Source organism: Lycorma delicatula, chromosome 8 (genome assembly GCF_047948215.1).
Source record: "Lycorma delicatula isolate Av1 chromosome 8, ASM4794821v1, whole genome shotgun sequence".
NCBI classification, from domain to species: Eukaryota; Metazoa; Arthropoda; class Insecta; order Hemiptera; family Fulgoridae; genus Lycorma; species Lycorma delicatula.
The window spans coordinates 1,956,033-2,028,121 of record NC_134462.1 but is presented as its reverse complement, the minus strand read 5'-3'; the positions used below and the strand labels follow the sequence as shown (position 1 = coordinate 2,028,121).

Genomic DNA, 72,089 nt, shown 5'->3' with positions numbered 1-72,089 from the left:
TACTCGGAAAAAAATATATAATTCAGGGGTCAAATGCTAGTAAAAATTCATAAGAACAGAAGGAAAATATTTTAAACATTTTCCTGATGTTTATTAAATTTTTAAAATAAAAATTCTTTTAGTTTTTCTTTTATTGACCGATCGTTTCCTTAGTATTTGAGGAAACCGACTTTTAGCTCAACCGGTATTTGTAATCTATTTACGAGCATATTTCATACTTTTAAGCAAATATTATTTAGGTTATGAAGAAAAAAGTAATATATTTTAAACATTTATGTTTATGAAGTTTTCTATTATTTAATCAATCACTCCGGCAGTTACATATCAATTCCTAATTACAGTCATCCTATTTTTTTTTATTAAAATTAAGTTTTTTAGAGCTATTATATATAGAATGTTCAAGCTAAAGGTATTCAAAAATAATGGCCTATATTAAAAAATCCGATTTCGACACCACATGACTTCCTTGAACGCCTATTAAATTACATACACACATTTTTAAAAGTACATAACATTTTATTTCATTAATAACTTCTAATATTTTTTTTTTTATTGTTATTATTGAATTATTATTTATCGTAAAACCTTTTTTACAATCGGAGGTTAATAATTATTAATAAATCAATATATTTAAATTAAAAAAAGGAGGTAAAGTCTGATTCGAATGGATGTGCTTTCCCCTTATAAGATCCAAATATTTCATTAATTAAAATTGTATTTGGCTATAACTCTGGAACCGATGAAAATAAGTACCACTTATGTGGTACTATATATTGTTAAAAAGCTTTCGATGAGGGCTTATTACGTCAGTTAAGAAAAAAGTCCAAAATCCAAATTTGTTTGTATTTTGGGCTTTTCTGGACACTTTTGGTCCAGTTGATTGCAATCAGAAGGAGAGGTGCACATCTAGATGTTACTACAGTCCGAAATCCAAAATTTCAACATCTTGCGGCTATTAGTTTTTGAGTTATGCGAGATATATACGTACAAACGTCACGCCGAACTAGTCAAAATGGATTTTTCCGTTGAAATATGAAAACAGAAATTTTTCGCGATCACAAAACTTCCTTTACTTCGTACATGGAAGTAGTCTTAATCTCTTAAACGTAGGGTCAATCGATTGGAAATATCTCCAGAATTCATTCTGATACTCTCAAGGTCAGGGGAATACGCATGCGTAAGCAAGCCGACTCACAATGCAATAATAGTAGTCAGTCGGATGTGGCCCCACAAAAGATACGGTGTGTGCTTTGCTTAGCAAAGTTTCAATCGTTTACGCGTGTTCAACAGCGTGTACGAACTGAATGGAATATCGATCATCCTATAGCCAAGTCTATTCGTTATTAGGATACGACTTTTTAAGAGAGACTGGAAGTTTGGTCACACAAACTGAAAATCACCCAAAAGTTTCAGTTAGTGACGAGACTATGGATCGTGTACGCGATGCATTCATTCACTTCCAATGCTGGATAGTCAATTAGGGGGGGCTAGTTATGACCTGCAAATTCCTCGTTTTACTGTTTAGGACATTGTTCAAAAGCGGCTCTCCATTTCTGAACGTACAAATTACAACTCCATCATATTAAACCAAATAATCGCCGTCTACGATATCAGTTTATTGCAGAGGTAATAATACATCGTGTCGAAAACAATCCTAATTATCTTGATACGTTGTTATTTAGTGATTAGGCAACCTTTCATATGTACGAGAAAGTTAACAGACACAATTGTCGAATTTAGGGTACTGAAACTCCTCATACAGTAATCGAAAATAAAAGGGACGCACACCGTAAGTCAGTGTCTGCTTAGGACTGCACAAAAATGGCGTCATCGGTCCCTTTTTTTTTTTTATGGAGTCCACTGCGACAGGTTTAGATTCCTGCAGATTCAGTTTCCAACAAGATTATGCACCAGCACACACAGTTTCATTGAGATGTTCTTAAACAACACTTTTCCCGGATGTTGGATCGGATGAGGAGGTCCAACTGCACGGCCATTTAGATCTCCAGATATCCCTCCTTCAGACTTTTTTACTTGGTCATTAATTAAAACGTGATTAATTGCACTTGATTAACTTACATTAAAACTCGGTGAGTTGCTGTATTAATAAAAATAAAAAAATTATTAAATTATATTAACCGGTGCTTTTAATATAAGCCGTTACTTTTGAATACCATTAGCTCGGACACCTTTTTTTTTTTTTATACTGCAACAAACAGCTGACGAACCAAATTAATATTATAACGAAGAACGCTACATTACCGAAATTTATAGTCGACAAGTTACTTATAACAGCAAGTCACAATATTATACTTTAATTATTTTTTGTTTTATGTCATCCTATACTTTGATACATTAATCACAACAATATCATTTTTTTTTCTTTTCCTGTTTAGCCTCCGGTAACTACCGTTTAGATAATACTTCAGAGGATGAATGAGGATGATATGTATGAGTGTAAATGAAGTGTTGTAGTCTTGTACATTCCCAGTTTGACCGTTCCTGAGATGTGTGGTTAATTGAAACCCTACCACCAAAAAAACAGCGGATCCATGATCTAGTATTCAAATCCGTGTAAAAATAACTGGCTTTACTAGGGCTTGAACGCTGTAATTCTCGACTTCCAAATCAGCTGATTTGGGAAGACGCGTTAACCACTTGACCAACGTGGGTTACAACAATATAATTAAAAATATTATTCATTACGACAAGCAAGCATATAACCACTACTATTATGGATGACATCATGTTTTAATTTACAAGTAAATACAAACAACAATAAAGTAATAATGAAAATTAAATTATCATCTTGGAGGAACAAAGTCTGATTATTTTCTAGATTGAATAAATTATTTGTTCCTTATACAGATAGATTGAATAAAAAATATTGGTAATGTCTAGATTGAAAAAATGAAGAAAAGGGTATTTTTATTTCATGAATATAATTTTTATTTTATAGATTTAGAATCGTTGATAAAATAATAAGGATTATAATAATATATAAATAAAAATCGATTAAATGTTAGACTTTTATACATTTTTTTATTAGGAATTTATTTTCAACTTAATATTTAATTATATTTACATTTGGATTTTTTTTTAAGAAGGGATTTTTAAAAGTTAAAATATCGTTTATAAAAGAAAATATACCATAATTAAATTATATTTACAAATTCCAATAGAGTTTTTAAAAATATATTATTATTATTATTATTATAAAAACCAAATCAAATTCTTATTATTATTTTTTTCGTAGAAAAATATTTAATAAATAAATATAATATGTATTTATTATTTTATAAACAGGTATTTATTACTAAATAAATATAAGAGCTATATAATTTTTTCTAGTTTAAAATAAAATAAGGTTATTTAGAAATTATTTATAGTTAAATTTATATAGCAGATAGTATTATTAACATTTTTTACCTAAAAAGTAAGAATTTTACGTTATCAAATGCTATATGTCAGATGAAATTTGAATATTTAACCCACCGGGTTGGTCTAGCGATTAACCCGTCGTCGCAAATCAGTTGATTTCGAAGACGAGAGTTCTAAGGTTCAAATAAGGATTTGAATATTAGGTTGCGGATACCGGTGTTCTTTGGTGGTTGGGATTCAATTAACCACACGTCTCAGGAATGGTCGATCTGAGACTGTACAAGAATACACTTCATTTACACTCACACAAATATCTTCATTCAACCTCTGAAGAATTATCTAAACGATAATTACCGGAGCCTAAACAGAAGAAAAAAAAATGAAATTTGAATAAATTACTAAACTTTGGAAGATGATTCAGGTCAATAAAACCAGGAAAATAACTCCTATAAACTTTTATCGGGATACCACTTCGTTTCTGACTTTTTATACTTTATGTTTTTATTTGTAGTTTTACGTTTTTATTTTAATCTCTATTAAAATTGTGATTAAAAATTATGTGAATGAATTTATATATTTTACTAAAATTTTGATATTAATATTTAGTTCGGAGTTTTGCGACCAAATAAATAAATTTGATGTTTTCAATATTCCATAATAGTGGACATTTAAGATCTTTAATAATTAATATATTGTTACTGATTTTTTTTTTTTGTAAAAGGAAATCTAAAACACTTTATTGTGAATAAAATAACATCAAATTTATTCAAATAATCGTGTTAGTTTCAAATCATTATAATCTGTGAACGTTCAAATTGTTTCAAAACAGGATAAACTAAGGCTTATTTTGATCCAAATTTAGTTTTATCCATTATACATAACTGTACTGAAGATGATAAATAGAAATGTAAAAAAATCCGCCCGTTTTTTTGTGTTGTGTTTTTTTGTATAATAATTTTGCAGAAAATTTAAATCTTTTTGGTCGTTTAAAATATTTAATCAAAAATTATTTAGATTTTCAATGGAAATTTATTGTTTTAAACTAATGTATTCATCACAAAATAGTGGTGAATTAAATCCAAGCGTACTTCGATATTTCTTATAAATTCTATAGTAATTTTACCTACTTTTTTAAATAGAATAAAATAAGATAATTTTTTTACTTCTCCTTAAAACGCAAACACGCTCACGCGTGTATGTGCGTGGGTATAAATTCCAAGCCACGTCTCTTAATCAAAATTTCACATTTCATAACGAATTAGCTTTAAACTCCCCATTCTCCTTTACGTAAAAAAAATTTCTATAATATACTAACAAAATTTAATTATGGTATATTTACGTAGTTATTTAAAAATGCGTCTTTGGGGAAAAAAGTTTAACGAATAAAATTATTTATTTTTGACAATTGCAACGTTATTATTTTTATTTGTAATCATCTTCTACTCGATTCCCACATTCCTTTAAAACAAATACGACGATATCCTCAATAACTATATTATTATTATTCTTAATATAAAAGTTAAACCTGTTCAACTAGTGAATAATCAGTAACCTCGTCTCATGTCCCAATGAGAAGAGGATGATATGTATGAAATGTAAATGAAGTGTAGTTTTGTACTGACTCAGGCCAAATGGCTGATATGTGGTTAATTGAAACCCAACCACCAAAATATATCGTTGTATTGAGTAGTCAAATCCGTATAAAAATAACTAACTTTTACTAGGGTTTGAATTTCAGAACCTTTGATTCGAAAATAAGTGTTAAGTGATTTGCGTCGACTAGTTTACCGCTAGGGCCCGATAATAACTATATGAAAATATAATTTGTTTAAATTAATTAAAATATCCTTTAAATAAAATTAAATTATAAAATATTTAATTAAATATTCATTTAAAACAAGTTAAAGGTTTAAATTTTAAACAATTTCGATATAATAGATTAAAGATAAAGATTAAACCCGTTACAGCAATGTAGTGACAAAGATATACTATAAAACCCTAACTTTGTGAAAAAGATTAAAAAGAAATTTATTATTATTAATGGTAATATGGAGTAGAAAAATGTATTTTGAAAATATACGATCAAAAAAGAATAAAATATTTAGAGATTTGGATATGAAAAAGAATGAAATACTGAGCAGAGTTGGAGAAAAATAATAAGCAGTATAAAAAGAAAGTAGGTAGAATACCGGTTAAGAAGAAAATGTGTATAAATGAAGGTTGTAGAAAGTACGATGGAAGGAAAGAGAGCAAGAGGAATAAGAATTCTTCAATAAATTGATCTCAAGGGGGAGGTACAGACAAACAAAAAGGTTGATCGACTGGTTTGGAGGCTAGCTATGTACTGAGACTTATTTTTTAAGAACATCCGGGACCAGCGTTAGGAATTGTTTCAGAAGATGAGATAAAATGGCAATTTTTTGGCGTTAAAAATGTCATACCTGACCGGGATTCGAACCTGGGACCTCCGGATGAAAAACCGAGAAGATATCACGAAGGCCGGCATGTACTGAAACTGGCGAGATAACAACAATAATCATCATTCTCTTAATAATGGTACGAAGCAGAGTCATTGAATAATAAGTTTTAGTTTTATAACTTAATTTTTTGAAATAATTTATTTTTGATAATTTTTAAAATGTTGTCCGACTGATAATTTATTTATTACATTATCTTACACTAAAAATAATCTATTTTTTAAACTTTTACATAAAAATGGAATGTGTGCATTATTTGGGCATTAGATGGGAACAAGCAAAAATAAAACGCCTAATTTATAAGCCTCTTCCATTGTGCTCTTGTGATCGTGTAAAATAGTAGTTAAATAATACAAAATAAAATTTGATCAATCGATCTACGGAATCGGTGACAGATGATGAGGAAATTACCGTACACTGGAAAGAGTCGAAAGCCTAGAAAAGTTAACCTCATATAATAACCAACAAGCTTGGTAATATTAAGACATCACATCAAGTTTAATTTATACAGCTTTCGTAGCTCGGTTAGAGATATTTTTTTTATAGAAACTCAATGGTTTATTACCAATGAGTATGACCAGAGGATGAGAATTGGGACCCTTTCCATTTAGTGGTAGCATTTACGTTTTTGTTGAGAATATGAAAATGCGCCTCGGTATAGGATGGAATGAAATCATTCTTGCATATTGCTGGCAACACCGCAGTGATTGGACAACACCGCGGCCCGCTGGCCACGACTAGGTGTCAGAGTATTGCAGAGCAATAACTATGTAGTATTTAACTGATTAAAATGTTATTGCTTTCTTTAATTGTTTAAATTATTAATTTTTTTTTTTACAAATGGGTATTTTAACTTTATTTAATAATAAACATGCATCATAGTAATATTTAACATACACTGTACAAAAATAAACATACATAAAAGAAATATTAAAAAAAACTTAGAAAAAAATCAGGGAGAATTTCTTGGAAATTTACTGAAAAAAACAATGGATTGAGGATGATTTAAAAATTGATAATTGAAATTTGCAAGCAGTACCGATTAAAAAAAAATTATCAATTTGTGAAGGATTCAAAAAGACAGTCTTTCCCTTTATTTATGAACTGATATACGATTCCCCCTTCCAAAAAACCTGTTCACCACAGCAATGATTTCTAGAAAATGCATATTTTTCAGCTAATATAATAAAGAAGATGCATTCATTTTCATTTATAAATTCAAATAATATCAATTGCTTAAGACAGCATTTTTATTATAAATTAAACTATGTAAAAGGTTTTTTAGATTTATCATTTTCGTACATAATAAGTAACATCAAGTCGGTAGCGTCTCGGCATTTCATGCGAAGGTCCCGGTTCGAACCCCGATCAGACATGGTATTTTTCCATACGCGTCCATTTTTATCGATAGCTGTCGATGCTCTTTCATAGCAAAAAAGAAGATAAGTAACACATTTTCAAAATCCAGTGTTCCTACCATCCAAATAATTATGAGGTTCAATTATATATTTATTTATATTTTTATGGTAATTCTGTGGCAAACGAACTAAGTTTTATTGAAAATTAAAAAAAATTCTAAAAAGCGAACAAACATCGGTACTTTTGGGTTTTCATAATCTTACTTGGATTTGTGTCTGTTTAATAGAAGATATAATGACTTGTGTTTGTTTCTTTACTTGGAATATTACATTATGAAGAAATTTGTATTCTTATTTAATAAACAAGAATTTAATTAGATAACATTCCAAGGGTGTAAGAATCGTAGTTAATGACAGAGAAACCGAGAATAATATTAGAAGAAATGAAGAGAATCAATCAATAAACTATTAAATCAAATGTTGCCAAGCCCCTGCGGTCTCGTATATCTTATATGATATGCTGCGAGAACTTGGCAAAGAAGGCTTCTTGGACGCCTTTCGTGACCAAAACACGAAATATACGTCTGCTGAATTTAGTAATCTTGTCATATTTCGTGTTGGCAAAAGGGAAAGGGGTGAAGTCTATTATATTATAGAGTACGATAAAGAATTACGTAGTATTTTCATGCAGAAAGGTCGAGTGTTTGTAGATTTCACATCATGTAGGGTTAAGGATTACGTCAAGGTAAGTCGTTGTTTTGGGCTGGGGTACGTGGCGAAATCTTGTAAAGAAAAAGAGAACTATGTTCGTTTTGCGGGAAAGATGGCCATCATGCAAAAGACTGCTTGATGAAATGCCCGTGTAGCCAAATTGTTCTCGTATTGGGAACCGGCCGGGCAAGACTGTTGATTAGATGAATGTCCTGCGTACAAGAGTGCGCGAACAATCTATATCGCCGGATAGATATATGATAATTATTGCTTTTATTTATGATTTTGTTTAAGTCTTATTTGTGTTTATTGTTTTGTTTTCTATCATGTCTTTTTTTTTTGATTACGTTTATACTTCGTCAGCCATAGTATTTGATGTTTATGTGTTTTTTGGGATATTTTAATACTCTGGTGGTTATGTGTGGTTTATATTTTTCTTTTGGGTTATTTTGATGTTCTGTTTATGATTTATGTTCTTGTTTGGATGTTTAATGTTTGGTCGTTTTTTTTTTAATGTTTTTATTTAGGTCTATCGTTTGTTTGTGTTTTGATCTTGTTCTTCTTCTTTTTTTTCCTGTTTAGCCTCCGGACTACCGTTTAGATAATACTTCAGAGGATGAATGAGGATGATATGTATGAGTGTGAATGAAGTGTAGTCTTGTACATTCTCAGTTCGACCGTACCTGAGATGTGTGGTTAATTGAAACCCAACCACCAAAGAACACCGGTATCGACGATCTAGTATTCAAGTCCGTGTAAAAATAGCTGGCTTTACTAGGACTTGAACGCTGGAACTCTCGACTTCCAAATCAGCTGATTTGGGAAGATGCGTTCACCACTAGACCAACCCGGTGGGTTTGATCTTGTTCTTATTTTCTGTTATGTCTACGTAATGAATACGTTACATATTTACTTATGTTTCTAATTCGGTAATAGTTTAGATTAATTGTTGTACAACAGTTGAATTTTTATTTTTGATTTAGAAGGTTATGTTTGTTTTAGATGTTATTTTGTATTTCGGATTATTTTAGGTTTTAGTTTGTTGATTTTGTTTTTGGTTAACTTCTTGTTTTGGCGTTTTAGTTTTGACTATTTACGTGTTTATAGTCTGTGTTTGTTTATAGTTTCTTTTTTTTTGGATTACTTTAGTGTTTTACATGTTTTTATGTTTTCCTTTTTTACAGTTTATCTTCTTCTTGTTTTTCGTCTAATATTACGCGTCTGGCTCAACTTTTACCGTTTTTGGGTAGGTTAGGGTGGAAGAGCTCATCGGTATGGTCTTGTTTGAGAAAGTACGTTCATTTATGTTAGCGTTAATATACCGATGAGAATGTCATTCGTGACATTCGCATCGGTGGAATTTTGACTGAGGCAATCGAGCCTGAGAGATGTCTGTTGTTGAAGTATTGAAGATGACCTCCAGTAAAGCCCCTAAGGGCTAAGTACGGAAGGGATGGAGTACGGCGACCTAACTACCACGCAGGTTGTCTTCCCTTGGGGGTCAGGGTGTTCAGGAAGGAGAAGAAATTTGTATTTGTATATTTCTTAAGGGTAATGTTCATTCGCGTTTAAATATAGATCGGTCAAATTAGAATGGCTGAGTTTAATTAATTATAATATATTGATCTCTGTATGTTTTAGTGAGAAAAATAATGTCTAATTTTCCCAACAGAAGGAGCTCATTTATATAATAAGGAAGTACGATGACGGTGATCGTATGAAGTTGTACGATAATACCATATTCTTTCTACGGCTGTATTATAACGTTTGAATTATGCGGCTGGAACATGTATCATAATAAGTGGTCATTATGAAACAGGTGTTCAACCGATCAAAAGCCTACTACTCTTTTCAATCAGTGACCGATCAGAAGCGATTATTTTTTAATGTATCAGCTGTTTTATTTACGTTGATTTTAATCAAATTTAGTACTTAGCAAGCACAGATTAGGTTGAATTTCGATTACCTACATCTATAGGTAATTAAGTTTCTATTACACTGTTTATCTTTTTGTTATGTCGGATTCTGAGAACGAAATGCTTTTAACACCGATCGATATTAAAGAAAATGTAGAATTAATGACTAATAATCTGTTGCTACAGAAATGTTTTGTTTAATGAACAAAACATCTTTTCGTTCTCTTTTTAAAAGTTTAAAAAGAATATTCTGTAAACAATGTATTCTGTCGTTGATTTAAATCGATAATCGCAATGTTTTCTCAGCAGTAGATAAAATAGGTATACAATCCTCTACAATGACCACTTGCGAATTTAAATTTATTTTTTCATCTTCACCGAACGCCACATCCGTTTCAAGTTCTTATTAATGCTTTCGTTTCAGAATGTCTAGCAAACCGTTCTTCAACTTTACGTTCTCTAGCAGCTGCGTTAACCGGTTTTGCACTACCAAATATTGCAGCAGATGTTTTTATTCATATGTATTGCAGTAGATACAGTTTTTTTCATTTTTCAAGAGAGCGATTTCACGGTTTACGGTTTCTTCATCTTTCACGAGAGCGAAGTTACGGCACTCGCCAAAGTTCGTGTCGTAGCTTACTTCGCCCTCATGCATTAATGGTTATCATTATAGATGCTTGCATAATGTTGCATTATGTTGTGCTGTCCACTAAACCTAGATCTACTCTTGCTCAAGAAGATGACTCTGAAATATCCTAGGACCCACCGTATATGACCTACTTAACTAATTTACCTTAATGAATGTGAACTTCTTAATTTCTTTCAAGATACGAAAATTACTGTCAAGATAAAAATGTTAATCTACTCTGTGAGGAACGTAGTATTAGATACAAGGCTGATGGTATCGTAGAATATAGAGACAGTTATGGAAACGTTGTTAGAGTAGCTGATACGTCAATTAAAGAAGAAGAAAGAGAATTTTACTGGTCCTGGGGATGCTGGACGGGGTGGGCGTAAAATGCGCAGTTCTGATAGTGAACCGGAATATTTCACAAGATTGGCGGTCTAGAACATCAGGAAAAAGAGATGATGATTATAGGTCTGAGCGTAGAAATTACGGAGATCATGGTGGAGGAAACTATGAAGAAGGGATGAGCGAAGCGGTTGATATTATGAACGGGATCGTGAACATAGTGACAGACGAAATGGGAGAAATAGAGACAATGATAACAGGGATTGGTCAAGGGATGGAGGTCGTGATTGGAGAGACATAAGGTATCTAAGAAGTAGCTATGATGACTGACCTAGTGACTACGGCAAATGGTGGAAAGATATTGACCAAGACAGAGAGAGAGGGAGAGAGAGAGAGAGAGAGAGAGAGAGAGAGAGAGTGAGAGAGAGATCCTCCACCTAAACTCAATGAACCAAAAACAAGACCGAAAAGAGCATTGAAGCCACTTACAAAGCCAATAGAAAATGAAAAAGACCGTGATACATCTACTGCAATATTTGGTGGTGCAAAACCGGTTAACGCAACTGCTAGGGAACGTGAAGGCGAAGAACGGTTTGCTAGACAATCTGAAACGATAGCATTAATAAGAACTTGAAACGGATGAGACGTTCGGCGAAGATGAAAAATAAGATAATCTGTAACATTTTCGGAAAATGGTAAATATTTGATTTGAATGGATTTAAATGGCGTTTCAGATTTAAAAATTGTCTTAATAAAAACAAATTATTAAGGGATATTTTACTGTTCATGCCATCAGAATAATGTACGTATGATTAAACGCTAGAGGTATTATAATCCTAAAGAACTCTTAACATTTATTTAGTTTGATTTTTTGTGAATAAAAAAAGGGTGTTTAATTTAATTAACCCTCATACATTATTTACAAGTTTATCTTTTAATTTGTAAAAATAATATTTTTTTTTTATTTTAAATCATTCTACACAATAAAGTTTATATAAAAGACCAATTGACAATATAAAATTCTATAACATAATTTAATAAACAAATTGATTATTATTATTATTATTAGAACAAAATTAATAATAAATATTTTAATAATACATAACTATGCTACATGAAGCATAGCAACCGGATGGATTGACTGTGAAGAGTATTTCGTAGGCTTATCGTAGTACATGTGAGACGCTGCACAATGTGGCTGTCTGACGTTATTACCGTCCAATGTTAACGGCGCCAAATTAGATAACGGAGGAGATGGTGATGGTGGAAGAAATGGTTTTCTCTCCTGTAAATTAGTTCGGACACCTGTAAAAATAAATAAAAACAATAATTTAATTAAAAACTTTTTTCAAGAAGCAATTAAAATATTTTTACAAATAAAGGCTTACGATAAAATTGTATTATTATTATTATTATTATTACTACACAATTTAAATACTGTTTAAACGAACTGTTCAAAACTTTATGTGATTGAATAACATTTGCAGACTTTTGCTTGTAGAGTAAATAAATAAATATTGTGTGTCTATGTTTTTTATATAATTATAAAAAGATCGTTTATATAAAAAAAATTAAAATCCTTTTAATAATTTGTTGATTTTTTCCGTTTGGCGTACAAAATTCTGTTAATAACTAATAATAGTAATAAAAACGATAATTGCTATTTAACAAATGACGAGATGAAAGACCAGTCAAACGTCTGTTGACGTTTAAGGCGCCGTCTTGATTTCTATTCTTGGAGTATTGCATAGGAAAACTACTTTTGTCTTTTCAACTTTTGTTTACACCTAGTAAAGTTTTTATTTAAATAATTGTAAAACGTTTGTCTCAGTATTTGGTAATACGAATAAATGTGTTTTCCCTTTTTATCAAAAATCAAAGTTTTTAGATTTCTTAAAAGGTTTTTATAAACACATCTTTAATTATTTTTTTTTTCAAATTGATAATAATGCAATAATCTGTACCTACAAAGCAAATTGTTCTAACTGATTTATCAACGCCCAGTAAAAACGATGAAAATTTGTATACATGTTCTTCTTTACGGTGTAAGGGTTAAAATGGTGTAACAATGAAATTTACTATTTTTTTTTTTTTTTTTTTTTTTTTTTTTTTTTTTTTTAATTTCTCGGTAACAAATGAAGATATCAATTTGATTTTTGGTGTGCGTAAATGTAATCTTCATGTCTTCATGTGAATATCTAAAACCTAATTTCTATATTCTTTTTTAAATTTTACCTTGAAAGCGGTAAAGAAAGGTAAAAAAAAATTGAACAATGATTGCAAATTTTTCCCATTTCCTACTAATCTAAATGATATATTATTAGATTAGGATTTGATAATACTCTTCATATAAATTTCTAAAACAATTTTCGGTTTTTTTTAATTTCGATTTTTTAAGTGGTGCGACGATGTACGGCGGGACGTCTCAGCCAACACAGCCACTGTTACTGTACGTGCGACGCGACTGGCTGCACCTGCCTCCGGTTACTTGACTAAAAAACATAAAAGTAATAAAAAAGTTTAAAAAATGAGATTCGAAGTACGAACACCTTCTAGTCGGATAACTCTAAGAACCGGGAAAAATACATTTTTATCCGTACTTTGTACGGGTAACCGGTTATAACTAATATTTTTAAGATGGAGACCGAATGTTTTGAAACCCACATTCTTAGATCGCTCAAAGTTTCGGGTCCTGTACTGACCAAACTGTTCTGAAGAAATTTAAAACTTAAAGAAAGACATTTTTTATAAATTGAACAGGCTTTAATTTTTATTTATCATTATTATTCTCATACGCATGAGCTCAATGAACACATCGGGGTCCAGCTAGACGGGAAGTGAGAGCGAAGCAATCCTGACCTACTAAATATCCCCTGATTACTACGGGAAACGCAAGTAACCATACAGCGCGGCCGAAGGCATGAAGGGGTTGCGATGGGTGAAAAGGGGTAATTTGCTTTTCTTTTACGTTTTTGTGCATTTCTCGGCAGCGAATTAAGGTATCAATTTGATTTTTGGAGTGAATGTTTTTACACATTAACATCTAAAAATCAATTACTGGTTTTTTCAAAATTCCACTATTAATGGGGTCAACAACACCAAAAAATCTATACGCTGAGCAACATACCGATGGATGTGTGTCAATAGCAAAATAATTTATCGACTGGCACGTATCACCAGCTACATTACCACACAGGTGAGTAACGCAGCAGCAACAATTATACTACCTCCCTCTCCTTAGCGTTCGAAGGTGAAATATTACGATGAAGCCACGACCAGGGAACGCTAGTAACATATAAACTTTTTCCTTCGTGTGTATACCTAAATTATTAAAACATTAGATAAATGTAAACAAAATTGAGCGATAATAAATTGGTCTGAAAAAATTACCCGTGGATTTATTTTGTGTCATGATTTATTTTATAATTCCAGTGACACAAAAAGTATCACTGGAATCACAAAATAAAATATTTTGTATAAATAAATTATTACAAAGGGGTGACTGTTTCATCCCTTTCCGAGGAGGCGGCTGGTGCGATACCCTTTGTAGGTGTTCCAGCTTCTCCACACATACTGTTAAAGAATGAGGAATGCAATGACTTTAATGTACAAAACCCTATTTGGGGGTCGGATCAAATATTCCCCCGGGAAGAGAATTGGAAAAGTTCCATTTAAATTCAAGCTTTGGTATATTAAATAATGGCTCAGGAGCTTATTTTAAAGCCAGACATGGATTGACTTCCTGTATAGATTTAGCATTTCTAAGTGCATAGATACCACCGATGAACCCTTACAATGTTTTAGAAGATTTCTACAGAAGTGAACCTTCTTTCGGTGGAAATTTCAACTCTTGTCTCATCGGAAATATATTCTATCCCCAAAATATGGTTTTTTGATAAGGTAGATCGGACGACCTTCTCTGTTGATATGAAAACTCCCCGAAACAACTGGAATTATCGGTAAAGATGACAACGCTATAATCGATTCGGCATCAAGATATATTCCCAGAACATTCGGGAAACTCAAGAAGCCTTTCCTTTCCTGGTGGAATGATAAAATTAGTGAAGTGATAAAAAGGAAGAAAAAACATATAACGCTTTCAAGAAACATCCACCATCGTAAAATTAACTGCCTTTAAAAAACATAGGACCTATGTAATAAGACTTAAGGCAGATTAAAAAAAAAGGATTCTGCCAAAAATACATATCATAGTAGAAGTATGATTTTAGCAAACGATTAGAAGAACGTGAAGGCTATCTGCGGACATACCTCTATAACTTGCCTTCAATATGAAGGTGATCTAACAGACAGTCCATTCAAAATTAATAATTTTGAAGAAGTCAGTAAAACGGCTAATTGTGACGAATGAATACTTAAGAAATAAAAAGAACAGAACTTGAAGGTCATCTTAATTTTGGAACCAAAATAAACTTTCATAATGTACCTTTCAAACTAGATGAGCTTGTGAAAAAGGTGAAAAAAAACGGACAATACAGAATCTCGTTCAGATAAAATACATTGCCAAAATCAAAAAGCTAAACACCGCTGCAAAACGTAAATTGCTAACATTATATACTCAGATATGGCGGGATGTAATGTACCCGCAGCAGTGGAAGAAAGCCACTTATTGTTCCAATTCCAAAAAAATATAAAAATCTAACCGATCCCAATAGCTCCTATTTCCTTGACGGGTGCTACTGAAAAAAACTTCGAAAAATAATCAATTAGTATGGATTTTAGAAAGAGAAGATCTTCTATCCTCGCATCAGGCAGGATCTCGACAGTACCAGTCTACTACTGACCAAACGATCAATTTAGAAAATACTATATACAACAATTCCATCACTAGGAAACACTGTGTTGAAGTCTTCTTTGATCTACAGAAGGTTTTTGATATGACTTGGCGTCATTGAATAATGCTTCAAATTTGCGGCAATTTAGCTAATAACTTGGCAATACATGAACGACCGTACTTTTCAAGTTCGGGTTTACGAGTACTCGTCAGAAAAAAAATTGGAAAATGGCATACCATAAGGTTCGCCGTTGAGCGGTACCTTGTTTACGATCGTCATCGATAAACTGATATTAGCCATTCAAGGAAAAATATTTACGTCGATGATCTGGCAATTTTATGTACCAGTAACAACACGGTTATGGTGAATTATAAATTGCAACTAGCGATAAAAGCTCTTAACGAAGTTGCAAAAATATAATGGATTCAAATTTTCATCATGGAAAACTACAGAAGTGTAGTTCTTCTGTAGAAAGAAAACTCCTCGTCGTAGTTCTGTTTTGACCATCGATAACCATCCTATTCAGTTCAACGGTATTGTACGCTTTTTAATTTTTTTAATTGATAGATTAGTTGGGGATTTCACGTACAGAATTTGAGTGTGTCGCATGGAAGAAAGCCCTAAACATTATTAAATGATCGAACATCAATCGAGGCTCAGAAAAAGAGACGTTACTGCGATTACATAAAGCACTGGTTCAATCGAAGCTTGATTGTATTACACATTCATCCGCTAGAAATATCGAGTCCAAAAAAGTCAGGCATCATACATAACAAGGTAATCAGATATGGCGCAGGCGATTTCCGTACAGTTCGCGTGACTAGTTTAGTATCTGAAGCCGACATAATGCCATTACATTACAGAAGAGAGATCCTACTATTCAGATATGCAATAAAAGTATAGTAAATTTTCGTATACTCCATAAATGACAGTCTATATATGTAAAATTTGCAAATTGTGGTTAATATTTTTTTTTTTATATCATATTTCAACGAGATGATTTGAGAATTTTAATCCTTTTCTGTTTGACTTATCGTATCCAAAAGTGATTACAATAAAACTTTTAAAACGTATCAATAATAATAATAATAACTCGAGAGAGATAGGAGCGGTCATGCTGTTAGATATACGCAATGCGTTTAATGAGCTGCCATGGGAAGTTATATTTCGTGAACTAGAAGTAAGACGAATTCCGGCATACCTGCGAAGGGTGTTGCACGAATATTTTAAGGACAAATTCGTAGTGGGCAGGTCGGAAGGTGGTGAAACGAAATTTCCGGTGGAGAGGGAAATTTCCCTCAGGGTTCGGTGTCGGGTCCGGCCTTGTGGAGCATTGCTTTAGATAATGTTCTAAGGCAGCACTATTCGGCAGGCGTCACCCCGGTGGCGTTTGCTGATGATTTGGCACTTGTAATTGTGCGCAAAACGGAAGAAGAACTGCAACAAGTGGGAGTGTGTCTCGACTACGATCGCATCAATGATACGAGAGAAGGTCAACGAAGAGAGGCGACGGCAGGCTGAGTTGATGCGAATCTACGGAGGCTTGGAGTTCGATGACGGGTGATCAGGGTAGGCCAGCTTCTGGGGGTGGGCGGCGGGGGCTCCTCGGAGTCGTCGCTCGTCGATCGCCCCCTGGGGACGCCTTCCGGTCACACGGATTCGGATAGGGAAGTGCCTGGGTGATCATGCAGGGGCTGTACATACCATTCGGCTTAGATCCAGCCCCTGCATGGTATTAGGGGAGGTTTTTTAGCGGGTGAGAGCCCCGTACTGCCGTCAGTGCGGGCTGACGGCGGCTGGCAGAGCTTTTTCATCCGCTACGGAAAGAAAAAAAAAAATAATAATGCATTTTTATTTTTTAAAAATCAAAAATATAAAATGACGTTTAAGAAGTTAAAAATAGCAGAAACAAATAAAAGAAAATCAGTGAATTGCAAACAATTTTCATGATCCAAACGACCATCCGACAGAATGACAGTAACATGTTTATATAAAATGTAAATTTTAGAAGTATAAAAAAGCTGGCAAAGTATTGCATGACTTTCTCTGCAACACCGGTCAGTCATACAATACCTTGCACAGCTTTTTCAGTGCAAAATCTTTCCGTCGAAGTCGGAAAGATCCAAACTGTCTTATTACTTACTACTTATACTCTATTACTATAACCGATTATAACCTAATCCAGTACCATCCAATACCAGTACATGTATCTTTTAAAGGTGGGGAATAAGTTTTTTATTTTTCTGTTTAGCCTTCGGAACCACCGAAAGGTATTACTTCAGAGGATGAATGAGGATGATATGTATCAGTGTAGTCTTATACAATCTCAGATCAACCGTTCCTGATGGTTGTGGTTAATTGAAACCCGACCACCAAAGAATACCGGTATTCACGATTTAGAATTCAAATCTGTATAAAATTAACTAGCTTTTATTATGATTTGAATCTTAAAACTCTCGACTTCGAAATCAGCTGATTTACGATGACGAGTTTACCACTAGACCAACCCGGTGGAGAATAATTTTTAAGAAAAATACTTCTAGAAATATTCATATATAGGTTTAGCTTAACAAATTTAAGTAAATTTTTCTCTTAATCTAACACTCCTTCAGTAAAAGCAAAAATAAGAAAAAGAAAATTTTCAAAAAACTTTTTGGGACTTTGGGTTCGGGGTATATAATTTTAGAAAATTGTAGATATTTATTAATAGCTCTGTATATGAAGTATAAACTTTCAAAAATTATATGAAAAAAATTAAACCGAAGGGAAGTAGAGCAAAAGAAAAAAAAACAAAACAATATATTTCAATTTAAAGAGGTGGGGATTGATTTTTTGAAACAAAGTTTTTTATCGGTTATTTATCTACGCATTATAGGTAACAAATTTGCTTTAATAGATTTTTCTAAAATGGCTCTGAAGAAAATCGAAATTGGTTTTACGCAGTATCTCCCACACGCCACTAACGAATTAAAAAAAAATATTACAATGATCAATACTCCATATATATAAATATTTGAGCAAAATTTGAAGAAAATTAGTTCAGGAAATCCAAAGATATAAGGCCAAAAGCAGTCGATACACGTACATATGCACATCCGTACATACTCGTACATCCATGTTTTTTTTTTTTTGTCTAAATTAACTAGTTGGACTCCAAAACGTAAATATTTGGAAAAAATTCGATACCTCATTTTTGAAATGAACACCATACTTTGCCCTTTGATTCGAATTATATTTTCAGGGAAAGTGTAAATTAAAACAAACTGGTAATAAAATAAAGTAAAATTAATAACAAAGTAGAATAACAAAACTATAAAACATAAATTATCGTACATAAACGAAGAAAAAATAATGAAAACATACACCAAAAAGTAAATAAAAGATAAAAACACACAAAATTATTGGAAAAGATTGTTATAAAAACTGCGCCACGCTTTTATTTAACTAAATATTTTCATTACTTTTAATTTTAAAATTTAATAATTATTACATTTATTTATTTTTTATTAGATATTTATATAATTTATTTTTTACTTTTCAGTGCATTTTTATATTTGTTAATATATTATATTTTTTTGTTTAAAATTCTCAATTTGATTTAATTCTTATTTTTAACTTTTTATAAGATTTTTCTAATTTGTTTCCTTTTTTTATTAATGTTAATATTAGTTAAATAAAAGCTTTTTTAAAAAATAATTTTTTTTATGTAATCAAATATATTTTTGTATTTTTTTTTGTTTTTTTTTGTATATTTTTTTTATTTTTTACTTTTTAGTCTTAATGAACAATAAACTTTTTATATCCAAAAAAAAAATATTCTTAATAGTATTTATATCTGAATATTATTGTTAGTTTATTAAGACTAAAAAGTAAAAGTATTTATTATTACACATCGAAGTTACATAGGTGTACCAAATTTCAATCATTTTCATACGATAGTTCATGAGAAATTAAAATTTTCAACTAAATGCATGAATTTAGCGTAGGGGTAACGCGTGGGGGTGGATAATATCAAATTCTGACACCGTAGTGCTGTATTGTCATCGAAGTTACATACGTGTACCAAATTTCATTGATTTTCATACGATAGATCAAAAGATATAGCAGTTGCAAGATTTGATTATTCCTAAAGCGAGTTAAATAAAAGATTTGTTTGTTTATTAAAACTAAAAAAAAACTAAAAATATTTATTTTTACTCATCGAAGTTGCATACGTGTATCAAATTTCATTGATTTTCATACGATAGTTCATGAGAAATAAAAATTTTCAGCAACATGCATAAATTTAGCGTAGGGGTAATGCGTGGGGTTTTGGGGTGTGGGTTCATATCTAAATTCTAACACGGTAGTATTGTATTGTCATCGAAGTTACATACGTGTACCAAATTTCATTACGTTACCTTAAATTTCATTTAAGTTTAATAAAAGCTTATAAAAAGGAAGTACATCAAATGGACTATAGAGCTAGCAAGTAAAAAATAACATTCTCCACGAATTATTATAGTTTTTTAACACTTTTGAAGTTACATAAGTTAAAAGTAGTAAATTTAGTTTTCAAAATTATTTATATGTGCGTATGCGGGCGCGTCTTTACTATCTGAGAAATGTTTGAACCTACAATCATGAGATTTGTTTGATATCTTCTGCTGTAAATCGGTAGAGTTTTAAATTTATTTAAGATATCTTAAAGATAAATATATCACATTTCAGTGGATTTTCTAATCTTAACAAATCCTTGACTTCAAATATCCTGATGGACTAATTTCTGTACACAAGTTTTATTCTACGAACTTCACATAAATATTTAGAGAAAGATATTAACAATAAAAAATATTCTTCCAAAACTTCTGTACCCTTAAATACATAAATTTGAAAGAAACAGTTTTTAAACATCACTTTGATAACAAAAGAACATGAAACATCAAGAACTGCACATCTTATAGATATTTATATAATTTATTTTTTACTTTTTAGAGGGTTCTTCTAATTTATTTCCTTTTTTATTAATGTTAATATTAGTTAAATAAACCTTTTTTTAAAAAATAATTTTTTATATGTAATCAAATATATTTTTGTAATTTTTTTGTTTTTTTGTTTTCTATTTAGTCTCCGGAACCACCGTAAGGTATTCAGAGAATGATATGTACGAATGTAAATGAAGTGTCGTCTTGTACAGTCTCAGGTCGACCAATCCTGAGATGTGTGGTTAATTAAAACCCAACCACCAAAGAATACCGGTATTTACTATCTAGTATTAAAATCCGTATAAAACTAACTGCCCTTACTAGGATTTGAACCTTAGAACTCTCGACTTCGAAATCAGCTGATTTGCGATGACGAGTTCTCCATTAGACCAACCCGGTGGGTTAATACATAAATTAACTTAATACCTTTGATGTACTGACATAATACAACCTAACACCAGGGAAATTATATAAAAGAATTTTCATTAAAGATAATAAGTAATAAAAGCTAATATCGTCTGTAACAAAGGTCACAGTGATGGTGACTTTAGTTTCCTATATTCCCTACTGAATATGATTTTTACCGTCTACATTTCTACCTAGATACAGTCAGTTCAGTTATTGTCTAACTGATCCATTCCATCCTCACACTAGTTAACAAATATTTTAATTTTTCTTAATATTTCCAATAACACAAATGAAAAATAAAATTACTGAAAACAATAAATAATACATTATAGCGAACTACAGAAAAATACATGATATCCTATCGTAAAAAAATATACAAATTTATTTCACAAAACATCCACAGAATGTTACTGACTATGACAAAATTTAGTCAACCAATAGGGCTTTAAGAATATATTTTTCTGGATTTCGTAAAAATAAATTAAGAATTCCAACCAATTGTAAACCACAATCAATATTCTAATAATTAAATTTCCTTGGTTTTTTTCATTGCTATATAAAATGATGAAGAAAGTAAAAGGAACTATAGGCAATTAAGAAATGCTATAAACAGGAAGTGCAAACTGGCGAAAGAAGAGTGGATTTAAGAAAAGTGGAAAGAGAAATGAACATTGGTAAAATAGACGGAGCATACAGGAAAGTTAAGGAAAATTTTGGGGTACATAAATTAAAATCTAATAATGTGTTAAACAAAGATGGTACACCAACATATAATACGAAAGGTAAAGTCGATAGATGGGTGGAATATATTGAAGAGTTATACGGAGGAAATGAATTAGAAAATAATGTTATAGAGGAAGAAGAGAAAGTTGAGGAGGATGAAATGGGAGAAACAATACTGAGATCTGAATTTAAGAGAGCATTAAAAGATTTAAATGGCAGAAAGGCTCCTGGAATAGACGGAATACCTGTAGAATTACTGCGCCGTGCAGGTGAGGAAGCGATTGATAGATTATACAAACTGGTGTGTAATATTTATGAAAAAGGGGAATTACCGTCTTCAAAAAAAGTGTTATAGTAATGATACCAAAGAAAGCAGGGGCAGATAAATGTGAAGAATACAGAACAATTAGTTTAACTAGTCACGCATAAAAAATCTTAACTAGAATTCTATACAGAAGAATTGAGAGGAGAGTGGAAGAAGTGTTAGGAGAAGACGAATTTGATTTCAGGAAAAATATAGGGACAAGGGAAGCAATTTTAGGCCTCAGATTAATAGTAGAAGGAAGATTAAAGAAAAACAAACCGACATACTTGGCGTTTATAGACCTAGAAAAGGCATTCGATAACGTAGACTGGAATAAAATGTTCAGCATTTTAAAAAAATTACGGTTCAAATACAGAGATAGAAGAACAATTGCTAACATGTACAGGAACCAAACAGCAACAGTAACAATTGAAGAACATAAGAAAGAAGCCGTAATAAGAAAGGAAGTCCGACAAGGATTTTCCCTATCTCCGTTACTTTTTAATCTTCACATGGATCTAGCAGTTAATGATGTTAAAGAACAATTTAGATTCGGAGTAACAGTACAAGGTGAAAAGATAAAGATGCTACGATTTGCTGATGATATAGTAATTCTAGCCGAGAATAAAAAGGATTTAGAAGAAACAATGAACGGCATAGATGAAGTCCTACGCAAGAACTATCGCGTGAAAATAAATAAGAACAAAACAAAAGTAATGAAATGTAGTAGAAATAACAAAGATGGACCGCTGAATGTGAAAATAGGAGGAGAAAAGATTATGGAGGTAGAAGAATTTCGTTATTTAGGAAGTAGAATTATTAAAGATGGACGAAGCAGGAGCGATATAAAATACCGAATAGCACAAGCGAAACGAGCCTTCAGTAAGAAATATAATTTGTTTACATCAAAAATTAATTTAAATGTCAGGAAAAGATTTTTGAAAATATATGTTTGGAGTGTCGCTTTATATGGAAATGAAACTTGGACGATCGGAGTATCTGAGAAGAAAAGATTAGAAGCTTTTGAAATGAGGTGCTATAGGAGAATGTAAAAATCAGATGGGTGGATAAAGTGACAAATGAAGAGGTATTGCGGCAAATAGATGAAGAAAGAAGCATTTGGAAAAATATAGTTAAAAGAAGAGACTGACTTATAGGCCACATACTAAGGCATCCTGGAATAGTCGCTTTAATATTGGATGGACAGGTAGAAGGAAAAAATTGTGTAGGCAGGCCACGTTTGGAATATGTAAAACAAATTGTTAGGGATGTAGGATGTAGAGGGTATAGTGAAATGAAACGGCTAGCACTAGATAGGGAATCTTCGAGAGCTGCATCAAACCAGTCAAATTACTGAAGACAAAAAAAAATATAACCAATAAAATTTTATAATGAAAAATGTTCAAAATTATGACGTATGATTAGATTACGTGTTCCCAACATTAAGTCGGCCCCCATTAAGTTTATCAATTATCTTAATTAGATTTTTCTTAAAAATCTTTTATTGGTTTACAAAGTTACAAACTTCTGTTTAAACCTCTAGTGCGTAATTTGATTAATGAAAAGTTGTAGAATTTAATAAATTCTTCTTAAAATTAAGAAAAAGTAAAATCAATTGAATTTCTTATATAGAGAATGGTACATTTCCGCCTACGACTGAACGTTAAACCAATGTTACTCTACTAAACGTCATTTGTATTTGCGTCTGTGTGTGCGTTCCCCTTAGCTTAGCACCGGAATGTACCGATCACTAGCGGAAAATCACGATTTGTTAGTTTCAATTTCTACAGTTAAATTTCTAACTTAACTTTCCTTATATCAATTTTCATAATTTAAAAAAAAATATTTTTATACAAGAGGTAATTAATTTTGGACAGCTAATAATACCATTTCGAGACGCCGCCTGCCAGAGCGACCCTCCCGGAGGACCTAGCTGCGGAGGCGTGCCTACGACACGCCCTGCAGCTAGTACTGTACATATAAACAACTAATTAGAAAAAATAAATAAATAATTTATTTTTTCTAATTAAAAGTTGTTAATTAACAACTTAAAGCCATCTAGTTGTGCACCTTCCCTTTTGATTGCAATCGACTAAACCAAAAGTGTCCAAAAAAGCCCAAAATCCAAAACATTTGGATTTTGGACTTTTCTTAAGTACAGTAATAAGCCCTCACTGAGAGCTTTTCAACAATATCATAAGTTGTACTTACTTTCATTGGTTCCTGAGTTATAACCAAATAAAATTTTAGTTAATGAAATATTTGGATCTTACAAGTGGAAGACACATCGGTTCGAATCCGACTTTGTTTCTTTCTTTTTTTGTTAACTTTTTTTTTAGTTTAAATATATTGATTTATTAATAATTATTAAACTCCAACTGAAAAAAAATCAGAAGTTATTAGTGAAATAAAATATTATGTACTTTTCATTTTAATTCAAAAATTTTTATAGAGGTAAATAATTATTAATAAATCAATATATTTAAATTTAAAAAAATATATGTACATGACGTTGGATTCGAACCGATGTGTGTATGGTTACGTATCCGACATGTTCTAACTTACACCACATAACTACTTGAGCAACGTGAAAAAAAATTAATGTATAATAAACTAATATAAAATGTTGATACGGATACCACAAGAAAATGTGATGCTATGTGGTATCCACCACGATGCAATTCTGTAACTGTCCACTTTATTAAAGAATTGGAGGATCGTATCTTACTTTCAAATTAAGTAAGTTTAAATGAAGTGCAGAAAAAAATGTGTATATGTCATTTAATAGCCGTACATAGAAGTCATGTGATGTCCACATCAGAATTTTTTTTATTGAAGTGAAAATAGAAAAAGAACATATTTTTCCTGGAGATTTTTGAAAATTAATATTTTTCAACACCTATAAAATAATAACCGATAGCGATGAAAGATTTTCATTCTAACATGCTTATCTAACCTTTTTATTTATCACACTGCCGAGTATCAATTTGTTTAACAATTTTGAAAACACTCGTAACTTTTTTTTGCCAAAGAAGCCTTTTTCGGTATCCAACGGAAGTTTTGCTATAAAATTGGTGTCATTGGAATTGCCATTGCAGTACAAATTTGATTTTAACAATTTGAAATCGAAATGAAATTACAAAGAAGCGTGATGAACCTAGATTTGAAACTATTTCATGAATTTAAAAGGAAGTTAGCGTAAAACGCCAGCTCCTTCATCCAAATACATTCTGCAATGGATTATGTAACTGAAATTTATTACTATTAAGTTGTGTACAAATTTGTCACTACTTTATAATACCGTTCAAATAAAATTGTATGTGTATCTGTATGGGCGATCTCAGAAAACGATTAAACATCTTCTGTTTAATTTCTCGTGATATTTTTAATTCGACATTAAAACATGCATAAACATATAATACTTGTTTTGAAAATTGAAAACAGGTAAAATAAAACAGGTTGAATTGATAGGTTGTGAACAAGATTCTGCATATTTTAAGTTAAATTTGTCTTCGTTATTTCTTATTCCAGGACCTGAAACCAGCTTCAAACTTTTAGCGGGGATTTAAAGGGAAATTCCTAAAATGTTTTTTTAAATTTTAAATTTTCACTTCTGTTGAATTTTAAATTATTATCATATCGGGTTTTCAAGTATACAAGTAATAATGAATGCAATTTTAACATGTTCTTAAAAGTGATTTTAGAGAAGTATGTTTGAAATTAAGAGTAAATATTAAAAACAAATATTTCTGAAATAAACATTTCAGAAAAATTTCAGTTTCAAATCAAAAAATATTTGTAGTTCCTTAAATCTTCTAATGGGAAAAACAGAAAAAATCCCTTCATGAAGCTAGCTTACCTCATTCATTCTTCAGAGGATGAAGATGAATGATTTATAGCGTGTGTGAAAATGCCATAACTGACCGGGATTCGAACCCGGGACCTCCGGATGAAAGGCCGAGACTAGCTTACTATTTAAGGAGAGGATCCCAACAGGTTTCAAATTTCCATCTCTTCTGATCTTAGCACTCTTGTTTCTATCTTTTTATGTTTTAAACCTTAGCAATTATTATAAAAATAATTTTTATTTGTTTTCCTAAAGACCAACTGTGATTTAACTATGCCAGATTTTAGCTTTTTATATTTCCAGGAAGTAGAAGAAATTGTGTAAAGTCGGTGAGAGCTTTCTTTGGAATATGTGTTTATCTGCCCTTATACAGGTCCCTTGCACAACATACCTCTCCATTCTTATCTATTTACAGATAATTTTTTAGGTTTCTGAAATCTCTTTTTCTTTTAGATTATCTATAATTTTTATTTTTTTCCCGGTTTCTTCTTTTCTCATTTTACTAGCATTTTACCTTTTCTATTCTTTTTTTCCTGTTTAGCCTCCGGTATCTACCGTTTAGATAATTCTTCAGAGGATGAATGAGGACGATATATATAAGTGTAAATGAAGCGTAGTCTTGTACATTTCTCAGTTCGACCGTTCCTGAGATGTGTGGTTAATTGAAACCCAACCACCAAAGAACACCGGTATCCACCATCTAGTATTCAAATCCGTGTAAAAATAACTGGCTTTACTAGGACTTGAACGCTGTAACTCTCCACTTCCAAATCAGCTGATTTGGGAAGACGCGTTAACCGCTAGACCAACTTGGTGGGTTACCTTTTCTATTCTATCATATTTTTAAATCACTCGGTCTTTCGCCGCTCATGTTAAGTCCCAGTTTCTTATCTTTCCTACTGTGAAGCATTTTAAAGTGAAAATAACTATAAAATTTCCTTTCAAATACTAAATTATTTCCTTTCAATACTATGAATAATAATGTAATTTTTAGTAAAATTAAATATGTTTAAATAACAAATTTGCTGTATATTACGAGTAAAATAAAAATAGTTACCAAGATAAAAACAGAAAAAAATATTTTAAAAATAAATCCGTTTATTCATAAATTCTTAAAATTTTCTTAGTTCTTGTAATTTTTTAAATCTTTAAATAGTTTATTTCTGAATAAAAACTAACTCGTTTTTTTCATGTATTGACGCGAAACCAAAATTAATTCTGAGACGATACATATCTTTATGATTCATTTGTGTTTATTTTGTGAAAATAACTCTTAAGTCTGTTGTTATTGCTGACTTCCTTTATAACCAATATGTATGTGTATGATTTTTATATATACATATTTTTAAGATATTGCTTGCTTTAGAAATAATAATACTACTTCACCCATTCATTTTTTCTTTAAAATGTTTATTATATTAAATTTTTGCAAAATTTGGAAAAAAGTAGGAGTGTTTCGGTCAGAATAAAATTAAAAAATATTATTACATCATTTTATCAAAAAAATTTAAAAAACTTGTCCTTTTTATCCGACAGTTCCTTTTTGTCAGAATTGCCCAATATTTTTTTTTATATATTTACTGCCACCTCCAAAAAATGACTTGAAAAATGTTTTTTTTTCTTTTTCTATCTCTTGCTTCAGAAAAGCAGTTAATGGAAAATTTTTAAATTAATATTTTCCAATTAAACAATCCTTTCAATTATTATTAAAAATATTCCCCCGTTCCATTCCTATAGTCTGTCGAAAATTCCTTTTTTGAATTTTTAAATAGCTCATTGTATAATATATAATACCCATTGCCTTTAAAATGCGAAAGTACTATTATTTCATTATTCCTAAATATCTGGTAAATTTACAAAAAAAGTATTGACAAAATATTTTCATTCCCTTCCTAAAATATCATATTTGAATTTATTTTAAATTATGGCTGATTTGATTGGAGTATTAGTGATAAAGGTAGTTTTAAAAATGGAGGTACTTCGAAAAATGTCAACTACGAATGTTAGAGTGACAATTATTAGGAAGGGGAAAAAATAACAGTCAAATCGATTATGATAATCCTAATGGAGATATAAAATATTGTGAAAATTATGGCTGTGTCTTTTCATTATTTCAAATTTTTGAATAATTTTTTTTAATATAGTTTTGCTACTTTGGGGGCTATATATTTTTTAACATTAATTTTACTCAACAATACCCCAATAGTAAGGGATCCCCAAAATTAAAAGTCTTTTGATACAATTTCAAATTAACAATTTCTAAAACTTATTTATTTATTAAGCATAAGAATATTATAAAGTGTATTAAGTGTTAAGGATATGAGTATTATAAAGATATGTAAGCATATTAGTCAAAAAAATGTCCCCTTTAATGCGGGGTTCCCAATATATAAAACCGATTTTTTAGGCTTCGATTTTAATTTAATACTAATTTTAAAACATATTAGAGTCATTAAAATATCCTTCTTGATTTGGAGGAGCCAGTTTAAAAAAAATATTTTTTTTGTTTTTTCGATTTAATTTTATTACGAATAATTTTGAAGTGTATTAGAGAGACAATAAATAGTCATCTTGATTTTAGGGCTCCACAATAAAAATTTTTATTCGATTCTGTTTGATTATTAATGATGTCTAATTTAGAATATTATAAAACTTCTATTGCCTCCAAGAAAATCCAAACTGGAATTAAAGAATAAATAAACTCATCAAAGCCACAATAAAAACACAAAACATCTATAACAAAAAATACATGTCCATAAACACAAAAATAAGACATTATACCTCAGTTATCCGACCAGAAATACTTTACGGATGCGAAACCATATTTGGACCGTACCAGACAAGGTTTACCGACAAACTGGAAAAGATTGAAAGACAGATTCTACGACGATGCATCGGGAAAAACATTAAAAAAAGACGGGATTTGGAGAATTATTCCAAACGAAGAGATTTACAAAACGATCATCCCGTTAACTAATAAATTTAGAAAGAAGAGAATTTCCTTTCTAGGATATATTTTCAGAACGGAATAGACCAGACTTATCAGACGTATAGTCGAACTTTTCTGGATCAAGAAAAGCAGACCGAACCGGTTATACGAAGTACAGAAAGACATGGAGGAATTAGACATAACACGTGAAAACCTAAAAACGAAAACCGGAAACTATGAGAAATTAAAAAATAAAGAAACAAGATTCCTATCAAAACCCAAGAAAACAATAAGCCGGGTGTACTCTGAACAAGAAAGGGCAAGATCTGAAACCCTTAGAAATTATTGGCAAAAAAGAAAAGCTGAAAAACAACAAATCAGCAAGAAAAGAAAGAACTTGCAAAAAAAATGAATTGAAGTGATCCATTATGGTCTAAAAAAAAACTTCTATAGATGAAAAGTTTGTTTATCAAAGATGTTATCTGGTAATTGTTTCATAATAAGATATTAATTGATATACCATTACAAATATACGAGTAGAGGTGCTTAAACGACTGAATTGACGAAACGCCGAAAAGAGTTATTGCAATGAATTGTGTTGCATGACTTTTCCGACTACTCTGCTCTAGTACTTTACTAGCTTTTTTTAATTTGAATTTGATTTAATAACAACATATAATATGGTATGTCGATGAATTTGTTGCTTAATAACGGTAAAAATGGAGTAGTCATTTACGTACTCCTCAGTTAGTTTTCTGTTAATCTATACAATTAATTCTATTATTGAAAATTTTCTTTAAAAAAAATAACCCTTTTTGAATTTTTAACTGAATTGTAAGCTCTTCTGAAAAGACATTTTTAAAATAACTCCTATTAATTGCTTGATTTCTCATTATCCTCCCAGATTTGGGTCAACAGAATATCAGTGTTTTCACATGAGTTTTTCCCGCATTTGATACTGACATTAAGTTATGTTATGTTATGACGTAGTCAAAAATATTTAATTCTTTTTTTAGTAAAAAAAATACTGATGTGTGTACGACATGACTTCCTTGTTCGCCTATTAAATTACATGTACACTTTTTTTTTCTAATAGAAGTACATAAAATTTTATTTCATTAATAACTTCTGATTTTTTCATTTTTTTTTATTGTTATTATTGAATTATTATTTATCATAAAACTTTTTTTACAATCAGAGGTTAATAATTACTAATAAATCAATATATTTAAGTTAAAAAACAAGGAGATGAATGAAGTCTGTCTGATTCGAACCGATGTCCTTACCCTTGTAAGATCTCAATATTTCATTAATTAAACTTTTATTTGGCTGTAACCAATGAAAATAAGTACCACTTGTGATAGATATATCGTTGAAGAGCTTTCAATGAGGGCTTATGCGCTTAAGAAAGATCCAATTTTTTGGATTTTGGAGTTTTTTGGACACTTCTAGTTCAGTCGATTGCAATCAAATGTAGAGGTGCACAACTAGATGTTACAGCAGTCCTAAATCCAAAATTTCAACATCCTACGGCTAATCGTTTTTAAGTTATACGAGATGTATACGTACGTACATACATTCAAATGTCACGTCGAAACTAGTCAAAAATGGAGATTCAGAGATGATAAAAACTGATATTTCCGTTGAAATCTGAAAACCGAAATTTTTCGCGATCACAATTCTACTTCCTTTACTTCGTACAAGGATGTAAAAAGTTCAATAATAAAATGAAATTACATATGTTATCAGAAAAGTTGTTATGAAGCGAACTTCAAACTCATTAGAAAAAATATAATGAGCCAGTTATAGAAATTAATTTTGTGCTTCTAGTGAAGAGATATGTATTATTGAAAATGTGTGTATGTGTGTGTAAAAGCACAATAAAAGTGACCTCCTAGTTCGATTAATTCTAGAAAAAAAACTAATATAAACAAAGTATTCCATAAACATTTGAAGTTGACACTAAATTAAACAATATTTCATCCACACATGAGTTAAATACTTCTTGAATCAGTGTTGCATTATACTAAATGAAATTATGAATTTACTATTTTTTTCATCCTTGGACTTATTTTAATATATTAACCTTCCTTTTCTTTAAATTAAACCGAAGTTTAATTTCTTAGTTTCAGTTGTAGTTGAGCATTTGTAATGAAAAAAGATAACGCGAAAGAAACGACAGAAATAAATTAAAAAGATTTTTTTTCATTATTACTTTAATAACTTGATCACAGAAGATTCGAACTTCATATAGTACGTACGTTTTTCGAAAGGAAAAACTTGATTTTCGAAGAATTATATCTTTTGAATTTGCTAGAAAAGTTTTATTTCTGTAGCCTACCGTCTTAATTCCAGTCAGTTCTTTTTATTTATTTTTTTTATTTTTTTATAATTATTTGGTCTATTATTGTGAGAAAAGTTATTTCTTAATTTGGTAGTAATTTACAGTGCTAGAATTAACAATAAATAAAAACGATTAAAACTTAATCGAATTGAACGTAAAGTGGAAGACATGAAAACTGACACAAAATTACATCAATTTTCTACCATAACTCGGCAATTTGTTAACCGATTTAAAAAATGAAATGTCATTTTATTGGAAATAAAAGGCTTAAAATTTTAGCAAAAATGTCAATTTTGATAAAAATAATATTTATGGAGATTTAACGGATTGAAAAATAACAAGGCCGCCATTTAATAATTTTCGAAGGTATTTCAAGTCCTGATTTTTTTTCTAATATTAAAACTTTATTACCAAAACGCTTACCAAATATTAATGTGATTCGTCTATCCGAACTTGAGATATAAATTATTACATAAAAGTAACAAAATGGCGGACAGGAGGAGAACGAAGGAGAAACTGCGATTTTTCCTAAGGATATTTTTTTAGTTTTACAAGTAGAATCCGAAAAAGTATAGCCGGCCCACCATTTTAGAAAACTCTGTTTTTACAGAATGATTTACAAAGAATGTAGCAGACTTTAAGGACATGATCTACTGGTGGAAATAAAGAAGAAAATTCATATTAATATAGAATTCGAAAACGCATCGTTAACGAATGTCGGTTGGCGAAAAATTTCGCCCTCCGATACTCTTTAAGAAAGCGCCAACGATCTAGAGGTAAATAAGCACCGAAATAAAAGAACCAAAGGTTCTATGGCCTCTATCCTCCTGCTCAGTAATCTTTAATGATATTCTCGCTATCAGTTCGTATGTTTCAATTTCAGAACCCATAAAAAATAAAAATATCTACATATTCTTCATCGGAAAATTTATAAGGCAGTGTTAAATGATAAATACACGCACTTTTCCGTTCACTTATTTAAATCTTTATTACTGTTCAAATACAATACACAAAACTTAATTGTTGGATTCTTCTGTTAGTACTGTCAAGTTATGAATTAGATTAATCTTTAATTAACTGTAAGATCTTTATTAGCTGTATCTTTATTATTAGGTAAGATTAATCTTTAATTAGCTGTAAGATTTGTAAATAAATTGTTTTATTTGATTTTTCTTTTGTTTTTTAATTTTCTAAAGTATTTAATTTTTTTGTAATATGAACATTTTGAATTCATTTTATATCTAGTTAAAATATGACACATATTGATGCTTTTTGTTTTTAATAAACTTCGAAATTCTTATGTTTTTTATTGAATTAATTTATACAATCTTATTTAGAATCAAATCCTCAACGAGTTTTGTTCAAAATTTTTAAATATCTACTATCCATTTATCAAAACTATTTTATACCAAATATAACATAGTGTTTTTCAACCCAAATTTTTTGTATTTTGTACCAGATTTCCCGAAAAATACAGTTCAGGACCTATTTTTTTTTCAATTTTTTAAATCAAATTTCATATATAACCACTAAATTTATCCCGTAATTTAGATCCAAGAATTATAGTTTGGCTTAATTTTTACCGAAAGCACAAAAATCAAGACGAAATCTTTTACCAGCCAACACTGGCTAACGAAACGTTTCCGAATTTATGTTTATATGAACTTTGTAGAATATGTCCTGAAAATTTATTACATTCTTCATGAATCATTCTGAATATACTTTAACGGTATCGAATTGGTGTATATTATTACTTATTATTTAAAAATTAATTTTTTTATTTAAATATTTTATTAGTTTATTATTTTTATTTTATTTTAATAATCAGATGTATGGATAAAGTGACAAATGAAGAGGTTTTGCGACAAATTGATGAAGAAAGAAGCATTTGGAAAAATATAGTTAAAAGAAGAGACAGATTTGTAGGCCACATATTAAGGCATCTTGGAATAGTCACCTTAATATTGAAGGGACAGGTAGAAGGGAAAAATTGTGAAGGCAGGCAAAGTTTGAAATATGTAAAACAAATTGTTAGGGATGTAGGATGTAGCGGGTATACCGAAACGACTAGCACTAAATAGGGAATCTTGGAGTGCTGTATCAAACCAGTCAAATGACTGCAGACAAAAAAAAAAAAAGTAGTAATCTTCCAACAAAATATATATATATATATATATATATATATATATATATATATATATTTAATTTAAGCTGTTTGATTTTTTTACAATTAGATGATTGTTATTGTATATAATTATTGCTATATTTGATTTGATAGCTAAGAATATTAGTTCTTTTCAAAAGCTTCAACGCATTCTTTAAGTCTATTATAAATATTTTTGTTTTTCGACCTTGTTTGTATTATATACCACAGTTATTGTATATAATTTCATATAAACTGTTTAGATCATCTTAATTAAAAAAAATTAGATTTTTTTTTTACAAACTATATTTAACTTTTTTAAAATTGTGATTTTGTTTGTTTTCTGTTTTTTTAAAATTTATATATAAATTTATAAAATTTATTTATTTAATGGTTTATCATTCAATGTATGTATTTATTGGTTTTTTATCCATTTGATTTTTGCTTGAGCTAATAGGTAAATTTTATTATGTTCTTTATTTGTAAATTCTACGTTTTTCTAAATATTTTTTTAATTCCTTTTTGTTACTTTTTAAATTTAATTGTTTGTAAGCTGCCATTTTTTTGATACGGTCTGTAATTTGAACGCCTCTGATATTATTATATAAATAAACGAATTACGGATGCCTTTCTTTAATCTGAGATTATTAAATGTTGTAACTGGACCAATGTGTTGTACCAGGATAACGAATTTCTTCAAATTAAGAAGAAAAAAAGAAAATAATAATGAAAAGAAGAATCCAGAAGGAACTAAAAGGTATTCTTTTCCCAGATTAACAGGTCCGTTTAACAATCTATTATTTATAATACAGACAATAGCACCTCCAAAAGCTGTTGTTCAACAGTTGATTACCGGAACGGAATAAGAATTTATACAAAAATGTAAGGGCGTGGACGATGAAAATTATTACACTTCAATAACTGAAGGGACGAGAAAAGAAAGTACTGGTTCTGCAGACCAGGAGATATAAATACTGTCAAAGACGAGCGATAAACGTCAGTAGTTCTGCAAGGCTGTATTCGGCGCGGTCATGATAACAAGCGATAACAGAATAGTTTCTCAAGCCCGAGTTCAACGCGGTTGCGATGAAAGCGATATCAGTAAGAGTGTGGTAGCGAGTGAAAAGTACGTCACGAGTATTCCAGCGTGGACAGTGGGTGAATGCAGAAAGTTATTCGGTAAGTTATTGATAAAAAATAGTGAAAGCGGCAGTATTATATTCATTCTATTGTAAACAATAAAAGTAATAATATTTGTAGAAAGTGAATCGTATGAACTTTAACTGTTCTATTATCATGTTAATATTAATGAAATATTAGTTTCTATCAGTCATTTTAACGTTTTTAGTAAACTGGGCTGTATTCCGGTTTTTATAATTTAACTGTCATTAAATAAATCTTGTCCTTTTTGTTTGAATTACTATTTTCTATGTTATATATACGTTCTGTCATTATTATTTTTATTATTTATTTTGTTTATATGTTTCTAGAGTAATAAATTGTATTAATAAGAAATTTTTAGTTAGTCTCAATATTCTGATCGAACAGTGAATATGTGACAATATTTTAACCATGATTTGGGTGAAGTGTGGTCATTCCTAAACGCTCAACTTTAGCCGTTGTGCTTCATTTTTAAGAAGAAAAATGAAGTAGATTATGAAAACAACGGAAAAATAAATCCTCTAAGAATTTGATGTAAAATATATTATTAACCACAGGAGAACTGGATATAAAATTTATGTTTGTATTATTAATCACGGGTTGTATATTCTATCATTATATTTTTAATTTTTTTAAATCAAACTGGAATGAAACAAATGAGATTGAATCGGTAATGTTATCACCATACAGCGAATCATTGAGAAAAAATTATAATAAAATTTATAAAAACACTTACGTTGATGTCATTAAAGCGTTTGATTGGATCAACTGCAGTTTATTATGGAAAGTTTTGGGCTATCATAGTATTTGAATACACCAATTAATATAATTAAAAGTCTTTATAAAGACACAAAAATTGTTATTAGAACCAGCCACGCCATTTCTGGAAGAGGTAACCTACGACAGGGTTGTGCGATATATTTCCCATTTTATTTAATATTTATGTTGATCCAATTTTAACAAATGCAAAGAAAATTTAAGGTTATTATTTATAAAGATGATGCGCATTCAAAAGTCAATAATATTGTCATATGTTGTTGTGTTCCCAGTGTTGATTGTAAAATACAAATAAAAGTGTCGCTTTATTATAGATTTTGTATTATAAAGATTTTAAAAAGGAAAAAAAATTACATATTTCCGTAAAGGTGACGATAGTTTTGAATTTATATCAAAATTCTCTTAAATCGGTCAATTTAATGTGTAAGGTTAATTAATTAAACGAGGTTAGATTTCATACGAAGTTCGATAAACGGAATCAATATCTAACCTTTTTTTTTCTTTTTCCTTTTAGCCTCCGGTAACTACCTTTCAGATAATTCTTCAGAGGATGAATGAGGATGATATGTATGAGTGTAAATGAAGTGTAGTCTTGTACATTCTCAGTTCGACCGTACCTGAGATGTGTGGTTAATTGAAACCCAACCACCAAAGAACACCGATATCCACGATCTAGTATTCAAGTCCGTGTAAAAATAGCTGGCTTTACTAGGACTTGAACGCTGGAACTCTCGACTTCCAAATCAGCTGATTTGGGAAGACGCGTTCACCACTAGACCGACCCGGTGGGTTATCATTATCTAACCTAACCTAACTTTAAGTAACTACTTAATTAAATGTAATTTCTTGATTTTAAAATCTTTATATCAAAAAATTCAATAAAACGACACTTATTTTGTATATTTACAATCAGCGCTGTGAACACAACTTATATGGAAATTATTTACTTTTGAAAGCCCGTAATCTTTAAAAATAATTACCAAAAGTAAATTAAAGGCCCGATTTAAGTGACAATGATATTCTTAAGCATCTTTATTTATTTGAAGGCGATTAACTTTTACATAAAAAGACCAAAAACGATCAGCATATTCCATTTATCGACTAGTAGAATTTTTTAGAGTTACAATCTATGAATATCCGGCTCCAAAACTAAAGAAATTACTTTTTGAGTATAATTCCCTGTTTTGTTGGAGAAAATTACTAATTAACAAATTCTTAATCAAGCGCCCTTTCTCAAATACCCAAAATTCATATACGGCGGATTTATATACCCAAGATTTTACATACGGGGAAGATTTAAATTTAAATAATTTTCAAGTGATACATGAAATTTAACAGTTTGACACTTTAAAAAGTTAAGTAAATAAAAACATAAAAATCTGATCTGGACACCATATGACTTCTTTGTACGCCTATGAAATTACATATACACGTTTTTAAAAGTACATAAAATTTTATTTCATTAATAACTTCCGATATTTTTTCATATTCTTTTTTTTGTTGTTATAATTGAATTATTATTTATCGTAAAACCTTTTTTACAATCGGAGATTAATAATTATTAATAAATCAATTTATTTAAATTAAAAAAAAAAGATTAAAAAAAGGAGGTAAAGTTTGATTCGAATCGATGTGCTTTCCCCTTATAAGATCCAAATATTTCATTAATTAATATTTTATTTGGCTATAACTCTGAAACCAATGAAAATAAGTACCACTTATGTTATATCGATGAAAAGCTCTCAATGAGAGTTTATTAGTGCAGTTAAGAAAAGTTCAAAACACAAATATTTTTGGATTTTGGGCTTTTTTGGACACTTTTGGTCTAGCCGATTGCAGTAAAAAGGGGAAGTGCACAAATAGATGTTACAGCAGTCCTAAATCCAAAACTTCAACATCCTACGGTTAATCGTTTTTGAGTTATGCGAGATACATACGTACAAACGTCACGCCGAACTAGTCAAAATGGATTCAGGGATAGTCAAAATGGATTTTTCCGTTGAAATATGAAAACAGAAATTTTTCGCAATCATTACTTCCTTTACTTTCATCTACTTCGTGCGAGGAAGATACAAGATCGTAGTCGTATACTAAGTGGAAATGCAATTCATAAGATCCAATAAGAATTTTAAAGTACGATTAGGTTAAGTAAAGAAGTGATTCGAGAGGATCTTTAAATTGAAGTCATAAAAGTTAAAACAAATGGAAGAAGAGGTATTGGACGACCCAGAAACAGATGGATGGAAAATCTGGCATGATGTATAAAGACTTTTGAATGGAACAAGTATTTTGTCTATACCGTGGTATGTAAATCGATAATGAAGAAAATAAATAAATATAATTAAAATAATGTTATTAATCATTCATGATTTATAGCAAGAGTAACATTATAAGTGCCAACCAATTTGGGGTTGTCCGAAATAAATTTTTTATTACTCACAAACCTAAACGGCACAATATGCAATATTTTTTTTTTAATAATGCGATTACTTTGGTAATCGCATGTAACCATACTTTACATAATTAAATTTTAATGGTGACCTTAATTAATATTTTTGTTTGTTATTTTGTTTTCTTACAAATACTATTAATATCGCAACTTTAAATTTACCGGTCTACAAAATCAGTCTCTATTTTCTGAAATTCTAAAGATGAAACTAAACCCGTCAAAAGACCCGGCATTTATAAATTGACTTTTAATCATAATATTTGAAAGAAATATTGAAACTATAAAAAAGAGCATTTGGCTCATTATAAATATAGAAGTACAGAGAAATCGGCTGAAGTAGAGTACTTCTGGAAACTGATCATAAAATTTAGTTTATTAGAAACGATAGTTATAAAAAAAATTATAAAAATAAATGACAAGAATTAGATAGTCGGGAAAGTTATTTTATCAATAATGGAGAAGCCGCATATTCAAATAATAACTCTAGAATAACACGGATGAATCCTGAAAATTGGAAGCAATCGGTCGGTTGTACTCGCATAATAATCTTGTTGAAAACAAACTTTCACATTTATATGTTAGATAATATACTTAAGAGATTATATTTTCTCATCTATTAAACTAATTAATTTGTTGATGCGTTTTTATTTGTTTATTTAATTATTTTTTTTACGTTTATAATGTAAGGGAGTTTATGTAATGAAAGGGAGTCCGACGAGGATGTTCCCTATCTCCGTTACTTATTAATCTTTACATGGAACTAGCAGTTAATGATGTTAAAGAACAATTTAGATTCGGAGTAACAGTACAAGGTGAAAAGATAAAGATGCTACGATTTGCTGATGATATAGTAATTCCAGCCGAGTAAAAAGGATTTAGAAGAAACAATGAACGGCATAGATGAAGTCCTACACAAGAACTATCGCGTGAAAATAAACAAGAACAAAACAAAAGTAATGGAATGTAGTAGAAATAATAAAGATGGACCGCTGAATGTGAAAATAGGAGGAGAAAAGATTATGGAGGTAGAAGAATTTTGTTATTTGGGAAGTAGAATTACAAAGATGGACGAAGCAGGAGCGATATAAAATACCGAATAGCACAGGCAAAACGAGCCTTCAATCAGATATATAATTTGTTTACATCAAAAATTAATTTAAACGTCAGGAAAAGATTTTTGAAAGTATATGTTTGAAGCGTAGCTTTATATGGAAGTGAAACTTGGACGATCGGAGTACCTGAGAAGAAAAGATTAGAAGCTTTTGAAATGCGATGCTACAGGAGAATGTTAAAAATCAGATGGGTGGATAAAGTGACAAATGAAGAGGTATTGCGGCAAATAGATGAAGAAAGAAGCATTTGGAAAAATATAGTTAAAAGAAGAGACAGACTTATAGGCCACATACTAAGGCATCCTGGAATAGTCGCTTTAATATTGGATGGACAGGTAGAAGGAAAAAATTGTGCAGGCAGGCCACGTTTGGAATATGTAAAACAAATTGTTAGGGATGTAGGATGTAGAGGGTATACTGAAATGAAACGACTAGCACTAGATAGGGAATCTTGGAGAGCTCCATCAAACCAGTCAAATGACTGAATACAAAAAAAAAAAACGTTTATAATATTGAGCTTAACCGTGAATGTGTTTATTCAGTGTAATTGGTTTTCATTGTAGCGTCCAATTTATAAATAAATAAATGTCTGTTAATATTATTGGTATTCGGTATGTTTTATATTTGATATCTTCATTACTTTTAGTTAGTTTTCATTGAATAAAATTTTTATCCTATAATAAATGTTGTTGTCTCATATATTTATACCTATTCAATCTAATCCTTTTTTTCGTAGGGTATTTTATTTATTATCTTTTCTTCAAGATTTTGTATGTAAATTTAAAAAATTATGCCAAAAATTGGTGATGTAATTCCTAATCAGTTTTATTATTGGTAATATTTATTGATAAATTTAGATAATCTTTACAACATGACCTTTATTGCTGTGCAGCTGCATTAGATATAAAGGTAAAGTATACCGATCAGTAAAAATTGTGGGTTTCGGAATTTTTTTAGTTGTCAATTTTCAAGATTTCCTTAGTTCAAAAACACAAAACAATTATATAAATTTCTGGAAGATGTACGTAAATACGTGTGTTGACCTCTATTTTAATTAATATTTCCGAACTGGCTAAACATAAATTCTCCAAAAATGAGTCAGTTTCAATATACATGAGGTGTTCATGGTATTAAATTTTAGGCAAAATATAAATGTAAAAAAGGAGAAAAAAAAATTTTCAACATTTTTACTTTTTGCATAGTGGAGATACAAACTTGAGCTTCAGTTAACGAAGCTCAAGTTTGTATGTCCAACTTCTTAATAAGTTATTTAAAATTTAATTTATTAAAAAAAAACTTTTTCTTCGTGCTTTTTTTCAATAAAACAAAAATAAACAAAACTAAAAAATTAGGGTACTTGTTTATTAACCGGCCGCGTATTTATTTTACATATACAGATATGATATACACATATAAAGCTATCATTTTTTATATGGAGCTGTTATATATTATTATTATATTTTTATATTTAATAAACCCATCTGGTGATTATGCATAATTACCGGTGAATTTGATTTATCGCCACCAATGCTAGAGAATAACATGTATACGAGTAATTTGTATGTTTTATGTTAATTAGACAAGGTAAGAGAGCGAAGCGAGCGTAGGTTATCATAATATTTTTCTTTTCTTTCTTTTCTTTTTCTGTTTAGCCTCCGGAACCACCGTAAGATATTACTTCAGGGGATGAATGAGGATGATATGTATGAGTATAAATGCACTGTAGTCTTATACAATCTCAGATCAACCGTTCCTGAGATGTGTGGTCAATTGAAACACAACCACCACAGAACACCGGTATCCACGATATCATATGTTTATGATAATCTAAATAAACATAACATACGCACGTTTCGCTCGCTTTTCAACTAATTAACAGTAATTTTTTAATTATTATGCCGGTTTAAAAATAAGTGTAACGGTTAATGCACAAGTACAGAAATTAGTACTAAAATGTAAAGAATAATTTTGTTTTCAAGAAAATTACTTTTAAAAAAATTTTCTTTTTATTCATGACTAAAAAGAAAAGCGTGGGGTGCGCTCTTATTATATAATGATTGTATATAATAAGAGCGCACCCCACGCTTTTTTTTAGTCATGAATAAAAAGAATATTTTTTTAAAAGTAATTTTCTTGAAAGTAATTTTTTTTAAATAGTTTTCTTTAAAGCATAATTATTTTTTACTTTTTAGTACTAAATTTTTAGTTTTGTTTGCTTTTATTATTCTTTTTTTTTAAGAAAAGTATATTTTAATTTTTTTTTCATTGTTTAAATATATTTAATTAATAAGGAAATTTTTACTTCAAGTTGTTTGAATTTTTCAGCAAACAAAAAAATATTTATATGGAGTTTTATTTTATATTGTAACGTAGAAAATTACTTTTAATTATTATAAGTTATTTATAGCTAAATCAGATGATTAACGTACACAAATTTTAGAAGGTAAATTAACATTAATTGTACTAAAATTCGCTTTAACAGCCACTTGATCTACTAATGTTGAATCGACAGTCAAAATCAATCGAATCGATAGCTACGTCTTTTCGATTCAGCTCCCTTTCTCAAGTTGTTCCTTGTTTTTTTTTTTTGTCTTCAGTCATTTGACTGGTTTGATGCAGCTCTCCAAGATTCCCTATCTAGTGCTAGTCGTTTCATTTCAGTATACCCTCTACATCCTACATCCCTAACAATTTGTTTTACATATTCCAAACGTGGCCTGCCTACACAATTTTTTCCTTCTACCTGTCCTTCCAATATTAAAGCGACTATTCCAGGATGCCTTAGTATGTGGCCTATAAGTCTGTCTCTTCTTTTAACTATATTTTTCCAAATGCTTCTTTTTCATCTATTTGCCGCAATACCTCTTCATTTGTCACTTTATCCACCCGTCTGATTTTTAACATTCTCCTATAGCACCGCATTTCAAAAGCTTCTAATCTTTTCTTCTCAGATACTCCGATTGTCCAAGTTTCACTTCCATATAAAGCGACACTCCAAACGTACACTTTCAAAAATCTTTTCCTGACATTTAAATTAATTATTGATGTATTATACATAAATATATTCATATATATACGTGTGTATGTGCGTGTATATATATATATGTGTGTGCGTGTGTGTGTGTGTGTGTGTGTGAATGTGTAAAATAAAAAAAAAATATAATGGAACATTGCATTTTCACCCGACTTACGTCGCTGTGTAAATTTTCACCATTGTATGATTTGGGGGTCGGGAAATGAATTTAATTAAGGTTGCAAGATGTGACGACACGGTTGAACTATTATAACTTAAAGAAAATCATGTAATAAGTTATCTCTTTTATTTTTACGTATAATATAACTTATTTAAAACTATAGTTTTTTTAAATCACTCAGATTTGTGATGACGCGATATTCAGCATACTTTTTAAACAGTTTTCCCTTATATCTTGAAAACTCATGGATCAAAAACGTTGAAATTTGGCTATACATATCCCAGATTAAGCCTGATATTTGACTCCATCGGACAAGAGGATATATGTCGTCTCTAAATTTTTTTCATAAACGATGATTTTTTACCTTGTTAAATAATATTACATAAAATATTTAAACCGATTTATATTTAAAGCAAATGATTACTTTTATAAATAAATTGTTAAGCTCCAAAAAACAACGATGGCTGAATGGGATCCATACTTAAAATATAGATTTTAATTTTAAAAATTGAAAATTTAATTGAATGTAGTATTAATGTAGACGACACGGGAACTCTTTAAAAAAAAGAAAATGACTTGATAATAATTAGACATTTTTTTACGCGTTACTATTATCAAAATTGTTTTTGAAGCAGATGTAAAGTAAGAGAGTTAATTGGGATATTTTGTTTTTATTTTTACTAAAATCTGTCATTTAGTTTTTAGTAATTATACTATATTTTAGCAGTTATCAGCACAGTACAACTTTGATGAAAAAAAAAAGTAATTTGAGAACGAGGGTGAATCGGGACTCAATATTTTTTAATAAGAAATCTGATCTCTTTTTTAAATTATATTTCTAATAATGCATAATTTTTAAGATAAAGACATTTGATCAAGGGGTCAAATCGGATTCCAATTATTTAACGGAAAATTTTGATTTTTTTCGCGATTGTATTTTAAATATTGCATAATAAATCATTAATATTTAAAAACCTTATGGCGTATTTTAAATAAACATCTTTCCAGGGCAAGGCCGGCAAAGTTATGTAACCTTTTTTGAATATTTTTAATAGTATTAAACATTTTAATGAATTTTTTTGTGCGATTACATTTATTTTATATAATTTCATTATTGACAGTGTTCATGAACTTTTCGATCGGGATATTTGTGTTTATATTTACAATTTCAAAAAAAAAACAATAAAATTTATGTTTCTGTTGATTTTAATGCTATTTAATTATCTGATGAGCCCATCAGTATAACAAAATACAAAAGAATATAATCTGCATAAGTAAAATTAAATTTTCAATTAACATTTTTAAATATACGGTAATCGTTTGTAGTGTATAAAATTTTTGTGTTTTATAAATAATTATTATTATTTTAAATTAATCTATTTACGAGTCTACGAATGAAAAATAGACGCAAGACAGTTTTCTCGGATTATTAAATCTTGTCTGTAGAAGAAGACCTAGAATATGTTTCAAGCAGTAAATTATGCCAGACATTCTGTTGGAATCTACCCCACACGTAGCAAGATGATTACCAGATGAGGTCAGTCGGTCGGTCAGTGAGTCAATTACATCAAGAGGGAAAAAGCGATCATCAAAATACCGATCGATATCTATTCCTTCTTATGTTATTTATAATTTAAAAATATTTTACTTAAAGATATTATCTTTATTAATCTCTTGGGTTAACCAATCAACTGTACAAATTTATAAATTCATAAATTCAATTCTATAATAATATATGGCTGATATATTGTTATATTATAATAATAAGAGTGAGAATTATGTTGCATTACCATGTGTCGCAGATCTGTCAGAAAAAATTAAATAATTGCTACCAAAGGATTTCCCAATAACCCATAAAAATTACAAAAATCTGAATAGTAAATTAAAATCGCCGAAAAAAAATTCAACAAGCCAACGTAGTACACAGCATTCCGGGTAAAGATTGCAACGAAGTGTACATTGAACAAACATCTCAGAATAGAAGCCCGTAAGTATAGAAAAAAGAAGTGACAGCGCTCACAAAACATAAACAGTCGTTCGATTTCAACAGCACCATAATATTAGACAAAGAACAAAATACATATAAAAAGACCACTCTAGAAATGATATACATCAAGAAAAATACAAACGCTGTCAACAACAGAACAGACATAGCCGGATTAAGCAAGATATACGTTAATTTAATAAAAAAAATCATATTTCTATTGTAAATTTAGTTTTAAGGAAAATAATGTTTAATTTTTGTAATTTTTCTGAAAAATATGTGCGTTGTAAAGGTTTCAATACGCAGGAAATAGCAATCAGGTTATATAAAAAGTGAATTATCTAAAGATAAGTTGAGTCAGGTACGAGTAGGGGGATGTATTACGACAAGGGAGGGGATAAAGTATTGTTATCTACGATGGGTAGACCAATAATATGATCGGGTAATTTCTTAATATGAAAGAGAATTTTGTATGATGTGTGTAATTGATGATGTGTTTTGTCACCTGAGGAAGCTTAGAGAATTCTGTCTGAGTGAAACGTAATGAATTTATAAGTTTTGGGTAGTTGATTAGTTAACAGATTAACAAAGATAATATTTTTTAGTAAAATATGTCTTATCATATTTAATTCTATCCAATCAAGAGGAAAATAAACGTAATTTCATTCAAGTTTATATATATATATATATATATATATATATATATATAAAGCGAAATGATCACTTCTAGTTTAAATTATGTGTTATATTCAGAGTGTTTCACGAAGAAATTAATTCAGGATTTACTGTATTGTAAAAATGAAGAAAAATGTTTCTACGTCCCGAAAGTATTATTTTCTAGTTGCGGGTAATAAAAAATTTTAGTCTAATTTCTCAAAATATACAACAATAAAATGAGACTATACTCGTAATCATTTTGGAACTAAGTGTTTCAAAATTATTATGAGTAAAATTTATGACTGCATGTTTTTTGATTTGTTAAATTAAATAAAAAAATTTAACCTGAATTTCTTACTGCATTTACAGTATTTTCTGTGATAATTAAACGAATTTAAAGACAAAAAAAAAAATGGAATTGAAGAAATATATTTTTTTTAAAGTTAATATAAATTTACAAAATTCAGAATAAACAAAACTGCAAACAAAACGGTTTTGTTAAAAATTGGTGATTATAAATTATTTACTTGAAAATCTTTTTTAAATATTTGAGAACTGAATTTTCAACAATTTCCAAAAAAATAATAAATAAATAATTGTTGAGAAACAAACACAAATTATAATCCAAAAATATATACATAGTTTTAAAAAAAAAAAATCTAAATTTACTTTGTTAAATTTTCTTAATTTTATTATTATTATTATTTTTTTTTTTAAATAAAACTCGAATATCTAAAGTTTCATTTCAAAAATTTTCACTGAATTAAATTTTCTAGAATTCTCTTTGAAAATTTTTATCAGTTGGTAATTTTTTAACAATCTAAAATATAAATTCAAACCAAATCTAAAAAAAATAAGTTTTTCAACTACTGTTTTTTATACTTTACAAAGTTTTTTCGTGTACTATTGAAGCATCACTTCTCGCGAATTTTTTAAGAGTTTTTTCAATAATAAACGTATGAAACTAAAAATTTCCAAAAACTTGTGTTCAAGACATTAGCATAATCTCATTTAAATGTTACAGCAGAAATCAGATCGAAATCTTACGCTCGTAACATAAAAATAAACCATTTTTTCGAATGTTTTTTATCTATACTATTGTACAAAGAGGAAGAGGGTTTTTGTTTGTTCGGAATAAACAAAAAAACTACTCGATCAATCGCAACGAAATTTTTACCATGTTTCTTGGCATAACTAAGAAGGTTTTGGGATGTATTTCATCTCGAGAGATCTCTTATATATATATATATATGTTTTGCTATTGCAAGATTTGAGTATATATATATATATATATATAGAGAGAGAGAGAGAGAGAGAAATTAAATGAACAACGGAGATTTAAGATTTTAACAAAGGAACATTTACATTTTATTTATATATATACAATTCATTATTATATATATATTTTTTTTTGTCTTCAGTCATTTGACTGGTTTGATGCAGCTCTCCAAGATTCCCTATCTAGTGCTAGTCGTTTCATTTCAGTATACCCTCTACATCCTACATCCCTAACAATTTGTTTTACATATTCCAAACGTGGCCTGCCTACACAATTTTTTCCTTCTACATGTCCTTCCAATATTAAAGCGACTATTCCAGGATGCCTTATTATGTGGCCTATAAGTCTGTCTCTTCTTTTAACTATATTTTTCCAAATGCTTCTTTCTTCATCTATTTGCCGCAATACCTCTTCATTTGTCACTTTATCCACCCATCTGATTTTTAACATTCTCCTATAGCATCGCATTTCAAAAGCTTCTAATCTTTTCTTCTCAGGTACTCCGATCGTCCAAGTTTCACTTCCATATAACGCTACGCTTCAAACATATACTTTCAAAAATCTTTTCCTGACATTTAAATTAATTTTTGATGTAAACAAATTATATTTCTTACTGAAGGCTCGTTTAGCTTGTGCTATTCGGCATTTTATATCGCTCCTGCTTCGTCCATCTTTAATAATTCTACTTCCCAAATAGCAAAATTCTTCTACCTCCATAATCTTTTCTCCTCCTATTTTCACATTCAGTGGTCCATCTTTGTTATTTCTACTACATTTCATTACTTTTGTTTTGTTCTTGTTTATTTTCACGCGATAGTTCTTGCGTAGGACTTCATCTATGCCGTTCATTGTTTCTTCTAAATCCTTTTTACTTTCGGCTAGAATTACTATATTATCAGCAAATCGTAGCATCTTTATCTCTTCACCTTGTACTGTTACTCCGAATCTAAATTGTTCTTTAAGATCATTAACTGCTACTTCCATGTAAAGATTGAAAAGTAACGGGGATAGGGAACATCCTTGTCGGACTCCCTTTCTTATTACGGCTTCTTTCTTATATTGTTCAATTGTTACTGTTGCTGTTTGGTTCCTGTACATGTTAGCAATTGTTCTTCTATCTCTGTATTTGAACCCTAATTTTTTTAAGACGCTGAACATTTTATTCCAGTCTACGTTATCGAATGCCTTTTCTAGCTTTGTAAACGCCAAGTATGTCGGTTTGTTTTTCTTTAATCTTCCTTCTACTATTAATCTGAGGCCTAAAATTGCTTCCCTTGTCCCTATACTTTTCCTGAAACCAAATTGGTCTTCTCCTAACATTTCCTCCACTCTCCTCTCAATTCTTCTGTATAGAATTCCAATTAAGATTTTTGATGCATGACTAGTTAAACTAATTGTTCTGTATTCTTCACTATTATATATATACAATATATATAATAGTAAATAATATCTCAACCCCAATAATTTTTCTTTATAATTATATAATACATATATATATATATACATTCTTTTTCTATATTGATATCAGGAAGAGATGCCGAATATAGAAATCCTACAAATCTCTAAAATTTAAGCGCCGAAAACTCTGGAAAAATGTTTTTTTTTTATATAAAATTATAAATTCAAATTGTGAGCTTTGTAATATTTATTCATAAGTGCTGGAAACTTGTAACTTGGGAATTCCCCTTTTAAATAGTAGTTAAGATAGGATTTTTTACCATTTACCTCGAAGGGCGAAAAATACAATAAACCTATTTTTCAAAACGTGTTTATCAGATATATTCATACTGACAAAATACTTAAGTAATATTTACGCTTAATATTGGAATATCCCGTAAAACCAGTCCGTAATAGTACTAAACCAGGTTAAAATTATATTCTCTAATAGCTATATACCTTTTGAATCTGTTATAATAAAAGCCTGAAATTTAATATAGATAATAATCTTCAATATTCTATAAAAACACATCCAAAATTTTCCTTTTAAATTATTGTTAAAAAGATGAAAGATAAGGGTTATTGTTATAAAATTATTATATATTTTATAAGTCAATTATTATAACAGAAATTAACATTCAGTCTTGTTATCTATATTATAATGTGTTTTTTTTGTTGTTTTTGTCCCTCATGGGTTCCTATACCATTCATCCGATTGCGATGAAACTTTGGTGAGTTATTGTGCACGAAGGTTTGTGAATTAGTTTGGACCCGCTAGGTGGCGCTAAGATCAAGATATTTCGAAAAATTATGTGTACGGTTCGATTTGGCTCATATTCAGAATATGTGTTACTTACATGGGAAGAAATATCTCTGCAAAAAATAGACCCGCTAGATGGCGTTGGGGTTGAAATATTTGGAAAAATTCCATTTATGGTCCGATTTGGATGTTTACAAAACAAACAGACTTTCTTTTATATATATATATATATATAAAATAGATATATATTATTTATTAATATTTATTTAATTAATTCTTTATTAAAGATATATATATATATAGAAGATTACCCGTGCGGACAAGATACATATTACATAATTTTACATTTTTTAAATTCGTCCGGAAGATTTCGCAAGCCTAAGAAAAAAAAAAAAAAGGCTGAAGATCTCGCAGGCAAAAATACCTAAACTCTGACACTTTTTATTCGTGTACGCACCCAGACGGAAAAGCAGAAAAATATTGTGTATCCGAAAGAACTTCTATAAACAGTATTAAAACACAAACACTTTCTTTCTTTGAGTGGCATTGCAACGGATGCCGGGTTTGCTAATTAACCGATAAAATATTTGTATAAAAGTTGAAATTTATAGTTAAAATACGCTTAACAGCAGGAAGTGTAGTTCTTAACTACTGTTGATGGTGTTTTTCAAAGCGTGATAAAGTTAAAAATAATTCTTAAGGTTTTTTAATTTTTTTTATATAAAAAAAAAAATTAAATTAAAAACCGTCGCTGATTTCTTGTTAAAACAAATAAAACTAATAAATATTTGCACAAATTTAACCCTCTGTTGAGGTTCCGTTTTTAAGAAAATAATAATAATAACAAAATTGAGAAACATTTTTTAAAATTGGTAGTAAACACATAAGGTAAACGGTTAAATTGAAAATAAGATAAAGTTAAAAAAAACTGTTCCTAAAATGTTTAATTAAAATTTAAACCTAGATGGCCATTGTTCTTACAAAATGGAAAAATAATGATAGCTGAAAAATATTACCAAAAATTAAAAAGTTTAAATAAACCAAAGAAAGTTAAAAAAAAATTTAAATCGATATTTGTAAACTTTGATCGGCTCCCCCATTCACAAATATTTCTCCTAAGTATTTTTTTTTTTTTTTTTTTTTTTTTGGTCACTTGCTCTAGTACTACGCCTAGGAAGTCATTAAAAAAAAATTTGGGGTTAAAATATGCATTGAATAAAAAGATAGCTTTTACATTTTTGGGGAAGGGGGAATTTTGGGACAAAATCTGTTTAAAAATGGTAACATAAGCAGGCACACAAATATTGAACTTAAATTAAGCTTAACAAAGTGGAATGTTAATAAAATTTTAAGAAAATTGACCTCAAAACTTTATCATCTGTATTCTATCTTTGGTGGTGCTATAGGAGAATGTTAAAAATCAGACGGGTGGATAAAGTGACAAATGAAGAGGTATTGCGGCAAATAGATGAAGAAAGAAGCGTTTGGAAAAATATAGTTAAAAGAAGAGACAGACTTATAGGCCACATACTAAGGCATCCTGGAATAGTCGCTTTAATATTGGAAGGACAGGTAGAAGGGAAAAATTGTGTAGGCAGGCCAAGTTTGGAATATGTAAAACAAATTGTTAGGGATGAAGGATGTAGAGGGTATACTGAAATGAAATGACTAGCACTAGATAGGGAATCTTGGAGAGCTGCATCAAACCAGTCAAATGACTGAAGACAAAAAAAAAAAAAAGTTTACCAAATAATCCAATAATAAAAACTGATTATTCTATACCGTAACGTAAAAATTAATATTTGTAACCAGTATACAGGAGTTCACTAAACGGAATTGTTTAATTATTATTAACTTTTATTTACACAACACGATAGAAATCTTGTGCATATTACGCATAAATGAAAAAAAAATTCAACAAACACTGAAGTAAATACAATTCAGAAATTTATTCATTATTAAAATTTATAAATATAATGTAAATTAAAAATATTTAAATAATACATTTATATTATATATTTATATTTATAATATAAGTATGTTTATTTATAATTTATTAAAATTTATTCAAAAATTTATTTGTTTTTATTTTATTTTCTGTCGTATAATTAAATAAAATGATTTTTTTTAAATAAATATTTAATTTTTTTAAGAATTTCCTAAGAAAATCAAAAAATAATACGATTCCAAATTATAATTTTCGATTAATATTAAATAATCAAAAATATTTTAACGCATCTTTTATTTTTATTTTTTTTTTACTATTAGTTTTTTCATTTTTTTTGTTTACAATTTTTTATTGTAAAAGTTTTTTTTTTACAATCACGGGTTAATAATTTATTATTAAATCAATCAATCAATTTAAATAAAAAAAAGAAAAGTTAAAAAAAAACAAAAGGAGATGAAATCTGATTCGAACCGATATGCCTTCTCTTTAAGATCCAAATATTTTATTAATAAAAATTTTAATTTGCAATAAAAAATGGAGGTGCATAACTAGATGTTACAACAGTCCTAAATCTAAAATCTCAATATCGTACGGTTAATCGTTTTTGTGTTATGCGAGATACAAACATACGTACGTACGTACAGACGTCACGCCGAAAGTAGTCAAAATGAATTCAGGGATGGTCAAAATATATATTTCCGTTCAAATACGAAAACCGAAATGTTTCGCGATCACAATACCATACATGGAAGTAATAAACATTCTTTTATTTTGTTAAATAAAGGCGTTGGTGATAAGTTCCGTGAGATTATTTGTTTTCTACCATTTCTGATACACCACGGCCTTCATAAAAGATTTTTATGTTATGTTTTCTAAGTATGGAAACTTATGGCACAGTCTGTAACATTATTGAATATTAGATCGTGGATATCGGTGTTCTTTGGTGGTTCGGTTTCAATTAATCACACATCTCAGAAACGGTCGAATGGTTGAGACTGTACAAGATTACACTTCATTTACACTCACACATACCATCCTCATTCATCCTCTGAAGTATTATCTGAAAGGTAATTACCGGATAAGGTAACAGGAAAAAGAAAGAAATCTGTAACATCATTACACCAAATCTAGGGATAATGTCGTCCGTAGATAAAATAGAGCTAACCAATTAGATTTTAGCTAATTTATTAATAAGCGGGAGGATAATTTGAGATAATACTAGTATTTATTCCAGACGATCAAAAGATCGATATGTAGAGGGTAAATCATTGGACTATTTGACTGTTGGTTTTAATTTCTGCTTTAATAAAACTTACATGAAATCATTATTATTGTATATAAAATTATGTGAATAAATTAAATGAAATGTCGCAATCTTTTTTCCGTAATTTATGTCTATTTTGAATTCTATCAATTCATTATCTATGTTCCAAAGTAGCAATTGATATCTAACCAGAGGCTTCGATAATTAGAGATATTTTTGTAAATTTATATGAATGCCATTAAAATCTACAGAAATTGACTGAGGCTGGAAAAATACATGCGGCCGATGAATTTTTTTTAAATTTGCCTCAAAATTTTCTCCTTCCTCAAAAATTAAAAAACGGTATATTTTTTTATTTATTGATTATTTTTAACGATTTTCTTTTAATGTCTTCCTAGGCGTAGTAGTAATTCCTAGCGATCCAAGTGACCCAAAAAAATAATCTGGAGGCAATATTGAAAGTGGGAGATCCGTACAAACTTAAAAATTATAGACTTTTTTAATCTAAAAAAAAATTTTGGGGTTTATCTAAACTTTTAATAATAATATTACAATAAAATCATAATCACCCCTCCCCGAAAAAAAATAATAAATCTTAGGTAAATTTTTATCGGTTGTATATTTTCAAGTAGAATTTTTTTAGTTACTTCCGTTTGTTATAGTAAACGTAAAAAATCCAAAAAAAAATTTTTGGAAGTTGGGAAGCAAAAAAAATATCGTTTTTCTGAATTTCTAAAACTTTTTTGGTTTATTTAAATATAAATGATATTTTAAAAATAAAACCTTAATGTAGGTAATGTAATTACCCCTACCCCAAAAAAAAGATATCTCAGATAATTTTTTTCACGTATAATTTTTCCGCTATATAAGAATATACCAGTGCCCATAAAGTAATATAACTTTGTTGACAGCTATTTTTTATTAGAATAAACGTTTAAATATAGCGTAAAATCTAAAACATAATTGCAAAACCTAATAGAAATGGAATATAAAGCTTATTCAGTTTCAATTAATCACCAATACGTTATCTAATAGCCTGAATAATATTTATTCTTCTACCATTTTATCTCTGTACAAAAAGCACGCGATTTGTAGTAAAAAATATTTATTTGTCAAAAATACTGGAAAACAACGGGATTTAAAAAAAAAAAAAGAATTAACCAGTTCTTTCAAGTAAACAAATATTTTCAATAAAGTTTAGAAAAGAAAAATTATTCTCAATTAGGCTCATTGTTTTTTTAATGTAATTCAAACCTTATTCACTTCTAAATGCTTTTTAATCTGTACAGGAAAGTTTTTGCTGATCCCCTAATATTTCCAGGTAATTGAAGTGATTTTTTTTAATGATAAATTACAAAGTCATAAATAAATATATTTTTGCTATTATTATTTTATTATAAATAGTTATGCGTAACGATTTGAAATCATACTTATGTTCAAATTATTAATATACCAGAATTTAATAAAATTAAATAAATTTTGGAATACTTACAATAAAAAATCAATACAAATTTTCGTATTCCAAATATCCTTAGCTCACACTCAGCAGTAGTTACTTAATATCACTCCAATAGATATATTTTCTTATTTCATTTATTGTTTGCTTTTCCAGTTTTTTTGCGTACGGTTTTTTTCCAAAAAGTCACAAGTTGAGGGTGATTGAGTTGTTTGTAGTTTTTGTGGTTTGGCATCGACTTCTAATAGTTGTAATCTAAAGAAAAATGAAAAGAATATTGTTTTCTAATATTTACCACGTTTTTTAAGTTGGTATTTTAGTCAAATATTTTTTGTTGCAAAATTTTATTTTATGATAAATTAAGTAACTGGCTAGGACATTTTACGAGATGTTCATTAGTGGATATGAAAGAAGGCTTGGTGAACAAAAGGAAAGGAACAGGAAGGCAGAGATTTCAAATGATGGTTAGTATTATGGAAAAGAGAAAATATGCGGAAACAAAGAGGTTAGTAAATTATAGAAGAAGGTGGCGGGAGAGTAGCAGCCGTGACCGGACCTACCCTAATGGCAGAACACTATGAATAAATGTGGGATTTTCATATGGATAAAACTGATTTCACAAGTCGGTTAAAAATAATAATTATATCTATTACTTAAAATAAAAAAGAAAGTAAGAGAATAGTTTAAATTTAAAATAAATACTTTCATTTATATTAATTAACTTTTAATACTTTATATTTTAACTTTTATTTATATTAATTAACTTTTAAATACTTTTATCTATATTAATAATTTTTCAAAGTATTTTAAATTTAGAATAATCTGATCATTCTATAATCAGAAAGCGACCCCCGTTTTTATTTATATATATATATTTTTTTTTAAATAATGATACATATGCGTTTATTACATATGGGTAACAGTACAAGGTGAAAAGATAAAGATGCTACGATTTGCTGATGATATAGTAATTCTAGCTGAGTACAAAGGATTTAGAAGAAACAATGAACGGCATAGATGAAGTCCTACGCAAGAACTATCGCGTGAAAATAAACAAGAACAAAACAAAAGTAATGAAATGTAGTAGAAATAATAAAGATGGACCACTGAATGTGAAAATAGGAGGAGAAAAGATTACGGAGGTAGAAGAATTTTGTTATTTGGGAAGTAGAATTACTAAAGATGGACAAAGCAGGAGCGATATAAAATGCCGAATAGCACAAGCGAAACGAGCCTTCACTAAGAAATATAATTTGTTTACATCAAAAATTAATTTAAATGTCAGGAAAAGATTTTTGAAAGTGTATATTTGGAGTGTCGCTTTATATGGAAATGAAACTTGGACGATCGGAGTATCTGAGAAGAAAAGATTAGAACCTTTTGAAATGCGGTGCTATAGGAGAATGTTAAAAATCAGATGGGTGGATAAAGTAATAGATGAAATAGAAAATAGATGAAGAAAGAAGCATTTGTTAAAATATAGTTAAAAGAAGAGACAGACTTATAGGCCACATACTAAGGCATCCTGGAATAGTCTCTTTAATATTGGAAGGACAGGTAGAAGGGAAAAATTGTGTAGGCAGGCCACGTTTGGAATATGTAAAACAAATTGTTAGGGATGTAGGATGTAGAGGGTATACTGTAATGAAACGACTAGCACTAGATAGGGAATCTTGGAGAGCTGCATCAAACCAGTCAAATGACTGAAGACAAAAAAAAATGCGTTTATTAGTTTATTATTCTTTTTAATTGGTCTTCCTTAATTTCAATAGGAAAACTTAGTATTAAATAATCTAAACTTCATCATCATCTCGTGTTCTGCCTGGCGGCAGGTCTCTTACACCCCCTGTACCTCCTTCCATTCCATTTCCGAACGTCTCCTTCGCCCTCTTGTAGATTCCAATGTTCACCTCACCTGTTAACTTCGTTCTTCTTCTTCATCCTTACTTGATTTTTATTTCAAATGACTCTTCTAATGCAGTTGTCAAGATTCTATTTTCTCCATGTTCTAATTAGTTACCTTTTCTTTTGTACAACTTCCCGAGTAAGTGTTCTTTCTTCTTTAATCTTGTTCAATATTTTGTCATTCCTCACTTTATCCATCCATCATATTTTCTCCACATCTAGATTTCAAAGCCTCAATCCAGTTCCGCTTTCTTTTCCTCATCGGCCAATGTTTCACTGCCACATAACAGGACACACCGTTCATAACAATTTGCTATCCTCTTCCTTAATTCTAAGTTCAGACTTTAATTTAAAGTAATTTCCTCTCCTTATCAAAGGATTTCTTTATCATCGAAATCTCTTCTTTGATTTTCATTGCATTCTTCCAGTCTTCTTTTATCATAATTCCTAAATATCTGCAATCTTTACTTTTTTTGTATTTTTCTTTCATCTGTCTTTACCACTAAATTACTCTTTATTGTTTACTTCTATTACTTTTGTTTTCCTATTTTATTTTTTTAAACTTGAATTTAATTTTATAAAATATTTTATTCACATTTAATATATATAAAAAATTATCATTCTTTTCATTTTTACAAATGACTCTTGATTGTATAAATAACAATTTTTGAATGAAGTATATGGTTGAAGAACGAAATTCAAGTGATGATATTCTGGCTTGAACGATACATTTTAGTAGAAACTTGTTAATTACATATGTTTAAGAATAAAAGATAAACAAGTTCATGTATTCAAGGGAATGACAAAACGATGTATTCTGTCCCCACTGCCTTTCAGTTTATATAATATATAAATTATAAAAGAAAAACAACATAAGCTAAATATAAATTTAAAAACGAATTATCTAATCAGGAAAAACAGAAATTTATTGGTCTTTTGACAGAAACCATAAAAAAAATTAGAAAGATAAATTTTTTCTTGGAGACAAATTCAATTTTACAATAAATACAATTAAACAAAGATAATAAAATACGATTAAAAAAGGAAAATTAGTAATTAAATAGAGATAAAGAGGAATAAAATAAACTCAAGTTGCATAATTTAGTTATTTAAACAGTAAAATTACAAAGCATAGCTGAATTAAAGCAGAGTGCAAAATCAGGCCGGTGTAAACAAGGAAGGAGAGCTTTTATACAAAAAAAAACCTTGGTGGTATTGATTATAAATCTAATCAAAGAATTAATATAAGAAATGCTTAAAGATATTTGTTTGAGCGTATTGAAATATTTACCATAGTAAAATCAGAACAAAAAAACAATACGGGCCTTTGAAAAATAATCTTACAGAAAAATGTCTTATAATTAGGTAGGTTGATAAACTTCAAAATAAAAAGGTTTTAAAACTAATAGTAGAAAAAAAATTGTAAAAAGATTAGCCAGGTTGGAAATCCTTATATTAAGATCATATTCAACTTCATTTAATCTACTAATAACAAGAAAAAAATAACGGAAAAAAGTAGAAGGAAAAATTCGAAGGAAACTAAGTTAAAATACGTAAAACAGGTAACTGAGGATATACGATATAGCGAATAAGTCGAGGTTAAAATATTAGTTTAAACAGAAAAATAGGGAATGAATTGTACCATTAAAAATATCAAATGACTGATAATTACAAGAAAATTGTTTTATCTCAAAATTTAATTTAATTTCATTATAAGATAGTGCGAAAGTGTGTAGTGATAGAATATATGAATTAATATGACTCCGTAGGTATAATTTAAAGTAAATTTTTATTAACGTGAATTAATCGATTTCATTATATATATATATATATATATATATATATATATATATATATATATATATAGATGGATGTTATTTATACTCTATACTATTATATAAAGAGGAAAAATACTATTCGATCGAACGCAACCAAATTTTTACCCATGTTTCTTGGCATAACTGAGACGATTTTTGGATATATTTCATCTCGAAAAACCTCGAAGAACCAACCGATCGATTGCTTTAAAATTTTCGCAATACATTCGTATTATACCACGGACGGTTTTAAGCTACAGTCTGAGGATCTAACTCCCTTAAAGATTAAAATACTAAAAATATTCATTATTTCTTCACCCTCAAGGAGGATGAAGTTGTAAATTAAAGATATTCATTAAGGAAAAAAATCTAATGTGGACACTACATGACTTCCTTGTTCGCCTATTAAATTATATATATATATATATATACATTTTTTGCACCACTTCCTTTAAACTTATTTCATTTGAAAGTAAGATACGTTCCTCCAATTCTTTAATAAAGTGGACAGTTATATAACTGCTGAAATATTAGTTTTTATTAACATCAAATATTTATACGATTATTGATTCAACAATCTTAAATGAAATATTAGGATAGATTAAAAGTTCCTTTAACATTAAGAGAATTTGATAAATATAAAGAGGAAGAAAACGTTAAAACAAAGGAAAGAATAAAAACATTAAGAGAGGATGATGAATATAGAGAGAAAATTTGAAACTAGAGAACGTGTACGCAAGTTAAGATAAGAAGAATTATATCAAACCAAAGAGCGATTAAATGAATGGAAACAAAAAACAAATAAATGAAATGATAATTAACTCCGAGTTAGGGAGAGTATTGTCCGAAAATATCAGAAGAGTAATGAACTAAAAGATAAGAATTTTTTGCAATTTATTAAAATCGGGCATGTATGTCTCAGTGTATATATTGCTCTTGTGAGGGTCTATTTTTCAATTAATCTGTAGTTAACTTTAATGTAGATAAAAGTAAACAGAAATATCACATTAATTAAACTAGAAAATCCACAAATAATGCGATTCTAAATTCTATTACATATACACGTGCAATAATGCCTATTGAATTACATATACGCATTTTTAAAAGTACATCAAATTTTATTTCACTAATAACTTCTTTTTTTTTTTTTTGTTATTGAATTATTAATTATTGTAATTTTTTTACAATATCGAGTTAATAATTATTAATAAATCAATATATTTAAATTAAAAAAAGTTAAAAAAAGTAGATAAAGTCTGATTCGAACCGATGTGCCTTCCCCTTCTAAGATCCAAATATTTCATTTCATTAAACTACTCAAAAATGGATTCTGGGATAGTCAAAACAGATATTTCCGTTGAAATCTGAAAACCGAAATATTTCGCGAAATAATACTTCCCTTACTTCATACAAAGAAGTAAAAAGATAATTCCTTTTACTTCATTATTATATTTCTGCCTTCACGGCAAAGAAATAACTTACGAAATTTTCATAGTCAAAAGGTGTGTACGTTAGTTACCATAGCTACTGTTATTCTGTCTTTTAATTTATTTTCTTTTTCAGGTTTCTATAAAGCCTTAATACATTAATTGTTATTTATCAGTATTATTCTCACAAGCATAAGGATAACGAACAGTTCGGGGATCCAGGGAGCGGAGTCCTTTAGGTAGAGGGGAATGGCGACCGAAGCGGAGCTCTGCGGGTGTCCAAGGCGACGTCCCGCTACAACACGGGAATGGCGGGCGACGCGAGCTCTGCCGTACTGGGGTAGGTCCCGTGCCACTGGGAGGCCCCAATGAACCCCTCAGTTGGCTTTGGGGTTCGCCTGGACCGACCTGGGCCCAGAGGGTGCAGCTTCCGGCTAGTTATTCATAAAAACAAGATAACATAAATTTCCAATTAAAAGACTTTTTACATTTTGCTTAAATAGTACGTTTTTTTTTGTTTTTTTTTTGTAAAAAACACAAACACAGTTATTGCCAAATTAACTGGAAAATCAAGCCAGTTTGATTGGGAACAGAGGTGTGAGTCTGGGTTTTTTATAAAATAAATCCAAAGATTTAAACGTTATGTTAATCAATTTTTTTAATTTTATCTTTGTTATTAAATTATTATTTCTATTTTTTTTGTACTTTTTATTTTCCCGAGTATACCTCTATTTCTACTACAGAAGAATAGTTATAAAGATAAAATATAGCGGCGGTCAGAATTTTGGGTATCGAGGTTTTTGCAAATGCCGAGTTTCAAGACCCCTTAATTCAAAAAAATGTTTAGGAATTTTCGGAAGCTGTAAGAACATGAGTCGGCTTATATTTTGATTATCTCCGGTTTGGGTCAACATAGATTCTCTGAAAATGGCTTAAAAAATATAATTTTTATATAAGGGGCATTGATGGCATTAAATTTTGGATAACGCAGAGAGGTATTTTTGAGCATTTTGACTTTTTGAATAGCGGTCGTGGATAGTTCTAGTAAGTTCGATAGTTCTAGTAGTAGAGTTTTAGTAATGAAAGTACTTGTCAAGTTATGGAATTACAAAGTTCTAAGTCGATTTGATTTAGGGGTGGGAGATATTATTTTTAAACAGTTTTTCCCTTATATTATCCAAACCCATTGACCAAAAAAATAAAATTTTATACAAATATTTGGTTATACATTCCAGTTACGGCCTGATTTTCGAGCATATCATTCAAGGAGTTACGGTACTCGTATTTCTTTTTTTAGTAAATTATAATTTTTTTCCATTTTATGTAAATAATTACTCCAATACATAAACTTTTGTATCTCAAAAAACAAGAGGCTGATTGGGATCCGTACTTAAAATATTAATTTTTTTAAACTTTAATTTTCTAAACTGAAAATCCAATCGTAACCAGTCTAATGTAGACGGGATGGAATTTTTTTTAAAATAAGGGGGTCGCATGGGATCCGACGTAAGAATTATTTTTTTTTTAATTTATAATTTTTGATACTTATCTCTTTTTAAAATTGTGACTGTTATTAAAAATGTCGTATGAGGTAGCTTTCGAACAAGTGTATCAAATTACAGCCAAAGATTTTTTTACTAAAAAGTTGATTTTTTTTTTTTAGAAATTATATTTTAAATACAGTACAGTTTTAACGATACAAACTTCAGTCATTCGATCAAGGAGGTCAACTTAAACCTAAAATTTTACTTAGAATTTTTTTCCCGATTATATTTTTAATACCGCATAATCTTCAAGGTAAAGATATCATTTCATAAGGCTGTTAAATCGGATCCAAACTATTTTTACCTAAAATTTTTCTAAATATTACATAATTAAGTAATAATGTTTAAAAATATATGTGACGTATTTCAAATAAAAATTTTCAAGGGCAAAGCTGGGAAAGTTATGCAATTTTTAGCCGTTTTTTTTTTCAACTAACCAACAGTTCGATATTGAATTCAGTATGAATACTTTTTGTTTCGGATTTTGATTTTGGATTCGAGTTAAGCATCATTAGAAGATTACAAAAATACACGAATGGCCGTCGGGTTCACCTCAAAATGGCTGCCAAAATTAAAATTTTTGTAATAATCATTACACAATAACGGTGTAAGTTATAAAATTGTTTCAAATACACTAATGTAAAATTTACTAAAATATATAAATATCAATTTTATAAATCAAGTTTAAGACCCCTAAGTGGCGGGAAAACTAACATTTTAATAACTGAAAAAATATAAGTTGAATAAATTATATTAACTTAGCTAAGCTAACTAGCGTTAACTAGAAGTTAGAGATATAATAATGTTATTAGAAATAAATTAATAATTGAGAGAACAGAAATAATAACAAAATTTTCGTTCAGGAAAGTTTTTTCTAGACTTTTCATTGATATTTTTGGTTTTATATGCATTTTATGGGATTTTTTTTAATCTCTGGGACCATCGTTAGGTATTGCTTCAGAGGATGAGATGAACGATAATTTTTTTAGCATGGCCTGACAGGATTATGTGATTTGGTTATATAATTTATCCTAAAGAAAAAAACTGAATGCTAACACTGCAAATGCATTTCCTGTCTTTCATTTTTATAAATAAACAAATATATATATATATAGAATTCTAATACAGTTTCTTATGTTAGATGTACATACATACACATACCATGTACATGTACACACATACCCAAGCGCGTGCGTTTATGAATCTATTAGTAATAATTTTATTTTTTTGCTAAATGTATTGCAACGTAAGATCACAACCCACGTAAATACAAATGAGTCACAAAAAGGTTTTTAGTGGGAATATTCTATTAATTTTCAGGAGTTTTAAAACATATATATGACGTTTATCTTAAGGAATTAATTTCTATTCGATGAAAAAATAACTTTAGAAAATATATTGTTAATTATGCGATTAACTAGTCATGCATCAAAAGTCTTAACTAGAATTCTATACAGAAGAATTGAGAGGAGAGTGGAAGAAGTGTTAGGAGAAGACCAATTTGGTTTCAGGAAAAGTATAGGGACAAGGGAAGCAATTTTAGGCCTCAGATTAATAGTAGAAGGAAGATTAAAGAAAAACAAACCGACATACTTGGCGTTTATAGACCTAGAAAAGGCATTCGATAACGTAGACTGGAATAAAATGTTCAGCATTTTAAAAAAATTAGGGTTCAAATACAGAGATAGAAGAACAATTGCTAACATGTACAGGAGCCAAACAGCAACAGCAGTAATCGAAGAACATAAGAAACTAGCCGCAATAAGAAAGGGAGTCCGACAAGGATGTTCCCTATCTCCGTTACTTTTTAATCTTTACATGGAACTAGCGGTTAATGATCTTAAAGAACAATTTAGATTCGGAGTAACAGTACAAGGTGAAAAGATAAAGATGCTACGATTTGCTGATGATATAGTAATTCTAGCCGAGAGTAAAAAGGATTTAGAAGAAACAATGAACGGCATAGATGAAGTCCTACGCAAGAACTATCGCGTGAAAATAAACAAGAACAAAACAAATGTAATGAAATGTAGTAGAAATAATAAAGATGGACCACTGAATGTGAAAATAGGAGGAGAAAAGATTACGGAGGTAGAAGAATTTTGTTATTTGGGAAGTAGAATTACTAAAGATGGACAAAGCAGGAGCGATATAAAATGCCGAATAGCACAAGCGAAACGAGCCTTCAGTAAGAAATATAATTTGGAAAAATAGCATTTGGAAAAATATAGTTAAAAGAAGAGACAGACTTATAGGCCACATACTAAGGCATCCTGGAATAGTCGCTTTAATATTGGAAGGACAGGTAGAAGGGAAAAATTGTGTAGGCAGGCCACGTTTGGAATATGTAAAACAAATTGTTAGGGATGTAGGATGTAGAGGGTATACTGAAATGAAACGACTAGCACTAGATAGGGAATCTTGGAGAGCTGCATCAAACCAGTCAAATGACTGAAGACAAAAAAAAAAGCGATTATCTTCTGTTTTTTGGGCAACATAATTTTTTATTGTTAACATTCTGGATTACTTTAAATAACATTTTTTGGTACTATTTCGTTTTACGCCCCCACTTTTTTCGCATTTTTTTACGTAAAAATTACTTTATATAACATGTTTTATAATGATGAATAAAATATTAGAGAAAACACACTAACATTCTGTTTTATATCAGTCATTTTAAATATATTAACATATTTTACATATTGGTTAAGGTTAGCGAGCGTAATAATGTCAAATGAAGCAATAACAGATTGGAAAATGTATTTGAGAGAGGTGTGTGTGTTAATAATTTATTAAAGAACCCAAAAAAGGTAGGTGGTCCAGGAATAACGGTAGAAATAGACGAATCCTTTTTTTCAAAAAGAAACTACAACAGAGATAGAATTCTTCCAGATTTGTTTGGTATTTGTAGAGAAATTATAAATATAATTTAACCAAACTTAGTCTACGCTCGCTTTGCTCGCTAACCTTGACTAATTAACAGCAATGTTCTGATTATTTAAATAATAAATTCAGTAATTATTGCAATTATTTATTATTTAAATAATCAAAACATAACTGTTAATTAGTCGAGGTTAGCGAGCATAGGTTTAGTTTGGTTAGATTATATTTATAATTATAAGCAATAATGCTTATATTTTTAATGTCAAATATATTAATACGGAAAAATGTTTTAAGTGACCGGTATAAAATAGCATGTTAATGTGTTTTCTCTATGTTTTATTCATCAATTATTATAAAACATGCTATATTAAATAATCTTTATGAAACTCTAACCGCATGGTAGAAATTATTAAAGGTAAAATAAGTTATTTTATAATAATAAACGATTCCATTTTAGACCTGAAACAGTTTTCAATTGGTGAACTGTATGGTTAAATCCTTCTGTAAGCGCGATTATTAAAGTTAATGCTATAGGCTATCAGTTAAATATAAAAACATTTATTAATAATAGGACATATTACAGATTTTTTTTTAATAAAATTGACGATTAGGAATACTCAATAAATTAAAACCTTTAATTATAACTTCTTTTAATACATTGGTAGTAGAAAAACCCTTGATCTGGTATTTCGAACATTTTTTTAATTTACTTCAAAACAATACATAAAACATAAAATTCTTAAATTTCCTTTATACTATTAAAAAACAGTCTTGTATTTTCTTCTTTTCTTCAATATGTCACATTAGTGTTTCATAAAAGGACATAATTGTAAGAAAAAATTGTTGATAGAATTCATCTACCGTGCAATGTTTTTTTTTTTTTTTTTTTTTTTTTTTTTTTTTAATTAAGTTATCAAAATGAATATAACCAGTTTATTTGTACTTTTTATAAATAAACATTCTTAACTGAAATAACAGTTTTTTTGGAAAATGTGTCCGATAACTAGAATACTATAGAACCAAGAACATCGAAATTTAATGAGAACGAAGAAAAAATTATTCATTAGGTCGTTATTGAGGAATACGAGTATTTTTTATCTACATTTTTCAGTTATAAAGTCAAAATATGTTAAAAAGTAGTAAAAAATATTTTTTTCATTAGTGTTTTTTTTTTTAAATTAATAATAAAATAAAACTGCAGAATATCTCCAGAAATAGGAAAAATAGATATATTTTTATATGAAAACCATGGTGTATCAGGAAAAGATACAAAATATAAATTATCTTTCTTTTCTATCTAGCCTCCGGAACCACCGTAAGGTACTACATCAGAGAATGAATTTAATGTAAATGAAGTATACTCTTGTACAGTCTCAGGTCGACCATTCCTGAGATGTATGGTTAATTGAAACCCAACCACCAAAAGAAAACCGGTATCCACAATCTAGATTCAAATCCGTATAAAAGTAACTGTCTTTATTAGGATTTGAATCTTCAAACTCTCGACTTCAAAATCAGCTGATTTACGATAACTAATTCATCGCTAGACCAACCCGGTAGGTTAAATTATCTCAAAGAACATCACCAACGCCACTACAACCATAAATTATTGCTATTCATTGAGATGATTTATATTTTGTGCATTTTTCTGATACAGCATGGCATTTAAGGGGTTACGTGTTCTTTAGCAGTCCAGGACGCGGATCGAAATGCGTTTTAAAAAAAATTGTAGTTATGTACGGCATATTATGCAAATAAAAACGGTTTTCATAAAAAAATATTTATTTTCTGTGTACGGAAACTTATGGGACACTCTGTATGTACGAGTTAACAGAAAAGTCACAGATTTGGTAATGACATAAAACTATCCATTTATATATTTATTCGTTTTTAATATACGTAAAAATAGGAATAATATGTAAAAATAGGAAAGGAAAAGATTATGGAGGTAGAAGAATTTTGTTATTTGGGAAGTAAAATTACTAAAGATGGACGAAGCAGGAGCGATATAAAATGCCGAATAGCACAGGCAAAACGAGCCTTCAGTAAGAAATATAATTTTGTTTACATCAAAAATTAATTTAAATGTCAGGAAAAGATTTTTGAAAGTGTATGTTTGGAGTGTCGCTTTATACGGAAGTGAAACTTGGACGATCAGAGTATCTGAGAAGAAAAGATTAGAACCTTTTGAAATGCGGTGCTACAGGAGAATGTTAAAAATCAGATGGGTGGATAAAGTGACAAATGAAGAGTTGTTGCAGCAAATTAATGAAGAAAGAAGCATTTGGAAAAATATAGTTAAAAGAAGAGACGGACTTATAGGCCACATCCTGGAATAGTCGCTTTAATATTGGAAGGACAGGTAGAAGGAAAAAATTGTGTAGGCAGGCCACGTTTGGAATATGTAAAACAAATTGTTAGGGATGTAGGATGTAGAGGGTATACTGAAATGAAACGACTAGCACTAGATAGGGAATCTTGGAGAGCTGCATCAAACCAGTCAAATGTCTGAAGACAAAAAAAATATATACGTAATGTTATTATGAAGCGAGTTATCGAGTTTTAAATTCATTGACAAGATTTAAAGTCAAATAATATTAATATAATACATTTCAGCTTTGAGTTTTACAGAAGAATATTGTAAGCACGAATACTCAAGTAACGTCTATTTTTTTTTCAAATAGGTTTAGCCAACGACAAGGGTCTGGAAAAGATTTTTTTTTAAATTTTTATATTTATTATAATTATTTATGTACTATGGAATTATTATATTTATTAATTTTATTATAATGGTTCAGGTTATTTTTAGTTTAATAATAATAATTCTAGGAAATATAATTCTGGTATATTTATTTCAGAAATTAGGGTTTTTTTTAATAAAAAACAACAACGGTAGAGTTTCAAAACAGTATCTAAGTCTACAATTCTATTTGATACTTAATTTTTTTCAAAATAATCAGTTTAAAAGTTCCACGTTAGGCAGTTTTATAAAAATATCCTTAAAAAGTTAATCCTGTGTAAAAAACGTTTTATAAGATACAACAGTGATTTTCACATAATCGTTTTATTTTGACGCGAAGAATGAAAATGAGTATTTATTTCATTAAAACCTGTAGTTTAAACATAATCTGTTAAAATTAAACCGTTTGTTAATTTCATTTATAAAATATTTGAAGTTAATAAATGGTTTATCTCTTTAGAATTGAAAGATTACTTCTCTGCTAAACTCTGTGATGAAATGGGATAGCATATTAGTTTTTCTACTCATAATATTTCGGATTGATTCCCAGTGACGCCGAGAATTTTTTATGCAATAAATGCATCAAAAAAATTAATTTTTATTATATTTGAATCAAAATAAATAGGAAATTTTGAACCTGTGTTAAATAAATAATCATTTTTAATCTTAAATTTCATCTAAGAATAAACGGTTTGCTAAATTATAGATGGAAAAATTAGATGTAAATTAATTAAACATTTGGAATTATCAAAATAGATTTTCCGTACTATTATTATTATACAGAGTTAGGTAAAATTCTGGAATATACGTTAAATCTGGGCTTCTAGTTGATGAGGGATGTATTTGACGCAGCGTATGGCTAGCTCTTTATTGCAGGTACACTCAGGGAAACTGAAACTGCATTAAAGATACATATTTTTCTGAATTTTAACGATAAATAATTTTTTGTTTACTTTTTTAAATCTAAACATACTTTTGTAATATCGTATAATTTTAATTACAAAGGCTTTCTTTTGTTATAATAGTTATAATCCATTTTAATTATAAACTACTACTTTTAGAATCACAAAAACGTGATATGGTTACATATAAATAATAAAAATTATAGTTTATTAATTTTCGGAACATTTTGTATTTTAATGCATTTTCAACGCACCGAGTACAGCTATTCATTAGACCTTTCAGTCACCGTGACAAATACCTTTCTACATCAAAAAGAAGTTAAGAAAAGCATATATTCCAACCGTTTTTTTTTTTTTATATGATTAGTTATTGTACAACAATATGTTCAATAGCTCCAGAATATCAACTTGTTCCAGTTAAAGAACTTTTATTAAGTTAAATTTTTAAATTCTTTCCACCGAATTCCTTCGGGAACAATTAGATTTTTATAATTTAAGGAAATATTTACGATTAATTCGAAATAATTTTATACAACTTACATAGTATATTAATTTAATTGACGAATAACTTTAATATACCAAAATGATTACAGTAAAAATTTCCCAGAAATTATAATTCCAAATCTAGTTAACTCCTTACCAAATAATACTAAATTTTTAAATACAATATATCTTCCATGAAAAAAACCTAAAGACCAAATTTTTTTTGGATTAAATCGGAATGGTTTATAAATAGTTAGAAGTTAATTCAGAAAAGGTAATTTATATATATAAGAAAGCATATTATTTTAGTCATTTTTACTGAATTTGCTCTATAATTCTGCTGGTTATATTAATTTTAGTTTAATAATTTCATTAATTTCTTATACGTAAATCAAATTATTGTACTTCCCTTCATATGTTTATATGTGTATAGAAATATATAAATTTTTTTAACGTTAATTTCGATAAAAGAAATTTCCATAAGTTAATTTTTTTTAAATAAATAACGCAATTTAGTGTAAAAAAAAAACATTTATATATATATATATATATATATATATATATATATCGGTGTAATTTCTATTTGTTTATTTATTTGTATCTAAATGATTTACATTAATTTTTTAATCAAATTTATTTATTACTAAAAATGTTGTATCGGTATAATAAAAAAATAAACTCATATTAATATACAATACAATCTACGTAATGAAGTTTTTGTTATAATCCTTTAATGATTAAAATAGATTAATTTTAATTTTACTTTAAACAGACTTTGTTATACTATTAATTTATAATAATAATTAAAACATATTATTTGTTATAAAAAAAAAATTATGTAGAAATTTGTTGATGCACTACAATCATCTAGTTATTTTCACAACTAGAGAAAGACTAAGCGTCTATTTACAGCAACTAATGAAAAACCAATTTGTAGTGTAAGAAAAATGCCAAGAAAATCGGGATTCGAGCACATAAACTTCTGGATTAAAGGAAAAAACATTATCATTAGAGAAAGAGATACAAAATTAACGATACATAATATTAATTATTATGTAATACACTGGAATGAATCAATATAATCTCTCATATAAATGACAGTTTTGAGGGAGCAATTCTTACACGATAAATATATATATTAATACACAGTATAATAAGACATGATAGTTTTTTACTCCCAAAAAAAAGTAGATTTTTCTGTCCAAAAAGTGTATACTTATTAATGTATTTAGTTTAAAAAATAAACAACTACGAAGATTATTGTTTAGAAATTTAACAATTTTATAAATAAATCATCTAAAAAAAAAAAATACTTCTATATATTTATCGTAATATTTTTCTAAATCATTATTTAAATATGAAGGTATATAAAAGAATCTACATAAGATTTGGTATTTAAGAAACGTTAAAACTCATTTTTAACTTCTGATTCGCATTATTTTGTGGATAAAGTTTGAATTATAATACTTCTATGTTAAATCAAATGTACATTCGATTATAAATTTATTATTTTTTGTATTTAATTACTGAAATCTTTGTTTATTTAAGCATTTTTCTATAAAAATTATTTATAAAATATATATTTGATTTTGTTGAAGAATTTTTAAATAATATTTATTAAACATTTTGAAAAAAGCCCTTGAATTTTCTGTGTTGTATTCAAAATGTATTTAAATACGCGCTCAAATAATTTTCATGAATACCTTTTAAATTCTGAATTATTTTGTATTTTTTTTTTTTTTGTATTTAGTATCTTCATGTAGTTATCGAATTAATTTCATATATTTATATTTTAAATAATTAATATGGATTTTAATCAAATCCTTTTTTTTTATAATTAACTGTGTATGCTGTTCTGATTAAGGATTTTTAAATAACGGTCTCCCTTGATCTATCCACGTAAATACAGGGGTAGTTCTTTTATCTTCTTCAACTAGTATATCTACCCGTTCCTGACGTGATCTATGCAATATATTATTATTTCTAAGTACCGATCAGAAAAAATTTATTTATCATTTAAAGTATTTTGTTATTAAAATTAGTATGCGTTAATAAAAAAATTCCTTAAGAATATACTATGAATATTTTAATTTTTTTAGCATAAACATTTTTTAAGAGTTTAATTAATTAATATTAATGGGTATGCAATTAAAAAAAATTACATTATATTAATTAATTATTACTTAAAAAAATTAATTTAAATTAAAGTGCTTTATTACTACGAAAATTAATAATTAATTCATACTAACAATGGATATCATTATGTAAAAGAAAGTAATTTTATGTCGGTGATAAAATTTTATTTTATCAACGTTCAAACGGATAAATTAAGATTTAATTAATAAAAATAATTAATTTACATACTACTAACGACATCCGAATTCCCTTGGACAGCAGATGAAAACTGTGGATATGAAGAAAACGAGTCGATAGCGTCCGTTTTATAAGGATCAGATGTCGGTGTCGGCCAAGGATTTCCGGAATCGCATCCAGGATATATCGGCGGCGACGTATAATCGTATCCTTGATATAATTGTTGGTGAGGATAAGATGATTGCTGGTGAATATATTCCTGAGCGGGATCACTCGGATTAGAGAAAAATTGAACCGGATACGATTGTTGTCTCGGATTTATTTTTTTTCGGTAACCTCTCGGACGTCTTCTATATGAACCTTCTTCGAACATTAATTCGGAAGCCGCATCGACAGTCCAGTAGTGTCCTTTACCCGGTCTACCGAGAGCTTTAGGTATTTTTATGAAACATTCGTTTAAACTTAGATTATGTCGCACAGAATTCTTCCATCCCGTATACTGACCGCGAAAAAATGGAAAACGTTGTTGTAAGAACGCGTAAATTTCACTTAATGTTAATTTTCTATGCGGTGAAGATTTTATCGCCATCGTAATTAAAGCGATATACGAGAAAGGCGGTTTTTCTTGCCTTCGAGCGACCGGTTTTTTATCCTTAGATGTGGTCATCTGTTGCGCCCCCGATTCTTGTATGCTCGGGGGCGGTGCAGGCGGAAATTGTGCCGTATGATGTACGTGTAAATTCGTTATGCGCTGTTGAATGTTTATACTTTGATGGAGAACAGGACCGTACTGCGCTACGTCTTCGGTCTTCATCATTACACCGGCAAAAACAAGGACTTCATAAACATTTACATTAGTCGAGAGAGAGAAGCGTTCTTCTAACTTGTTTTGGTGATGTTGTCCTAACAAAGATCGAGTCCCGCAGAGTTTATACCGAAGATCTGTTTAAAATGAACCGAACGAGTCCCACACGATTATACCGTTCTATTCGACTCCCCGAAAGGTCGCGATCAAAACAAATCGGCATGGCCGAATAAACCCGCCTCCGAAATCCGACCAATTACAAACCGTGTTAAGAAGTACCACCCTTTAAAAACTCACCAATAAACACTCGCAACAGAAATAACTTATTCGATACCGTAAATAAATACAATCTTCACTACTAAACATCCGTCAATAAATATACATTTATGTACGTTTACACATATCAATTAATAACATCACACTTAACCGTAATGGAATGAACTTTATAGTAAATACAATTAGAAAATTAATTTATGCAATACAACGCTATAATTTAATAAAAGAAAATTATAAACATTTTTATACGTATACTTAGTTAGCATTTTAGCATCATTAGTATCTCGGAAAAAGAATTAAAACCTTTATCTAAAAAAATAAATAAATAAATGATGTAAAATAATTATTTCTAAAATAACTCACAATAACTATTTACGTAACGTAAATTCATAGAAATAGATGGACATTTTAATTATTATACAATCATCGTTGGCAAATGTAAAACGGTATTAATAATTTAAATAAATAATAAAATTTATTGGTTAAAAAAAAAACAATTAAGAAAAAATGCAACATATGTAGCATTAAAAAAACTGCATATAAAATAAAATAAATGCAGGTAAAGCCAAATTTTTTTTATACTGCTTCTTAAGTCTTGATTTTTTTTATATTCCGTTTATTACAAAATCTGAGTATCTATTTTTAATAATTCCCTCATACCTCTTAATGACAATACTAATAAATTATTATTATTTAATAAGAATATTAAATTAAAAAACAATATTATTGTATAATAAAATAAAATAAAAAATTCAAAATGTGTACCAGTATATAATATTAGATTTTAAATTCTGGAAATTTTTAATTTCCGAGCTGAAATGTAAGAACAAGTATTTCTTATCTACAATTTTCCAACTATTTGTTTTAAAGTTTCGAGTAAGTATATTTCGCATATATACTTCAGATTTTATATTATTACGTCATAACAATTAAATAATCTTTAATATTATTTTTATTGTTTTATTCCAGTAAATTTTTATCGTAATCCTTTACAATTATTAAAAATAGAATAACCAATAGAAAGAATAATTTTTTTTTTAAATAATCAGAAATTAAAAAAAAAAATATTTACAAATACAATAAATATTAAAAAAAATAATACCATTTGCTTATTTTAAAATTTTAACTCTTTGACCACTTCGACAAAGTAAAAACAAAATCTTATATCTTAATTAATTTGTCACAATTTCAAAAGATCAAATTTTTAAAAAAATTATTGTTATTGTTTAAAAAAATTATTATTAAAATTATTTTCACTGAATGTGAAAATAGGAGGAGAAAAGATTATGGAGGTAGAAGAATTTTGTTAAAAGGGACGTAGAATTACTAAAGATGGACGAAGCAGGAGCGATATAAAATGCCGAATAGCACAAGCTAAACGAGCCTTCAGTAAGAAATATAATTTGTTTACATCAAAAATTAATTTAAATATCAGGAAAAAATTTTTGAAAGTATATGTTTGGAGTGTCGCTTTATATGGAAGTGAAACTTGGACGATCGGAGTATCTGAGAAGAAAAGATTAGAAGCTTTTGAAATGCGGTGGAAGGCTTCTTCACCCTCGGGCCGGATCCTGCAGTTAAGTATTACACAGCCCAGGGAAGTGCCCTTTACTCTAACAGGCCTCCACGACTCGGCCCGCCGGTCGGATCTCACTTTTCAAACCCCCCAGAGCAAGATCTACCAGGCCCGGATATGCCGTCCCTGGGTCCCCGCTACGGGAGCCGGGACTCGGTCTTTATGCCAATGCCTCTAACGGGGACACCCCGAGTGGGACATCCCCGCCGGGACTCGGTCTTTTTCGCTCGAGGGTGCGACGAGAGTCAACGTACCTCATCGCTAATTTAAGTATTACTTAAATTCATTTTGATATTCAAAGTAATTTTACTTGAAAATCAAAATCAAACTATATGAAAAATTAGCATAAAAAATTATACATTTGACGCTTTCTAAGAATTCTTAACTCACGTAACAGTCTACGCTTTTGTTCTACATCAGTTTTCTTATTTTTATTTTAAAAGCTGGTTTTCCGTCTGCAATTTTTTGCAAGCCTTTCTTTTTTTTCATACGGAGCGTTTTGTGTAGCCCTTTTCATAATTCAAATAAACTTTTAAATATAATTAAACTGATTTAAAGAAAATTCAAAAATTGTCAATTCTGATTTTCTTATTTAAGTACTAAATTAGGGTTAGTAAATTTTTGATATTTATTTTTAATTTTTTTTTTTAAAATTAAAATGTTATTTTT

At 29.2% G+C, this 72,089-nt stretch overlaps 1 protein-coding gene across 2 annotated transcripts; it reads right to left on the bottom strand.

Moving 5' to 3' along the window:
- Positions 1–11,801: 11,801 nt before the first annotated feature.
- LOC142328800 (uncharacterized) lies at positions 11,802–69,719 on the bottom strand. Of its 2 annotated transcripts, XR_012757364.1 has the most exons (3): positions 68,815–69,719; positions 52,786–53,004; positions 11,992–12,121 (listed from the first exon to the last, which is right to left on the bottom strand). XR_012757364.1 is itself a non-coding variant. In XM_075372843.1 (2 exons), the coding sequence occupies exons 1-2, from the start codon at positions 69,578–69,580 to the stop codon at positions 11,922–11,924; spliced, it is 966 nt and encodes a 321-aa protein (XP_075228958.1). In that variant the 5' UTR covers positions 69,581–69,719; the 3' UTR covers positions 11,802–11,921. The 2 variants fall into 2 exon arrangements, 1 of the variants encoding a protein (XP_075228958.1); XM_075372843.1 differs by lacking the exon at positions 52,786–53,004 and having other exon boundaries at positions 11,802–12,121.
- Between the last annotated feature and the right edge of the window lie 2,370 nt (positions 69,720–72,089).

What these genes read in the sequence shown, in the direction of transcription:
- LOC142328800 (XM_075372843.1), bottom strand. Translation starts at nt 69,580, where the DNA reads ATGATGAAGACCGAAGACGTAGCGCAGTACGGTCCTGTTCTCCATCAA. An exon ending in GAATTCGGATGTCGTTAGTA is followed by an intron (nt 12,122 to 68,814) that starts GTATGTAAATTA and finishes TTATTTTTACAG; the next exon opens with GTGTCCGAACTAATTTACAG.